This window comes from Eleutherodactylus coqui, chromosome 4 (genome assembly GCF_035609145.1).
Source record: "Eleutherodactylus coqui strain aEleCoq1 chromosome 4, aEleCoq1.hap1, whole genome shotgun sequence".
Taxonomy (NCBI): Eukaryota; Metazoa; Chordata; class Amphibia; order Anura; family Eleutherodactylidae; genus Eleutherodactylus; species Eleutherodactylus coqui.
The window spans coordinates 29,874,539-29,946,627 of NC_089840.1; positions in this window are offsets into that span (position 1 = coordinate 29,874,539).

A 72,089-nucleotide genomic window follows, 5' to 3' on the forward strand; every position below is an offset into this window, starting at 1 on the left:
ATTCACTGGAGTAGAAAACTACTTGTTGATAGCTCGGTTCTACAAGATAAAACATACTTTTCAATTAGCATAACCTGCCACAATGCCAATAGAAGAAGCATGAAAAGTTGCTAGATTTACTAAAAGCTCTCTATCTTTACAGTACATTGTTTTACATCAGAGCCAGCAACCATTCACATTGATTTCAGTTAAATATAATTCAGCTGCCGCGCTGTGAAATCGCGACCACTAGAAAAGCGGCAGAAAATACAAAGAAGAATACTCCCTCCGAGCACTAAACTCAATAAGAAAGCCAGAAAAAGTTTACAAAGCTGTTGTAGGAGACTCTTGCTGTGATTTGCAAATAAGCCATAATTGGAACGTCTTCTGGACTCGTCTCTTATATTTATTATTGCCAATATATGGTTTTACTGCAGACATTAAAGGGCCACTCCCGTGATTTTTTTAAAAATGTATTCATTATGTAGCCCAGTATATAAAACTGGGCTAGGGTTACCTTGGTTAGTCATTTCTTTCTGTCTGAATCTCCCAGTCTTTTTCTTCAGATGGTCATGTGATCTCAATTCTGACTGGGTCAGATTTACTTGGGGTTATGTATTCACTTTCTAGTCACATTCTCAGTTTATTTGATGCTGTTACATGGATCTACATCAGAACCTGCCTAGAGTGGGGCACAGACCGTCCTATCATAGTTGCTGATGATGATCACACAGCTCCTGTCACACAGTTATAATAGAGGAGATTACAGCTCATTCTCCTGACTGTATACTTTTGGTCTGTAGCTTATTTAGGTGAATATAGAAGGTAATAATAATTAAACTGCCACCCCCAAGCAGGGAAAAATTGTACAGCTTTAGCTAATGCTGTGCTGATGCATCATGGGAATTATGTGAAACTACAAGGGAAAAATATCACTCTAAGACGGTGCATGATAAGTATCAGACAGAGGGCTTCAATGTAGCAAAGTGACTGTGATATACAGAGAAGACCTCCAGAGTGTGATAGGCAATCAGGTGAGGGGGCAGGAATGGAAAAATGTGTTTTTGCCAAAGTAGCCATTTGAAACTGGTCTGCTGTTCTAGTGACCGATAGCAAAAAAAACTTCTGTTCCTGCCCTTTAAACCCTCACATGCCATGGTCAGTTACAGCTGAAGCATGTAAGCTGTTCACAGGGAGAAGAGGTTCCCTTAGCCACTCATCAGCTTGCCAAGATTTAATTGTGGGGTTTCCATGAGAACTAGGAGCCTCATTAAGACTTCTGAATCTGTTATTTAAGTCAGTCTATTGGACCTTGCTTGGTCAAATAAAGGAGCTGTCACAGGCATACTACAATGCAGTACATAAGTAGTGCAGAATAGCATGCCAGCAATGAAATGATCCCATCCCTAAGTTCCTTTGAAAGGCAAAAAACGTTTGTTTAAAGGAAGCTAACGTTTGACAAGAAAAAAAAATACAGAGTAAAGAAACATATTTTTTCCCTACAAAATCTCCTTTTTATGGAAGAAATAAAAAAATACAGTTAGGGCCAGAAATATTTGGACAGTGACACAAGTTTTGTTATTTTAGCTGTTTACAAAAACATGTTCAGAAATACAATCATATATATAATATGGGCTGAAAGTGCACACTCCCAGCTGCAATATGAGAGTTTCCACATCCAAATCGGAGAAAGGGTTTAGGAATCATAGCTCTGTAATGCATAGCCTCCTCTTTTTCAAGGGACCAAAAGTAATTGGACAATGGACTCTAAGGGCTGCAATTAACTCAGAAGGCGTCTCCCTCGTTAACCTGTAATCAATTAAGTAGTTAAAAGGTCTGGGGTTGATTCCAGGTGTGTGGTTTTGGATTTGGAAGCTGTTGCTGTGACCAGACAACATGCGGTCAAAGGAACTCTCAATTGAGGTGAAGCAGAACATCCTGAGGCTGAAAAAAAAGAAAAAATCCATCAGAGAGATAGCAGACATGCTTGGAGTAGCAAAATCAACAGTCGGGTACATTCTGAGAAAAAAGGAATTCACTGGTGAGCTTGGGAACTCAAAAAGGCCTGGGCGTCCACGGAAGACAATGGTGGTGGATGATCGCCGCATACTTTCTTTGGTGAAGAAGAACCCATTCACAACATCAACTGAAGTCCAGAACACTCTCAGGGAAGTAGGTGTATCTGTCTCTAAGTCAACAGTAAAGAGAAGACTCCATGAAAGTAAATACAAAGGGTTCACATCTAGATGCAAACCATTCATCAATTCCAAAAATAGACAGGCCAGAGTTAAATTTGCCGAAAAACACCTCAAGAAGCCAGCCCAGTTCTGGAAAAGTATTCTATGGACAGATTAGACAAAGATCAACCTGTACCAGAATGATGGGAAGAAAAAAGTTTGGAGAAGAAAGGGAACGGCACATGATCCAAGGCACACCACATCCTCTGTAAAACATGGTGGAGGCAACGTGATGGCATGGGCATGCATGGCTTTCAATGGCACTGGGTCACTTGTGTTTATTGATGACATAACAGCAGACAAGAGTAGCCGGATGAATTCTGAAGTGTACCGGGATATACTTTCAGCCCAGATTCAGCCAAATGCTGCAAAGTTGATCAGACAGCGCTTCACAGTACAGATGGACAATGACCCCAAGCATACAGCCAAAGCTACCCAGGAGTTCATGAGTGCAAAAAAGTGGAACATTCTGCCATGGCCAAGTCAATCACCAGATCTTAACCCAATTGAGCATGCATTTCACTTGCTCAAATCCAGACTTCAGACGGAAAGACCCACAAACAAGCAAGACCTGAAGGCTGCGGCTGTAAAGGCCTGGCAAAGCATTAAGAAGTAGGAAACCCAGCGTTTGGTGATGTTCATGGGTTCCAGACTTAAGGCAGTGATTGCCTCCAAAGGATTCGCAACAAAATATTGAAAAAAAAATATTTTGTTTGGGTTATGTTTATTTGTCCAATTACTTTTGAGCTCCTAAAATGTGGAGTGTTTGTAAAGAAATGTGTACAATTCCTACATTTTCTATCAGATATTTTTGTTCAACCCTTTAAATTAAACGTTACAATCTGCACTTGAATTCTGTTGTAGAGGCTTCATTTCAAATCCAATGCGGTGGCATGCAGAGCCCAACTCGCGAAAATTGTGTTACTGTCCAAATATTTCTGGCCCTAACTGTATACATAATATATATTTCCGTATTTGTAATCACTCATATCGCTTGAAGTGTACAAATATTATGCCATTCATCCCATGTGGTGAACGATGTAGAAAATTATAAAAAAATAAAACAATGTAATACTTGGTGGTTGTTGTTCAGCCCTTGCAGTTTCACAGTTCACTTCCAAAAAAGGAGAGGGGTGCAATAAAATATTATCAAAAAGTCTCAAGTGCCCCAAAATGGTACCAAAGGAAAACTACAACTCATCCTCCACAGAGCAATACTTTACAAAATTCTGTTGGCAGAAAAACAAAAGTTTTCTAGATTTTGGAACATGACAATGAACAAAAAAAATCACTTGGTCATTGAGGCACAAAATCGACGGTCACTACGAGGTTAACTACACCTAAAAGAAAAAATATCATTGAAGAAATGCAAGTTTTTTTTTTCATTTTGGATATGAAATAAAAGTACTCCCCATCTTATATTGTTTTCTATTTCACATGTGAGATGTGTCCTCCCCTAACTCAACTTACTGTATCCAGAAATGTGTGAAATAACCAGCTTTACAAAAAAAAAAAAAATCTATGTTTTCTGTATGCTTTGTCAGGAGATGTCTATCTTATATGTGACTATTTTGACCACCTAGTGGTTGCGATGCGCCATTCAGCCTGTGAAGACTTTTGCTAACATGTCGCGATATTGTATTGAATTGCATAGGAAATCGCAATCCTTAAAGCATACCTGAGTTTTCAACAAGTTTTCTAAAAGAAAAGATTCTAAGGCCACCTGCACACGAGCAGAAATTCCGCGGCGGGATTTCCCGCGGAATTTCCGCTGCTGGTAGCCTGCATAGGATTGCGTTAACAAACGCAATCCTATGCAGACGGCCGCGATTTGGCCACGCGAAATATCGCGCGGGAAACAAATCGTAGCATGCTCTATTTCTGACAGAAATGTCACTCACCCGCCGCCGGCTCCGGGCTGCGCGGCAAGCCGGAACATCAAACAGCCGGAGCCGGCAGGCGCGGGTGAGTACGCACTGGTCCCTGCAGGCGCTCGGGTCGGGTCCCGTGGCGAGAATCCTTGCCGCAGGATCCAACCCGCCCATCTGCAGGTGGCCTAAAAGGTTTTCCTTTCCCTTTCATTGGCTGCTCTTTGTGCCCCATTTCATGTCTGTAAGTTCAGTAGCATTTTCAGGGAGTCTTACTAATTTTTCTTACTCTGCTGTTTACAATCCACTGCCAGGCAAGGAATGAGGAGCAAGCCTGCCAGTAGTTCATTGTCCTGACTTCATTGCCTTACTTGCCATGTTGCATTGCTCTCTCTCTGGTCCAGTCAGCTGGGAGGCAGCATACGAATGCCCACCCTCTGCTCTCCCAGGATGATCAGGCATTCAGTGACATTCTGCCCAAATTGTTAGTAATGTGTGTCTGTGATGTGTGCACACATACAGATGCACACCCTCACACTTTAACAGCAAGAGCGGCAGAGACAGTGTCTGCAGATCTGTCAGCGTGAGTGCAGGGGACTACCTATGTAGATAGCTCCTCCCCCTATTGCTATGGAAACGTCCCTGTGTCCTTGTTACTACAGAAACTCTGTACCTAACAACAAAGAGTGGATTGGAGAGAAGCTGCAAGGGAGACCCCAGGTGACACCCACTTTAAAGGCGATTTACAGGGGTAAAGCAACAACATTTTTAATGCGAGTCTATTACAGAAATAATGAGATGAACACAAGCTGGCGGATTAGCAGAAGTTGCCTGAAAATTTAGTGCCCCTTTAACTTAATATGAGCTAAGGTAAGTCAGGACATGTCTGTAGCCTTAAAGGGGTTGTCCCGCGGCAGCAAGTGGGTCTATACACTTCTGTATGGCCATATTAATGCACTTTGTAATGTACATTGTGCATTAATTATGAGCCATACAGAAGTTATCAAAAGTTTTTCACTTACCTGCTCCGTTGCTGGCGTCCCTGTCTCCATGGTTGCCGTCTAATTTTCGCCGTCTAATGGCCAAATTAGACGCGCTTGCGCAGTCCGGGTCTTCTTATCTTCTCAATGGGGCTCCGTGTAGCTCCGTGTAGCTCCGCCCCGTCACGTGCCGATTCCAGCCAATCAGGAGGCTGTAATCGGCAATGGACCGCACAGAAGAGCTGCGGTCCACGGAGGGAGAAGATCCCGGCGGCCATCTTCTTCAGGTAAGTAAGAAGTCACCGGAGCGCGGGGATTCAGGTAAGCACTCTCCGGTGTTCTTTTTTAACCCCTGCATCGGGGTTGTCTAGCGCCGAACGGGGGGGGGGGTTGAAAAAAAAAAAACACGTTTCGGCGCGGGACAAACCCTTTAATATGTGACCTAATAGCAGCCTCAAATGACAGCCGGTAGTTGAAAAATGTACCAATACAATGACGTGTAATGTACTGCATAATAGCGTCTAATTTGCCATGTAACGTGAGCAATTGGTCCGTACAAGTCAGTTTCTATAAGGTGAGTAAAAATGGGTATGGCGGATGACTTGGCCAGGATTCTGTCACACTTATGAAATGCAACTTTAAAAAAGGCCCCATTTCTACTGCATGCAAATACTGGTGTGAAAAAAACTACCGTCATTTTAGCCAGTATGATAGCTAAAATTTAACTATACTTTCCAAAATCTTTTGACATGCCGTACGGACATTACAAAAGTTTTGAGCGCTGGGGGTTCAGGTTATTGCCAGAATGGAGCAGTAGAAACACTCATCTGAAGACGCACTTAGTAAAAAGTCTATGAGCCTGTCTTCAACTAGCGAGCAGCACTTGGAAAAGTACTTGCTTTGTTCTAGCGATCAGTGGGGATCTCAGCACCCGGACCCGACTGATCAAAACTTTTAAAATGTCCATATTATATGTCACAAGTTTTTGGAAAGTACAGTTAAACTTGAACGGCATAGATTGATTTTGGGGTAGTTTAATCCAAGAAGGAACATGTTCAGTAGTCACAACATACATTAGTACATTAGAGAAACTGCAATTTAGACACTGCAGGAGAAATCTGAGCCATACCACACAGTTGTTCTGCAATTAGGATTTTAGCATGAATAACAAAACAATGGGGGCTTATTAACCTTAACTATGAGAGAAAACATATTCTTGATATGAATTTCAAAAAAGCCCTAATATATTTTTGGTATGGAGGCTCCACCTACCTTCCAGCTGCTGATTGGTGCACAGTAATAGGGAGAAAACTGCCTATATCGTACTTCTTATTGGCAGCTCTACAAAGTAAAGAATGCACGGATGGTTTTATATCTGCGTCAGAACTTCCAGGCAGAGCTTCCTTCACAGATGTGGCTGCAAACACCAGACGAAAAAGCACTGCTTTTTTTTCCATCCCAAAATTGGGCAGCTGGGTGGAAAGAAGGCGGACCCCATTATAGTCAATGGGGTCTTGCTCGCGCTGTTTGGTTCCATCCACAAACGGAACCGTTCGGCCATGGGAATTCCCCTTTCCTGCTTTCCAAATTGAGCAGCAAAGCGAAATCTTCAGCACAGGGGTGAAAGCACCCTTAGTTCTTCCAAACTACAGAACATTAACATGTAGGTGACAAACCCCTTTGGAGAGGATGAAAAATGGTGGGGAAGCCCTCTGTAACGAGCGGCTATGGTTACTTGTTCAGGTTCATGTGTTGCAGATCCAAGGCCCCCCTGAACCAACACCTTGGAGGGTATAGGCCGAGGAAGCTCTGGTGAGTTGTTGTTGTTGTTAGGGCTCACTTCCCCACCCTTCCCATAACGAGACTGTGCAGTGGCTGCTGCCTCTCTGTCCACTGGAGCCATCTTCCATTTGACTTTGATATTAGGCCATCGTATTGGTCTTGATGTTAGGCCAGGAAATGTGCCCGACTACACGGGTTACACCAGAGAGTTCAGTTGGAAAACACAGTCAGACTTTTGTGGCTCATGCTTACAATTTGAATTATATTTAATTACAAATAATGAAAGTTTCTCTTTCTTTTCAGGATATCTCCTTTAATCCTGGAGTGCATAGCTGCACACTCATCGCCTTACCCTAAAGCAAGAGGCAGGCATCTGGCACTGAGATGCTGAGGGATCGGAGACCACCGAAAGTATATGCTGATCCGCATTGACTGTACTGGTAGATACACACTTCCGCTAATACATCATTGCTTGGTTTTTACTGAGGTTCATCCTCACTTACGATTACAGGGGTTCCCCAGTATTGTATTGGTAGTGACTTGTCTCCCAGAGTCTGCTGGCAGCTTTCGTTCTGACAATTTGTGGGATAATGTATCGCTCTGATATGTCACTCTCTGTCACGTTTGCAGCAGCAGTGACCTTACTATAGTTTCTATGATTCTGCACCTCTAGGAGTCTTCCCTGAGCACAGCATTTGCTCAGACAGCAGGGAGCAGCACACCATGTCTATCAGTGGCCTGCAAGCTAGACAGCTATTCAGAGTCCACATGTGTTCTCTCTACTACATATCTAACCAAGGGTCAGAGTTAACCCTCTGCTTCCAGTTTCCTCTCCCATAACCTCCCCTGCCAATCAGTGAATTAATCATACAAAACAACATTTATACTGTTTCCATACTGACCACTAGTTTGCACCAAAGGATCACATTTATATAAACCATATACTTTTTAGATTGCTGCATTCAGCTTCATTACTGCATGAACCAATTTCCAACAGAATGAATAATGTGCAAATAACCACAGAATGCTCATAACAGTCCACTGCCTCTCTACACTTGCACTACTCCTCCCGCTTCAGGGTCCATAGCCTCTCAATGCCAAGCCAGGGACCATTGTGAAAGCCTAGCAGAACTGGAGAGCTAGAAAAGCCTCTATAGATTTTCAGTGTGGCCAAGTATGCTGGAGAAGGGCAGTGGAAAAGCCCAAGTGAAAGCCAGCCGAGTGTGGCTGGAGATGACCACCAGGGTAAAGACCTGTGTATTGGCCACTGCACAAGTGAAGGGGGCAACTAATGGGCATGAAAGCCCATGCAGCCAACAAATCCAGCATATAGGAGAGGGGTATGCTCCCTTCCTACAGTGACTGGGTCCAGAAAAGATAGCAGTTACAACAAGTGGGAATGAAGGTGCAGCAAACCAGACAGTGGTAAAAGACCAGCGCAAATGTCAAGGTCATTGGAGCATTGTGATTTACACCCTAATGGAGTGCCATCCATGAGAGAGGAAGGTACAGAATTCTGAGGTCCAGCCACGACAGTGCCTGGGAGATGAAAAGTTACAAGCAGGGGTGCATCTCTCATGAGGCATACTGAGCCTACCACCTAGGAGGGGCAGCGCCAGAGTTGTCACCCGGCCATTATTTATTTTTATCCGGCCATTTTAATGGCCAGTAAAAGTAATTACCAGATGTAAGCGAGCTGGACAGCAGTCCTACAAGCAGTGTACTCACTCTGTTCACAACTCAGGTCGGGCAGCCACTGAGCTGTCATCAGGGGTTACAGACTGATGACAGTGTGGCGCCACCAGATCTGAGTTGCAGTGAGTGCACTGCTTGTTGGTTTGCTGCCTGGCTGAAATTCTGGTATCATTAATACTGGAGCCACAGTGGTGGTCACTATGACTACTAGCACCACTACTGGAGCCATTAAGGGGGTCACTATTACTATTCTGGCCATTACTGGGGGCACTATTACTCTGTCACTTCAGACAATGCTTTATATACTGTGAGACGGTGACCGGCAAGGTGCTGGAGGGCAGGTATGTGTCGCCTAGGATGCTCTCCTATGAGGCCTTGGGGAGCGCTTGGGCAGATACGTGCCACCGAGCAGCCTGGGCTCGGTGGAGGAAGCCGGCAGTATGGTGTCAGTAACATTAAGTTACTGACACGGTGTAGTATGTAAGTGGCTCCAAGCCACATAATCTGGGCCGGCTTTTCCTGGAGTGACCAAAGTGAAGGGTGGGATGGTCACTCCCACGTACCAGGTGGGGCTGGTACCAGGCCATATAAAGCCTGGGCCTACAGGGCCAGCAGGAGAGCTGAGACCTTTGCAAGTCTGAGAGTCCTGGCTGGCGGTGTGCAGGAGCTATTTGTTACCAGTGTGTAGACAGGGACGCTACATGTATAGTAAGTGCTCAGACGAGCAGGATTTATGTTATGTTTGCCTGATGTTAAGGCCTGTATTTTGCTTTTGTTTGCTTGGAAATAAACCCAGGCAAAGCCTGGACTAAAGACTTTATCCTATGTGTCACTGTCTCTGACTGCTTATGCCCAGGTTGCTACCGATCCTAAACACTAAACCCTCACAATACGCAATGTGTTGGGTATCTGGTGTATTGTATTGTATTGTCACTTTCAATGCCTGTAAAATAAGTGGGGCTATTTTGTCACCATATCACACTTTGCCTCAGGCAGCATAAAGGCTTAGCACACCCCTGGTCAAATGGGCCACGAAATGCTGCAAACCGAGGCGGTCTATGGCTTGTGAGCGAGTGCACCTGTCATAGCCTGGTATCAGCAAGGGAAGATCCCTATGGGCATTAGGCCCTGTTGTTGTAGTGCTCGAAACTGTATCCTCTGTGTGCATTACACAACATTTGAAGATATAGCGCCTTCCCAAGTATATACTGTGTACAGAAGTAGAAGTTTATGTTTTGCTGTACCTTATTGCCTCTGTCTTCTTACTTTTGCGCCATTTATAAAAGGGCATCATAAAGGGTCGGACAGGTTCACTTTAAGTTCTCTCTGTTTTTGTAGAATTGTGGGTTACCTTTCTGTTAGTTTTTCCTGAAAACTCGAATGTATCTTCCAGGCACAAACCGTTGGCGGTTCTTTCGTTATACTCCCACACTAGAAACTTAGTTTTCTACATTTTCTGATGACTTTTATGATATTTGGATAATTTTGGATGAAGGATTAACTAGACTTGAGGCTCTTCCTCCACAGAAGCACAGAAGCATAGCGCAGACTAGAACAATATAAGATTCCTTCTCAGCTACATCAATCTTCATCAAAAACTAGGAGGATGAATTTATGGTTAGTGTTGCCTGGGCTGCTGTATTCAGGTATCTACTCTAGAGATCTGGGAGAAGAAAGGATATCACTAAACCTACAGACAGATAGAATTCTTTATATTGTATTTAAAACATTTATACGAAAAGGATTTATATTAAAATATATATTTATATATCTAAGGTTAAAAAAATATATTCCATTAGTTGGGTTTTGTACATCATCAGTGTGTGATTGGTAGGCTTCTAATCAAGTCTTCAAAGTCTTACTAGTTTGCTGATCTATTTTATATGCTCCAGTATTGGGGCTCAAACCAATTCAGGTTAGAGCAATCCTCTGGTCCTGGGTCAACTTTTTGTCCTGGGATTGGGAGGAGTTATATTACCTGCCGCCTGTCTGTTGTTTCTGTCATTGCTCCTTTGATCTGTCGATTCCAGGTCCCATTTTTGGAGATTCAAGATGGCCACCACAATCTTCTGCTCACTGATTGGCCAGCTCTGATCACGTGAGCAGCACTAACTAATCAAAGAGCAGATGTAGTGTATTGGTAGTCTAACACACTACAGTTTGCATTAGATAGCCAGAAGATTACAAGACCATTTTGGATGACTGAAAATGGTTCCTGGAAACAATCCATCCAAGAGACAACAATGCAGAGGAGCATGGCAAGTAATATGAATTCTCCATGCAGTCCATGGACATACCTTTCAACAGTCAGATCCCTCTGACTCTAAGCTTTTTACGGCTTTTGCTGAAAAATGGTAGGATAATCCTACTAAAACTGAATTTTATAAGGGGTAAATCAGAATAACTGTAAATAATGGCAGCGGAGCGCTGACTACTGTTTAATATGAGTTTAAAAATGATTGGCTAATTCTGAACAGAACCACGTCCCCAAATGTAAAAGGGTGTTCACATTTAGTTTTTTTTCCCCACCCTAAATGATTTCAGTTTGTTGTCCAGTAGAATTGTATGGATAACTGGTCACATTGAAGGTGGAAATAATCTGAAATGATTCATCAATAGGGATGAGCGAGTATACTCGCTAAGGCACTACTCGCTCGAGTAATGTGCCTTAGCCGAGTATCTCCCCGCTCGTCCCGAAAGATTCGGGTGCCGCCGCGGGGCGGGGAGCTGCGGGGGAGAGCAGGGAGGAACGGAGGGGAGATTTCTCTCTCCCTCTCTCCCGCCCGCTCTGCCCAGCTCCCCGCCGCAACTCACCTGTCAGCTGCGGCGGCCCCCGAATCTTTATGGACGAGCGGGGAGATACTCGGCTAAGGCACATTACTCGAGCGAGTACTGCCTTAGCGAGTATACTCGCTCATCTCTATTCATCAACATAAGCCTGGCATTTTAACAGGGGTGTGTAGACTTTTATATCCACTGTATTTCATCTGGAATTTTGATAGAAATCTGCAACAAATCTGCTCCAAATGGAGCCACTAACAGAGATATGGATGAAGCGTAACACATTTTTGCTCTGAACAGAATGGGTCAAATCTTCTATTGGTGTTGTGCCAGAATTGTGGTGTAAGTTGCACCTTCCTTTTGCTGTAAATCAATTAAGACAAATTTACTATTGATTTGCACAGAAAAGAAGAGATGTTAAAGGAGATGTCCCGCGCCGAAACGGGTTTTTTTTTTTTTTAAACCCCCCCCCCGTTCGGCGCGAGACAACCCCGATGCAGGGGTTAAAAAACCCACCCGCACAGCGCTTACCTGAATCCCGGCGGTCCGGCGTCTTCATACTCACCTGCTGAAGATGGCCGCCGGGATCCTCTGTCTTCATGGACCGCAGGGCTTCTCTGCGGTCCATTGCCGATTCCAGCCTCCTGATTGGCTGGAATCGGCACGTGACGGGGCGGAGCTACACGGAGCTACACGGAGCCCCATAGAGAAGAGCAGAAGACCCGGACTGCGCAAGCGCGGCTAATTTGGCCATCGGAGGGCGAAAATTAGTCGGCACCATGGAGACGAGGACGCTAGCAACGGAGCAGGTAAGTATAAAACTTTTTATAACTTCTGTATGGCTCATAATTAATGCACAATGTATATTACAAAGTGCATTATTATGGCCATACAGAAGTGTATAGACCCACTTGCTGCCTCGGGACATCTCCTTTAAGCCTTACTAGACACTCGGTGTTTCATAGAGAAGGGGGTGAGGTTTGAGTGGCGTGAGGTTTTTAAACAGATTCATTATTTGTGACTTGTTTTTAAAGACGTAGCTAAACTTTTAAGCATCTTCCTATCGTAGCTGAGTAGTGTAAAAAGTGCAGGAGCATCACTTAACCCCTTAAGGGCCAAGTGTAGTAAATATAGGGCAGTTGGTCCTGGGCTTTAATCTTGGCGGATAGCAGAAGCACGGCGCAAGATTAAAGCCTCTGATCCTGAAATCAAGCAGGTCGGGTTGTCAGCTGTTAGGAGGAGGAGCTGAGGAGAAGGGAGAAGTAGTTATCTGCCTTCTCCTTTCCATGCTGCATAGCGTTCAACGAGTGTCATGTACTAAAGAGTGAAAGTGCAAGTATTACTTCAACAACACGACTCGGCGACCACATGACCGCCGGGTGCCCCTGTTACAGTAGAGCTGTAAACAAATGACCGCTGCAGCCAATCAGTGACCTTGGTTGTCTGGAGCGCTATAACACTGAGTGATTGGCTGTAGCTGTCATGTGTATACGGAACATCAATACTGCAGGCCATGTATACGGAGCGATAAGGCTTTGTTTTTCTATTTTTAACCATTCCCTGTACGCTGTGCTTTTTTGTATCATTTGTAAAATCCCTCTGATTTGCTCAATTTTTGTTCGCAGTGAATTGCGCACGGTACGCATTATATTAGTTACCGCTTATTGGCTGGAAAGATTACCAGCAATGTATTGTATCATAAAATCTACTTTGTTGTCATAAAAGCAGCCACTTCTAGAGTGAAAATGAAACCCGCACATACAAGGCTGTAAATTACATACTTTCTGGGCAAAATTAAAGGCGGTCTCGCAGGAACGTCAGAGATATCACTTCTGCGGGATGACAGATTGCTTGCTGTCATGTAGGCCTCAGAAATCAATGTTAAATGATCACATTGCATTTGTGATATCTGCAAGAACAATAGGAAAAAGATTACGATTCGGACCTCTGGCCAATGACATTGCTTGGCTATGTGCTGTCAATAGCATGGCAATAGAATATTTCCTTCCTGTGATGTCTATATACATGAATGGCCGCTTTATTACAGACCACCATCTAGTAGTGCGTTGGACCTCCTGGGGCTTTCAGACCTGCAGTCAGGGCCCTTTTGCATGGGCTGAAAAATGATTCAGATTCCCGCATCCAGAGACTGAACGATGAACGAGAATCGTTTGCTTCCCATTCGTCATTCCGTTTATGCACGCAGAAAACTGAATGATGGAACAGCCCATGTAAACAGGCAGTCATTCACTTCTGTTTATAGTGAATGGCGGCGGGCCGGTATGATACCCGTCCGCTCCGCTTTCGTTCACTAGTGATGATCGTTTATGTGTAAGCGCACAGGAATGATTATTGCTGGGACAACCTGTTGGGTATCTCCGCCCAACAGGTCGTTCCGTGTAAAAGGTCTCTAGTTCTTCGGAACAAACATTGCATTGGATATTGTCATTTTTCTACAGGAATGTCGGCCCCTACGGACAGGAAGCTTCTTGTAGTTGCTGCAAATTAAATGGATTTACTGACATGTTCTGACCAGCTGACAGGAAGGGGTCATCGATTCATGCTGCTTGTGCCAAATTCTGACTCCCGTCAGCACGGAGCAACAGAATTCTGGATTCATCTGAACAGGTGATGTTTTTCCACTGCTCAGTGATACAATTTTTGTGCTCTTTTGCCCTCTGGCATCTCTCCTCTCTGTTTCCCTTAGGCCTTGGAACTGGTCCTCTACTATGATTGCCCCTCCGCTCTAAGGAATTACGAGTTACGCATTCTGAAAAGTTAGCATTACATGGCATTGTATTAGGCTGCTCTTGACTGTGCAGTGCCTGCTTAATCAGAATGATTCCTGACATCCTCCTCTGACCCCTTTCAATTACAAATTGCTTCCATTCACTGAATCCCTTTTTTGTTGGATGTTTTTTCTCGATCACACCACTCTCTGTATATTCTCCACACTATTACACAAGATTGGCAGTGAAATCCCAGCCCCAGCTAGTCTAGCACCGATGACCAAGCCTCCTCGGAATCACTCAAATTGTAAACTTTTTCTTATTCTAATGTGGATTCACACTGAAATGGGTCCACCTAAAGCTTGCCATGTGTTTTTTTTTTTTTTGCTGCACTCCGGGGTCACAGCTTTAATTCCCATCCAGGAAAGCGCCAATCGTGAGAGGGCCGGGGGCTCTAATAGAGTAATCGATTAATTAATTTGTATACCAGAGTTCTCCTCATTCGGAGCTGCAGTCCATATTTTACTTCTTGTTTAATGTGAAAACTAATACTACGTGGAGCGGCTGGAGTATTTTTACATTTTGTCACTGTATTACCAGCTAAATGACTTGTCACAGTTCATTTGTGGATTTGAATAGCGGCAGAGTGGCAGCTGCAGAGGGAATGTAATAAGACAATACATTATCTCAATGAGCTGGAGCAGATTCCACAGAATAAACCTGTAGAATAGAATCTCACTTCCGATAAGATTCTACTGATACAGCAATATTGTCTGCCAAGGAGATATAAGGATGGTGGTGAAATTAAACTGTAGGGAGATAATAAGCAAAATGGAAAGATAAATGCTGTTAATAAAGCCTTTCATGTTATGTATATCATTGCCTGGTATAGATTTCTTGTGAAAAAAACCTACGGAGTCCTTAGAAGCATCAGCCAGGAAATGTGAATGCACAGTCTATGCTATCAATCCTAGTCAGCAGTCATAGGCGCAGTTTTCCATTAAATGATATGTGTCTAATATGCTTCTTGTATATGGATTGCCCAATTCATTAGAGTTCCCCATCTAGTAGCAAACTGAACATCTTTTAGCCTTCAGAGTGTCAGGTATCGAACCTGGGATTTCCTGTTCTCTAGTTGACAGCTTTCTCTTCTGAGCTATCCAGCCCTTGGACAGTTCCCTTTCTGAAACTTAGTCTTGTTCCTCTGTTAATTGGACTTTCTATAATAGCCTGGCCATTCCTGTAGTACATTGCATGATTATTGTACTCCCATGCTTAATCAAGCTCCAGTTTCTCCTGTGCAATTATACTGAGATTGTCTGATATCGACCCCTGGCTTCCCTTCTGACTACGCTACTCACCTCAATCACCTGTACTGCAACTGAGACCGTCTGATACCGACCCCTGGCTTCCCTTCTGACTACGCTACTCAACTCATCCATCTGTGCTACAACTAAGACCGTCTGATACCGACTCCTGGCTTTCCCGACTACTCTCTGCACCTGCATGGTAACCACACCCAAGGCTCCAATCCAGTGCAAGAAACCACTACACAAACCTTTCATTGTTAGGGTTGCAACCCGGACGGTTAACCACTGACATAGCTGGTAATTTACTCTAAGGCCGCCTTCACACGGGCGTCAAAATCACGCAGGATTTGTGCATTGTGACATGCACAAATCTCGCACAAATATGAACCCCATTCTTTTGAATGTGGTCATGCACATGAGCAATGTCTTCCCCCATGGCACTGCGATGCAGGAAACAAATTGCAGCATGTTCTATTTTACTGTATGCTCTTCCATCACACTGTCCACTGTTTTCAATGAGGCCAGCGGCAGCATCGCACCACATGCTAGGTGCACGCGATATGATGTAAGGTCTTCCATTGAAAATAATGGGAAAATTTCTAGCTAATATACTGCTATATTTTGGAAATTTTAATAAAATCATTTGAAACTAAAAATTGGATGGTGCTTCTGACATGTTCTGACCAGCAGACAGGAAGGGTTCATTGATTCATGCTGCTTGTACCAAATATATGTGGTGACTGTGGCGGTAGTTAGAAGTTGCGTTCACTGCATGAGAGATAGTACACCTTACACTTGTCATGGTGCGTTACTTCCCAGTCAATCACACACAGTTTTATAAAAGCATGTACTCAGACAGACTCTTCATTCTGACCTGCTTACTTTCTTGGTCGCCACATTGTAGTCAAATGAATCACCAGTCTTCTATAAAAAGGGTAAGATAACTCTTGTAAACTGTTTGTTACCAGGACACTTTCTTTATTGTAAAATTTATTTCTAAAGTGCTATGCCTTTAAAGGGGCACAAACTTTTCAGATAACTTGTACTCATCTACTAGCTTGTGCTACTCTCATCATTTTTGTAATATACTTACTACTGTACATTTTAAGTGGATGCCACTAGGGGTCTCTCTTTCCACAATTTTTGCAATCCCCTCTCTGTCATTAGGTACAGAGCTTTAGTAGTAATAAAGATGTTTCATTAGCTACAAGGGGAGGAGCTATCTTCACAGACAGTTTCCATGCACTCATTGACTGCAGGCTTACAGATCTGCAGACACTGATAATGATCTCCACAATATTTACCTCTAATGCAGTTACAGCATCTGTGTGTGCACATTATAGTGGGTTTACTAATTATTTGCCCGGAATGGCTGAATTGACCTGGGAAAGCAGATACTGCCTCCCTGTTGAATATACCAGAGACAGTGCAATGCAGCTTGGAAAGTGAGGGCAAGGAAGTCAGGACATGAAGTATTGGTAGAATACTAAGCTGTGGATTGCAAACCACAGAACAGTAGAAAAAGGGGGAAGACCACCTAAAAATGTGAACTTATAGGCATAAAACAGGGTGAAAACAGCAGCGAATGGAGGATCTGGTGTATTTTAGGAAAATTGTTGAAAACTCAAGTGTTCACAGTGCTGTTTCCTATTGGAGAGAGGAGTTGTAGCCATAGCTGGTATGTGTGTATGCAGGAGGCTGGAGTTCAAGGTCTACTCAAACCAGAGAAGGTGCAAACACTGGCTGGCAGTGAGTCCGCTCAACAACAAGAGCCTGATCCGGAGCTGCTGGACCTTGAAGTGTTCCTGTTACCGTTTAGTAAAGTTGGTGTTCAAATAGCAAGATGTGGCCAAATGATGTTTAATGAGACCTGAGAATGTAAGAAACTGCATAGCTTCCATCAAAGCTAAAGAGGGCTACTACGAAGTATCTAAAATGCAAAACAAATTCTGCTTGGCTTAACACTTTTTTGTTTACTACTTAATTGCACACGTGTTCCTTCATAGTTTTCATGTCTTCAATATAAAATTGCAATGTAATAGTACTGTACATAGTATCGAAAGGATGTGGCACTTAATATGCAAAATGATGTTGGTGTAGCAGAAAGAAGTAAACCACAAAATTAGCATGGATCATGGATAGGACATGCAAAGAATAGTGGAGAGAAAAAGTAAGGGCTGTGGTTGTCTATATCTATAAACCTGATGTAGGACGATATACTCCACCCTTATCACCACAGTGGATTTATCAGGGTCGCTGGGGAACTAAATAATCAAGCCCATATTTATTGTTGGTCAAATTAATTCCTGACGTCCTCTTCTGACCCTTTCATTGATGAGTTTTTACTATCCACCGAATTCCTTTTTGCTGTATATTTCCCTTGATCACACCATTCTTGGTATATGCTCCACATGAGAAACCCCCATCTTTGATTTGCCGGGGTCCACCACTTGGGACCCAGCTGATCAGGCGCTTACTGTCAGTGCTGCAATATACGAGGATCAGAGCAGCAGCTTGTTTCTGACTTCTGTGTAGTGGCTGGCACTTATATCTGTAGGCTGGGATCTCATTAAAATCAATAGGAGCCGTACCTGCAATTATGAGCGCCAGCCACTACCCAAGGGTCATAGGAGCGGCTTCCACTCTGACTCCTGTCTATCCTGGCACTGACAGCAAGAGCCTGATCAGCTGATAGGCCAAGGTCCTGAGCCGCAGTGTCATGTTCTGGTTTTTGAGTTGTAGCCAGCAAGGGTGGGCACAGTGGTCAGGCAATCCAGGGGTTGGTACACAGAGAGGGCAATGCAGTACAGAGGATTTCAGCAGATACATAGTCAGGAACAAGCCAGTGGTCAGTACATGGAGAAAAATCGTCTTTTAGAGGGAGCAGGTATAGGAAGGAGCTGGTTTAAATGCTGAGGGCTCAATAAACACGCAAGAAGAGAGTGGCAGGGCCAGGCTTTTATGGTGTGCCTAATCAAGGGAATCGGCGGAGCCAGACAGGAAACAGGAGCAAGGATAATGCTACAATTCAGCAGGGGAGCTGTCCAGCAAGCTGCATAGCTCAGCATACAGAGCTGCCACCTAGAGCACAGGAATTCCCAGGTTCGAGGTAGACTACAGACGATCAACTATTGATGACCTATCCTAAAGTTAGGTCATAAATCGTGTTTTGCATGGAGAAACCCTTTAACTAAGTCCACGACTAAGAATATTCATTATCAAGTGCTTGTAAATTCCGCCTTTTTATGTGGCTGCATTAATCATGGTGATCTAGAGGTAAAACTACTACTATCTGAGGTTTCTCTAATCCCAGCCGTCACAACCAGAGCCCACTCTATAAATCTATGTCTGGTGCAGTTCAGAAAAGGGTTAATAACTCCAGAAGGTCTGTTGATACAAAAAACGAATACCATTGTAAATTCCTATAAGACGCCCGCACTCCATGTTCTCAGGTAGCTCCACATTAACATCTCGGTCATTTATCATAGACAAAATGTGCATCGATTTGTCTTTTTTTCAGCATAAAAATGACAGGCTGTTAACGGCAGAGAGTCTCCGACAGAAGCTTGGCGCTAATACCTCGTACAATTACTGTTTAATGAATTCAGACCAGTTCATTAAAAACGAAAATCACCACAGAGACCTTTTAAGACTAATCATGCATGTTACAGTGATAAAGAGTTTGAGTTGTAAGTACAAGAGAACTTGTGCAGACAAAAGGGTCCTGGAGACGACATCATTTACTCTTCAAGCAAAGAATTAAATGCAAATAGGAAAGCGATGAAATGATTGATTATGTATACGGCTATATGTGCATTTAATGTTTTCCATGACTATAGGAATGGCTGAGTGACAGACTTGTGGCAAACGTAAAAAAAAAAAAAAAAGGACATGTTCCGATGTCAAGGTGGGTCAACAGGGGCGTCGTTTCTAAGGGGTGAGTAGATTGGGGAATAGCATTGTCTCTCCCCAAGGAGAGCACCCAAAAGGGGTGTGAGAAGACACCTGAGGGGTGAGTGAGGAGACTTATAAGGCACTGCATGCTCCTCTGGGTAATTTATGCAAATAAGGAAGATGGAACAATACCTCTGCAGTGCCACCTATTGGATAGCAACATTCCTTCAAATCAATGTACGACTTTTTAACAAGTCTGTAAAACAATGATTGGAAATAGGAAATAAAGCCAGAAAACCACGCACGGACAGCTGTTTTGGGGTGTTTGCCCCTCATCAGTGTGCAGTAGGTTTCTGGTTGGCTGGTGAGAGGTCTGTAACGTGGGTCAGGAGGGGTGTAGTCTCACCTTAAAGAGAGCACCCATAAAGGGTTGAGTGGGCGAAGGCATGGCATCGTTTCTCCCCAAGAAGAGACCCCAAAGATGTCAAGGTGGTCATATACCTTAGATAGCTGAGGGCTAAATGCTCATTTGGCCTAAAAGCCCCTTTACATGATTATTGTGCAGTCCAATAGTTTGATCGAGTGGTTTGTATGATAATGCATGCAGTGAAAGACCAATCAGCAATAAACCAGGAGATTATTGCCTCATTCACATGGCTGATGAGTTTTTACACTGGCCGCATCACAGCCGAAAATCACATGAACAGGGAAAAGCCACGATCAAGTCACGGCTAAAATTAGTGCTTTCTCGTCCATTCACATGGTGAGGTGTATTTACTATAAAATATGCCACAGCCTGGAATTCCCTCTGTTGGCATAAATCTTCGGAATTACTTCTAATTCTTTACTAGAACCAACTGTTATGTTTTTGCAGCATTAGTCGCTGCTAAACTCCCTCTTCCTCCCTTTTTCGGCAGCTGCCATAGGAGTCTATGGGAGCTGCCAGTGTATATCAGCCGAAAGATAGAGCAAGACCTATCTTTTCCGGGCATGTATAAAATTGGCCGCTGTATTTGGTCACTGATGTTTTATCTTTTTATCCAGTGCGGCTAAAAATCAGTCATCTGAATAAATGCATTGGAGTCCAATGCTTCAGATGGTCGAGGTTTTTTATCATGGCTAAATTTGAGGTGCGTACTGGGATGTGAGACGCTGGTGGTAATGGCAGCGGTGGCTTTTCCTCACAAAGGGTGGCATCCAACAGAATATAAAAATATTAAAAATACTTAGTATGGTGTTTTGGGATACCTGCCAGTCAGGTAGGGTATGGTGGTAAAATATTAATTATCCGTGATGCTAGCCCATATACAGACTTTAACCTGTTCCAGGCAAAAACAAATAAAACGGAAATAAAGAAAATAAAATAGTGGATGTAGACCCTTCCCCTAGAGGGCGGTGTAGTACGCAGTGCAGATGGTAAGTGGTGAGAAGGGAAATCCAGGAGTCAGGTTAACAGTATAACAATAACCATTTCTTGGATGTCAGCAATTGATGAAATTCATACACTTAGGAACTTCTTTGTCTTTCAAATATATACAGGTAACACATCTGTATTTCTCTCATTTCACAGGTAAGTACAAGAACCACATCTGTATGTTTTACTTTATAACTACTAAGGTAGATACAGGGAAAAGCATCTGTACTCCTTATTGCATGACTCCACAGGTATACAAGAAAACATATCTGTTCTTCCTACTTTATATATCCCTATTTCTCTCAGGCTTTGTGGGTATAGATTTCCTTCTCTCCTGTCCATTTCTCTTTCTTTATCAATTCTTCTTTCTCTATACAATATCTTTCCTGATTCCTTTCTGTTCTCCTTCTTTGTACTCACACCTACTCCTTCCCACCGCACTGTATTTCTCTCCACTGCTCTGGTCTTGTGTCCTCTCTCTTCAGCTGCTAATTTCCAACTGCTTCTCTAACTGCTCTGCTTCTGACAGGAATTTGCTAACCAACCTGTGTGGAGAGCTGCACCACCAATCACAGGCTTTCTCACGCCTAACTGTCCTGCCATCCAATCTCTGCCCTGTTGCTGGATGGTACATTGACCAATGGGAGTGAAGAATTAACAGCCAGTAGGGTACATGGTTGTTGTCAGGCAGATTATACAGTCGGGTACAGACATAAATTAAACGCTGGTAAATACACATATACACATTAAATAAAAGTGACCAAATACACTTTTGTAGTAGCAAACGCTGTGCGACTACAAATTAGCCATGTAAAAACGCTCACGTGTATGAGGCCTATGGCTGGTCAGATCTATCATGCAGACCCAAAAATCATCATTGGTCTGCTGCTGCACCGTTGGGTCTAAACAGGCAGTCATTTATCTATGAATGACTATGAATGGAGGAAGACAGCTGGATGAGCTCCCTGGCCCGCTCCGCCTTCATTCACTAAGTGACCATCACACAGGAACGATTATCACTGGGACAGCTGTTTGGCACTTTAATGCTCGACAGTTGTCCCATGTAAAAAGGCCTTAAGGCTATCCCTTACATTTCCCTACTAAGGGCCCTTTTACGTGGAACGACCTGTCTGGTGCAGATGCCTGACAGGTCATCCCAGAGAATCGTTCCTATTAGAGATGAGCGAGCATACTCGTCTGAGCTTGATGCTCGTTCGAGTATTAGGGTGTTCGAGATGCTCGTCACTCAAACCGAGCACCACGCGGTACTCGTCTCGATTAAACGAGCACTGACCATTGAATTCAATGGAGCCGGCAATACAGCCGGCTCCATTGAAAGCAATGGGCTGCCGGCGAGCGCGGGATGCATATAAAAATATAAGCCCTTCCCTGAAGTTCATCCAGAAATGTGTAAAAAGTAAAAAAAAATATATACTCACCTTGTCCCGGCAGACGGAGTTCAGCCGCAGCCGGCTGGCAGTTCTCCTAAACTGCTGTGAGTAGTATTCAGCAGCTGTGGATTTAAAATCCCCGCCTGCTGAATGAGCTGCCTCTGATTAGTCACAGCCTCACCAATCAGAGGCAGCTCTCACTCACACCCATTCATGAATTCATGAATGGGTGTGAGTGAGAGCTGCCCCTGATTGGTCCCTGCATTGAGCCAATCAGAGGCAGCACTCACTCACCCATTCATGAATTCATGAATGGGTGAGTGAGAGCTGCCTCTGATTGGTGAGGCTGTGACCAATCAGAGGCAGCTCATTCAGCAGGCGGGGATTTTAAATCCCCACCTGCTGAATACTATAGAAAGCAGTTCAGGAGAACTGCCGGCCAGATGCAGCTGAACTCCGGCTGCAGCGGAAAGGTGAGTATACTTTTTTTTTTATTTTTACACATTTCTGGATGAACTTCAGTTAAGGGCTTATATTTTTAAGCCCTTCCCGAAAATTCATCCAGCGTTCACCGGCAGCCCATTGCTTTCAATGGAGCCGGCTGTATTTCCGGCTCCACTGAATTCAATGCGCTAACAGCGTTCTTCTCTGCCACAGCTGTTACAGCTGTGGCAGAGGAGAACGATCTTTATGCTGACAGTGCGGGGGGGGGGGGGGGTCTCACTCTTGCCACTATTGTGGCTTAATAGTGAGACCTCGGAGCCCGAAATGCAGCCCTGCATGTTGCTCCTCGCCTGCCCTATCTATATCTGTGTTTTTTACATGACTTTGGTGATTTGCTAAGATTTTCACAAATGAAAACCTTAGCGGAGCACCAGTCATATACCAAAATGCTCGAGTCGCCCATTGACTTCAATGGGGTTCGTTACTAGAAACGAACTCTCGAGCATCACTGAAAGTTCGACTCGAGTAACGAGCACTCGAGCATTTTGGTGCTCGCTCATCTCTAGTTCCTATGTGTTTACAAAGGAACATTTACTGCTAGTGAATGGAGGTGGAGCGGGTTGCGTTTCATTTCAGCCCACCCACCTCTATTCATAGTAAACAGGCAGTCATTCATTAATGAATGTCTGCCTGTTTACACTCGCTGATCCACCGTTCGGTTTTATGCATGCAGAAACTGAACGATGAATGAGAAGTGGACTACTTCTCGCTTCCCGTGCAATCAAGGCATGCATTTACATTGAGTAATAAACATTCAGATCTCTCGTACATGCCCCACTTTATGTTGTATGCAAGGGCATGTATGGGAGTGCTGGGTACAGGCTAAATACTACTATAATGTTATCTCTGTTTTTGCACTGTTTCTTTAACTATGAGGAGTAATCAATGGAGCAAAGCAGCATAGGATGTACTATGTTTAAGTCCTGAAATGGTGGGGGTTGGCTGACTTAAAGTGTGGTGAGTGATGCGTAGATGCTGTTTCCTGTGCAAATGGTTGTTTTTGACCAACCGATGGGATACGTGCAGTGGTTGTGACTATGGACTGATGAATGTCAAGCTGTAACCTTGAAACATAGTGGTGATATTCCATTAGGGATACAGGGAAGCTCCAATTGTGAAAGGGCAAAAAGTGTCTCTAATAAAAGAGCATATACAGGGTATCTACAGGATGATACTGTCATGTCTGACAAGGACAACACAGATACCACAAGGACTGGGTAGTACAGGGAGATAGGACACACCTGAGAAAAGGATGAGGAGGGGTTAGGACCTGTCCCTTATCTCAAAGTAGTTAAACTTGCCTAGTGAGTGGACCACCCACACTAAAAAAGGCAACCCCATGACAGAAACCTGGGGATTTCTTGAAATGAAAATAAAAGGAGTAAGGGAGAGAGATGGGCATGACGAATGGACCAAATGAGATAGATCCAAAAAACATACAAGGGCACCTGACTAGAGATACAAAACAGGAGCAAACCACACAAGGGAATAAGCGTAGTAGCCAACACAGAACATAGGGCAGAATAACACTGACTCAAAGTAACACCTCCATACCTCCACTAAACGTGACCAGGAACACAGGGAAACAGGATAGTATAACTGGCTGCTTCTGCATAGAGGAGCTGTTATAAATATCCAAAAAACTCTTGCCTCAGCCAACCAAACAGCCCAATGCCAGAAGAGAGAAGTGGATTTCTTCGCATCCAACTGATATTAAGTATACACCGACGAGTGTATCATGTGGGCTGGGCTGACACTGTGACATCACCCCGTGCCTGCTCCTCTGTGTTAGCTGCACCATGACAGATATATATATATATATATATATATATATATATATATATATATATATATATATATATATATATATAAAATCTCAGAGTAAATTCCCTAAAAGTGAATTTAATTTACTTGTGTGAGATGAGGAAGACGTTATGGAGGGCGGTGTAGCCTATGGAGAGATTATTCAATGCTAATTGCAAAAGTAAGTTCAACCTTATGTAATGTAACTTCCCGATGTCGCACAAGCGTGAAATTTGGTACGAGCATTCTTTAGGTCCTAAATAGGTAAATTTAAGGGGTCACAACTTGATTATTCAATGCTAATTGCAAAAGTTAGTGCAACCCTATGTAGTGTAACTTCCCGGTGTTGTACAAGCATGAAATTTGGCACAAGCGTTCTTTAGGTCCTAAATAGGAAAAGCAAAGTAGTCACAACTTGATTATTCAATGCTAATTGCAAAAGTAAGTGCACCCCTATGTAATGTAACTTCGTACAAGCATGACATTTGGCACGACAGTTTAACTGACCTTTATGTGTATATACTGAGGAGACTCTACCTCACCTCTACCTATATATACTGAGAACAATCTAACTGACCTCTATGTGTATATACTGAAAAGCTGAAAAGTACATAAGGAAGTGGCCATGGACTACAGGAATGGAGCATGCCTTTAAGGCTAAGAAAGGGCTGCAACCTCCAGTCTGGGGTTAAATTTGAATAAAAGGGGAGTTACCTTTAAGGTTAGAAAGTGAGGCAAACGGGAAGGGTGGTACATTCTGCAGAGGGACATCAGTACATGCAGCCTGAGCAGAATCTAATGCTCCTCTATGTGTATACATATATTATTCCCCGGTTCTTCTGAAGTAACCATGACTTCATAAACTTTTCTGTGCGAACAACACGATAACACCTGTATCAAATTAACTCAGGCGAAGCCGGATATATCAGCTAGTACATATATATATATATATATATATATATATATATATATATATATAGTTAATTATTGTCATCTTTCCTGTGCTAAAAATGAATATTATAACATGAAATTAGGTCACTGATGTTGAAAATTACTTACACTTTTGTTATTAGCTGGAAAGGCGCAACAGGCGGCTTATTGTCTCCAGAGATAAATCTACTCTTTTGATGAATAGATTTCTAAATATCGAAATTTGCATGATCATGATTGCCGTTCTTTTATTGTGAATTACACTGCAGTCCTCCATCCGTCATCATTAGAGCACTGTAACTACTCAAACGCATTAGGCATAGCAATACTATACCATACAGCATACCGCACATATACTATTGATGTAGATAAAGTGTAACTTTGGGTTACTAGACAGAATGCCGCTTTGTAACTTGTGCATAGACTTAATAGTTACCAGCGACCTATGGCCATCCCACACCGGCGATATAATGAAAGCCTTTGCGGGTACGGCTGGGCTATGCACAGCTGGTACAATAAGAGATTAGGTTACCCATACACTAAACCGAGTGATTGATGCCTGAGCTTTTCATCCAGCAAAGTGCAGTTTTGTTACATAATTACAAACATTATATGCCGCGCTAAATCCATTTCCTGACAATAAATTGAAGGGTCGTTCTGACTGAGTTATGAAAGAAATTATGAACTAATTTGTGGCAACAACATCTGTTGTGCGCACGGAAAAAAGCTTCTGCGAGACAAAAAATAATTTATTTCCCTCAGTGATAAAGCTATTTATTATACAAAGGAGAAGCGCGTTCCATTCTGTATCGGTATTAGAAGAAATGCCGCCGCTTTGTTTCTGAAAAATTAAAATGTCTCATTATTTTTTTGGAGGATTTGAAAGTAATTAGAACAAGGATTCCGAGCGGCGAGCGTGGTTTGTGGGGCTATGAATACTCGTATGCTCAAACGGGAATGTATCTGCAGTCGCTTTTTACCATATTTTATGTTCTTCAAGAAAACGGATTAGGCTTCAGCATTAATGTAGACAATTTGGTAGCGTTATAAGAAAAAAACTCTAATTATTATTTATACATGAAATGTGCAATAAATATGTGTTCCGTTTTTATTTTTGAACTACTTATGGGGAAGACTAGAAGCATCTATAACAGAGGCGGACATACTGCTTCTGAAGGCAGCTCAGTTGCATAGGGGCTGAGGAGGGGAAGGAAGAATGTCAGCCTGAATTAAAGCAACCCTCTGGTTTTGGGACAAAAGTCTATCCTGGCACTGGAGAGAAAGGTAGGGTAGAATACTTGTGGTTATTCTTTTCTACTCCCTCTGATCTGCCAGCTCTTATTTTTAGTTTCCAAAAAATTGCCAAAGACAAAAAATAGCCTAATGTTATACCCTCATAAAAGAGAATTATATAAAATGATATACTTTATTGACATATATGCACTTAAAACAAACAAAAGATACTTTAAAATTGAGGAATAGGTGGCGCAACTAAAAGCTTACTTAGCCAGGCATACCCTATGGCTGCTCCCTTTCTATACAGCTCCTATTTTTGGCTGTGCAAAATGGCCGACATATTCCCCGGTCTACCCAATCCCCCAAAGTGCATTGGTAGTATTAAAATACCAATGCACTAGACTTGCTCTCTGGTTGGCCAGAGCTGCTCAAGTGATTAGCACTGTTCAATTAGAGAGCACTGCACAGTGTGCATTAGGTAGTTAGAAAATTACTGTTGCCATCATGGATGGGTGAAAACAGGCCCAAAAACTAACTGATTGGAGGGATGGCAGAGAGGATCAACTACAGGTAATACAGCCTCTTTCACTTCCTGTCCCAGGATGGAATTGTGTCTTAAAGCTGGAGGGTCACTTTAATTTTCTTCACTAAAGTAGGGGTCAGTTGAATAAAATAAAAAAACAACCTATACCCACCTCCCAGCAGTCCATGCTGCATTGGGCCTAGCTGACTTTTCAGTAGTACAATCATATGATAAGCCCTAGTGATTGCTGCAGCCAATCCATGTCATAAGCATTGCACGGCAGTAGTGGGGAATTGACTAACGGCTGATTTTGTATTTTAATGCATAAAAGGGTGCATTATTACTATGCAGATGCATAAAGCGGCACTATAACCACCATATAAGGTGGCAAGGGGGCATTATTACTGAATAGAAACATTAGGGGATATTATTACTAAATGGGAGCAGTAGAGAGCATTATTACCTAGTGATGGCATAAGAAGGAGTATAATGACTGATTTGGGGACCTAAGAGGGCAATATTACTGAATGGGCACATAAAGAAGACATTGTTACTGTCTATGGAAAAGCTTATTGTGTGTGTGCATGGGGAGGGGGGGACACTAAAAGTGGCACTTACTGTGTAGAGCCTATAAAAACACAAAAAGAGAAATATAATCACTGTATGGGTCACCATGGGGGGCATTATTATTATCTAGGGCACTATGGATGGGAAGATTGTGTAGAGGTGTGGAAAATTAAGGCAGGTTTGAGAGCAAGATGCTCGTCACTCAGTGACCAACCTTGATCTATAAAGTACTAGTATATAACTGCCTCTCTCTCTCTCTCTCTCTCTATATATATATATATATATATATATATATATATATATATATATATATATATAAAAAGTTGAAATTTTTTCATATATTTGCATGTTTTTCATAGGGTTCTTGATGGCGCTCAACCATATTTGGTCCACATACTCTTCATGATCCAACTTAAAATAGTTGGGTGGGGATGGGGGGGTCCAACTGTTTGTTGTCCATAATAACCAATCACAGCATAGCTCACATGTTACTAGAGCAGCTTAAGGAATGATGAATAGTTGTTATGTGCAACAAGCAGTTTTTACCTAGTTTCAATAAATGAGCCCTATTGTATAATCTATGGTAAAGTAATATGCTTTGTGATTCAGCACAGTGAATAAGTTAGACTTGTGGTAGATCCAAAATGCTGCCGAAAAAACAGAAACCCATCAGACAAGTCCAGTAGAAAGCAAAGAAGATTATTGCAAGTGAGTGAGACAAGCAAACAACATGACTAACAATTTAAGAATAAGTGGGAAAGAGCCAGTACATCAAGGGCTGCAGAGACCTTGAAACAGCATAAGGCCAGATTTCAAAAAGAGAGCAAAATAGCCAAGATATCAATGGATACCCGGGCAATGTCAGCCATATAAGCTAGTAGACATATAATCCTTAAAGCAGCACGGGATAATTAATGAGGTGACTACCTCATGAGTGTGAAAAAAAGTCAATTACTAGTTAATCAGGTGAATACATGAACATTTGAGCAACAGCAGTTAGTAAGGATGCCTGATGGTTCTCTTAAAGGGGTTGTCCAGGAGTTCAAAAAAATAGCAGTGGTCCTTGCAATCTGTGAGAAATGCATCCGAGAACATCTTAACAGAAACAAACAGTGATTACTCAGATATAGCTGTCGATTAGTGATGAGTGAACTTTTGAAAAGTTTGATTCGGCTGTTTCACTGAACTTTTGCAAAAAGTTTGGTTCGTTCTGAATAGGTTTGAACTGAACTAGACGATTACCTAAAACCAGTGTATAACACTGCTAAGAGCCATAAAAGCCCTGTAATACACTCTGAGAGTATTATAAAGGGCTTTTATGGCCCTTAGGGCTCTTTCACACGAGCGTATATAAGCCGCCATTTTCACAGCCGGCCTTTATACGCTACGATCTGAGGAGTAAAAACTCATGAGCGGGTGCACAAATCTAACATTTGTGTGCCCGTTCAGACAGCATGGGCCGCGGTACATATACGCTGAGGCCGCTATGCTGTTGCCGCTTCCGTCCCCCTCGCCAGCTCCCCTCCTCTCTCCTCCCCTCTGGCTGTTTGCAGTGGAAGGGGGAGGGATGGGGCGGAGCTAAGCTACGGCCCCTTGTCCACAGTCAACAATGGGAAGAGGCGGGGCAACGCTTAGCAATTATTGCAATCACCCGGAGGGGAGGAGAAAAGCGGGAGGAAGTTTAGCAATCACACTGCTAAACTCCCTCTCACCTCCCTTCAACGGCCGCTGTCATTGACTCCCATAGGAGCCCATGCAGCGGCCGACGTATTCCGGCCCGAAAGATAGTTTCAGGCCTAGCTTTGCAGGCCAGGGTGAAAGCTATCAGTGCTTTCACACTGCGGGAATACGACCATGTGATCTGATGCATTGGAATAGTAGTATTTGGGACTAGTGTTGAGCGAACTGAACTAGTAGAACCCTGTTTTGGGTAGAGATTTGCTAAAAGCATGATTCAGATTTGTTCCAAACCAAACATTTAGCAAAGTTCAACCCAAAACGGGGTTCTACTGGTTTGGTTTGCTCAAGATTACCGTCTATCATTGATAGCACCTCCCACTGGACTCTTAAGCCTCAAATTAGTAGCATTTTAGATCTAGTTCTTCTGAATCATTCCCTACAGAACTATATATCAGTCGGCTCAGCTCCTCCTGCTCTATAACATGATGCCAGAAGATTGGTAGTCATTTTTATGATTGTGAATTCCCTTTAAGTTTCTGTAAGTTATGTACATTATGTATATAAGCACCTATACAGTACATCTTTACGTCATTTCCTCATCTGTTTTCATCCTGTTACATTTTGATTTAATGATTTCTCTTTCATAATTCACATATTGTTTCCGCATTTCAATATTAAGAAGCCTTCTTCATTTTTCTTCTCCATTATCAAATTACCCATTTAACACACTTTTTAATATGACAGCCATACATCAGCTTGGAGCTGACTCAATGTTTAATACAATAGGTGATATGTCTGGCCTTAAATTAAACTTCATTACCAGATAAGACATTACCAAGAGTTATAATTAGATTTTAAATGAATTTGTTAACGTTTCACAGGATGTGCGCGCCATTAACATTCACCGCCATAAAAAGGATATTACAAATTAAATTTGGTAGAAACGAAAAGCAAAAAAAATCCCACGTCCCTGCCTGATACAGTATATAGGTCATGAAAAGTAGAATGGTTCATTCCAGTTCATCACTGCGTATTAAAGGGTTGTCCCATGAAACTAACTAACCACAGGGTGTATGCTAAGTAGCTGATTGGTAGGGGTCTAACAGGTTGGTGGCCCCATTGATCATGAGAACAGCAGTCCCAGTTGTTTCCAAATTAATGGAATGATGGTCGCACGTGCTCACTATGCTTCATTCATTTCAGTGGGACTGCAGGAGATAGCTCAGGGCTTGTGCTCACCAATCTTGGACAGACTCATAAAACTTAATGGAGCAGTAGTACACACTCATGATAACAGCTCTCTTTATTTGGGAAACTTGAGATTCTGTTATACCGATGGATGAGGGACCCAACGGTCAGACCCCAAGAATCAGATGCTTATACCCTATCTTGTAGACAGGGGATCAGTTAGTTTTGTTGGACAACCTAGGATGGGCTCACACTTGTGGAAAAATCCACCATGGGACAAATCCATTGCTAAATCCACTGACTCAAGGACATGGCAGATCCACTTTACGGCATTCTGAAGGAGTATAGAAAAATATATTTAAAGGGAATGTGTCATCTGAAATGACCTCTTGTATAAATCAAGTTTTTATGTTGAATATATTTAAAATCTATTTTTGTGTTTTTTTTTCACTTTCATGTGATGCATTAAATTTTTTTTTAAAAGCACAAAATCCAGCAGTTCTAAGTCTAATAGTAGTCTGGCACTTTCTGTTCTGTAGAGAAAGCTTCTTAGTAGCCATCTCATAATCATCACAGGTTGGATTATAATTAAAGGTGACACCTATATATAGATAACACAGGGTGATGATCACAACTCACCTTCTTCCACCTCTCTGCACAGGCCATAGAGCATGCCCACACCACTCTCACATAGAATCCTATAGATGATGATCACAGATCAACTCCTCATCCTTCTTGCACAGGTCAAAGAGCATGTCCACAACACTTTCCCATAAAAGTCTACAAGTGAAGGTCACAGCTCACATCCTCCTCTTCCTACACCAGTCTTTGAGCGTGCCAACAACACTCTCCCATAGAAGTCTATAGAAAATGGTCACAACTCTCCTCCTGCCCTCCCTGTACATAGACCTTTGCATAGAGCATGCCTAGAACAGTGGCCACTAGAAGCTAATGGGCATGCTCCTGTTCATTGTGCGAATGAGACATATTTACTGCTGTAAGGGCTCCTTCACACTGGCGAGTACGATATTGGGCCATGATTAATAGCCCGATATCGCATTTGCCACCATGTGAAAGCCCCAAGGATGTGAGGCATTTTCATGTTAAAACAGCCTCACATTACTTCGAGGATGAAGGGAATCCCCATCGCAGCTGTTACAGTCACGGCATAGGATTGTGAGTTCTTCCATTGCTTTCATGCCAGTGTGAAGGCGGCCTTAAGCATACAGTATCTCTAAATGGGTTTTTTTTGCTTCCTCTGGATCAACATTGGGGGATAATAGGCTGAACTGGATGGATGTGTGTCTTTTTGGCCTTACATATTATGATACCATGCTGCTGTAAAGCATATCTTTGTAGCAAAGGCAACATGGCCGCCCCCAGAGTCATACACAAGCAATATCAAATATATCACTATCTGGTTTGAATTAGTAAGAATGTCTAGCTGATACATTCCATAGAAATAACGGAGCTGGAAATGCTCAATGTTTTTTATATTAGCAATAGTGATGAGTGAGCATACTCGCTAAGGCATATTACTCGAGTGAGTAGTGCCTTAGCCGAGTATCTCCCCGCTCGTCTCTAAAGATTCGGGGGCCGGCGCGGGTGACAGGTGAGTTGCGGCGGGGAGCGGGGGGAAGAGAGGGAGAGAGAGATCTCCCCTCCGTTCCTCGCCGCTCTCCCCCGCCGGCCCCCGAATCTTTAGAGACGAGCGGGGAGATACTCGGCTAAGGCACTACTCGCTCGAGTAATGTGCCTTAGCGAGTATACTCGCTCATCTCTAATTAGCAACAAGTATCCAACAAGTTGTGAGTTTTCCCCTCTGTGCTTATATTTTCTGTGACCCTTCCATCTCCCGTTTTCCTTCCTAATGAAAACATTTTCTAAGATAAAATAAAATCTATATCTTATTTCCAGAGGAAGAAGACAGCCGAGCAAAAATCAATGTGGGGCTCCCAATGGTGAATCAAGTAAATGATTCCACTCAGAATTCGGTATTATTCTATAAACTATATGATAAAACTTCCCTAAAATACATGTTAGCAGATCCATGCGGGTCACCAGTGGTCAGCGAGATGGGCCTCACGATATAGGAAGCACAATATGGCGCTAAGCTATGGATAAGCCTCTTGTTACCGGTGATGCATTATAGATTTCATGCCACTAAATCATGGATTTCTGGTGATGACCTTGAGGTAGGGAGGAATGGTGAATTTTACCCTTTTTATACAAGGTGGGCCACAGAAAAGTAGCCCGGCACCACAAACTTATAGAAGCTGCCCCTAGCAACCAATCACAGCACAGCTTACATTTTACCTCAGCAGTATAACACATGAAAGCTGCACTGTGATTGGTTGCTATGGGCAACAAAGACAGATTTTTCTTTCAAATGACAAATAGCAAAAAAAATTGCCACACTCAGGAAGGTCCTTAGAAGAGCTGTCACATGGATAAGTAAGGAGAATTACACTTACTTGTGGGGAGGGTCTAATGGTATAATAGACCCCCTGCATAGGATTCCCAGTAAGGGATAAACAACCAGTGGAACAGATGATTTCCAATTCAAAATAGTTTAATAATGCCAATTGTCATCTTTTCGACTGGTTGTTTATCCATCTCCAAAAAAACATAATCGACTCGTCACCGAAAGGGGTCAGAGGAGGATGTCAGGAATCATTCAGACCAACAGGAGCTGCACTGTCTAAAGCAGCCGAATGCAATGCTGGTGCTCCATTTAACATGTCTGAACACAGTCATTTCTTAGCAAGGATGGGTTATAACAGCAGACGACCAGTTCAAGGGCCTTTGCTTAGAGAAACAAAAAGACGAGACTGCCGCGGGCAAAAGAGCGTAAAAATTGGAGCAGCGGAAAAACATCACCTGATCAGACGATCCAGATTTCTGTTGCCCCGTGCTGATGGGAAGTCAGAATTTGGCACAGGCAGCATGAACTGATGACCCCTTCCTGTCAGCTGGGCAGATCATGTCAGCACCGCCATCTAATCTGCAGCAATTACAAGAAGCTTCCTGTTCGCAGGGGCCGATATTCCTGCAGGATGATTTCACCACCTAGTGTACTGGAATCTCTGCTACTGTGAATTAGTGCAGTTCTGTAGGGCAAAGGAGGTCAAAGGTGCTACTAGATGGGGTCTCTAATATAGTGCCGATTCCATGTAAGGATGCGTTCACATGTGCAAGTTTCGTTCAGGTGTTCAGCTGCAGTTTGGCAGAAACCAAATCCAGGTGAAAATCATAAAAGCTGAAAAAGAGTAAAGGATGGATACAAATTCTCTGTTTTGAATCCACTTTTGGCTTCAAAAACCTGAACAGAAACTGCACATGTGAACGCACCTTAAGGGCTTATTCACACGGGCGCATGGGCGTAACTATAGGGGATGCAGGGGATGTGGTTGCACCCGGGCCCAGAAGCTTCACGTTACACCTCTGCACGGGCGTATATCGGGTTTTCACGCCCAGCTGATATACGCTGCCCCTCTGATGCATTGGCTTAAAATACATCAGTGCACAAGGGCATACCTCCCGCCGGCGGCGGCAGCTGCATAGACTCCCATGGGAGCTTATGCTAGCTGCCGGAGAAGGGAGGTGGGAGGGTGTTTAGCAGTGTGACTGCTAAACTCCCTCCCCCTTCTCCTCTCCACCCCTTGCCGCTGATGGCAATGGGAGGGAGTGGAATGGGGGCGGGAGCTTAGCTTTGCCCCCGTCCTACCCCTTCCCATTACAAACGTCCAGAGGGGAGGAGAGGGGATGTGAGCCGGTGAGGGGGAGAGAAGGGGGAATGTCTCCTTAGGCTCCACAGCATTGCAGCATCCGCATATATGCGCCGGGCCCTTTGCTGTTCAGGCGCCTTTACGTTGCCGGCGGGCGCACGTAAAATGCCTACGGCCGTGTAAGTGGGGCCTAAGTCTTAAAAGTATGCTAAAGTCTTTTTTTGCATAGATTTGTGCAATGTCCATGTATTTAGCTTAGTACAATCCATCTTAACGCCGCATGCATGAATCTTTCAATACTGAATACCTAATCAACCACTTGATGACGGAGCGGATTTGGCTTTAAAGAATAGATTTGTCTTATATTTTACATTTCCCGTAATTTGAATGACTTTATATTTTGATTGCTGATTATTGTTCCTGTAATGTGATGATCCAGGCTTTATCTATTGTACATCAGCTGCACATTTGCTTGACGAGACAATTTTGCACATTCACAAATATTGGATTCCTTTTGGATAGAATCACAAATCAGAGTCGTTGGAGGTAAATTTAGACTTGCCGTTTTTTCACCAGGTAAAAGGTGTAAAGTTGATAGCAGCTGGAAACAACAAGGAATACATTTTTAACCTGCCCAATCAGAGAGATGCGAGAATGTGCTGTTTATATCGACTGAAGCCATCTGGAGACTAAATTAGTCTCAGAATTAAAGTTATTTTCTTAACCCCTTAACGGCGGGGCCCTTTTTTTTTTCTCTTTCGTTTTTTCCTTCTCACTTTCAAAAGTCATACCCCTCTTATGTTTTTATTGATATAGCCATCTGGAGGCTTGTTTTTTTTTTTTGTGGGATGAGTTGTATTTTTAAGGGGTACCATTTAAGAATTTCGAAGTGGACTGAAATGGGAAAAAAGTGCAATTCAGTCATCTTTTCGGAGGGGGGTTGGGGTCTTGTTTTCACGGCGTACATACTGTGGCAAAAATGACATGATCATTTTACTCTGATTATGATGATACCAAACTTATATAGTTTTGGTATTGTGATCGACTATCTGCTATCACAGACATTTGGCACCCGCTTTGTATGGAGTAGGATCTCCTCGCCATCCCACTCCATATAAATCCTGCACACTAGGACATGACTGTTTGTCCTGTGGTGTTATGGTGTTAAAGGGGGTTTCTAAGTAGCCCAAACTCTAGTGGCAGTGGGGGGACACATAGGATGATAAAAAAATGAAACATAATATCTACCACTGAGCACTGCTCCCCTTCACTGCTCATTTACATATGCTGCAGCGGTTACGTGGGTTGTTTACCCACATGACTGCTGCAGCCAATAGAAAGCCGTACATTATATGTATCAGTAATATCCCGTAAACCTGCCTTGGGGCTCCTACATTGGAAGCCCTTGGAGCAGGTTTACAGGATGTCACCAGGTCTTCTTGCCCGGAGATGTCACCTGTCAGAAACAGTGGTAACAGACCACTGAAGCTGTGGTCCAGCGCCACAGTGAGTATATTGACTTTATATAGTTTCGGACACAATGGGCTTGGATGGATATTGCAGGCAATTTAAGTAAGCACCAATATAGTTTACTATGGCAGCTAATCATCATGACATGCCACTTCTTACTTCATAGACTGCACCATGTCTCCACAAACAGTTTTCCAAGTACACAACCAAAGCCACCTGTTCAGCATTCTGGCATCAAATCCCAGCCATCCCAGAGGGTGGGCAGTGGCAGGCTCTTCTTGCCACCTCCCCATTCAGGCAGAGGTGTAAGTAAAACTGCTGCAGTATTTGTAAAGAGGCTTCTGGCTACAGGGTGGGCCATGGAACAGTAGCCCATCTGCAATCCCAATACCAAACTTTTTGGAGGAGGCTGTAACCCCTTGTACCCTCTCTAGCAAAGTCATGTCACCCGCTGTGAAAGTGTCGAATTATATTGTGAAAGTATTGCATTATATTTTATGAAGTAGTGTCATGTGCATAATACTTGTGTCATGTGCATAGCAAGAAGTATGTGTGAAAAAAATGCATTACTACGAAATTTTACCAATAGGGTCTCAGATGGTGAGCATGCAGCTTTGTCATAATTAACCTTTGTAATGTTTTACTAAGTGAGAAGCATCACACATAGTGTGGACTTTAAATTGTTGACTTGTTGATTTTGTGAGGGATGTTGCACTCTATAAACTCTTGCGTTGCAACAATAAAACAGAAAAGTTTGGAAACCTCATTTGAGTGTTTCTCATTGTATTCTTCTCTGATGCATCGAATAATAATTAGGCATAACTGATTGATAAGGCCGCAATACCCCTTGAGAAGCAACTAAATTAAATGATTACTCCAATACCACATGTGAAGTGTTCTGTCTTTATTTAAGGGTGCATTCCCACGAACGTATATTGGCTCGGTTTTCACGCCGAGCCGATATACGTTGTCCTCATCTGCAGGGTGGGGGAGGATGGAAGAGCCAGGAGCAGGAACTGAGCTCCCGCCCCCTCTCTGCGTCCTCTCCACCCCTCTGCACTATTTGCGATGGGGAGAGGCGGGGCTCTTAGCCCCGCCCCCGCCCCACCTCCTTTCATTGCAAATAGTGCAGAGGGGTGGAGAGCCTTACCCTGCTATTTACTACTTCTGTGCACATCGTGTCAGAAAGATAGTGTTCTTCCTACAACAGCAAATAGTTATTGTGGAAGGCTATGTACAAAGCAGATCAATTAAGGAAATGCAAGAAGTCTTTACCAACAAGAACCCAGGCACAAAACCACATGTTAAATGTTGTATTGAGTGGCTGGTTCTAAAATGATACCAAATTGGGTAAGTTGCAAACATGAAAAAACTGAGGCCTCTGTCAGTCCGGACATCCAAAGTCGTCATGCCATTCAAAAGCAGATTGCAAATAGTCCTCGAAAATCTACTTAGAGACTGTCCCAGCAAGTAGGTGAATCACAAATGGTGTGTCGGTGAGCGCAGAAGTCTCTGAACCTGAAACCATACCGAATAATGTGTGCAGGAACTGAAGGAGCTCGCCAAAGCTGAACACCTAAATTACTCTACATGGTTGCTGACTGTGATTGCTAGAAGCCTGATTTCATTTATCAGGTCTCATGAATTCGCAGAATGAGAGGCGTACCGTGACAGACCTTTCGTATGAATTAAGTAGTTATGTTAAACACTCTCCAAAACAATTTTTGATGTTTTTTTTTTATTTTTGACATCATGATCTATATTTAAAAAAAAAATCTTAAAATGTTACATACACTTGTATAAAAAAGGCAAAAGTATTATAGAGGTGATACCTTTATTGGCTAACTAGAAAAAGTTATATATGCGACCTTTGAAAGCTTCTGAATGCCCTTTTATCAAACTATATATAACACTTTCTATATAAGTTAATAGGTGATGAACACAGCTCACCTCCTCCTCCTGCTCACTGCACAGATCACACAGGATGCTTACAGCGCTACCTGATAGAAGTCTATAGGTAATGGGCACAGCTAACCTCCTCCTCTTCTCTGCACAGGTCTCAGAACATGCCCACAACATTTTCCCAGGAAAGTCATTAGGTGATGCACAGAGCTCACCTGCTTCTCCTTCCAGCACATCACAGAGGATTTCCTTCTGTCCATTGTGTCTATAGCCCATGCAGGTGCTGTAAAGCACATCTTTAAATGCTGTTAAATGCAGCTCAAGCACATTGATCGCCCCCATAGTCATGTACAGATGACATCATTAAAAGTCTTAACTCTTTCCAATCCAATTTGTATCCTGGTTTTCCTAGGGGGGCTTACTCTTTTTCTGCTGTTATACAACGGCACTATCTGCTGGCTAAAGCTAGTACTGCATGGGGTGACACATTGGATAGGCTCCGACAGCAGAGAGGATGGCAATATACAGTAAAAGAACCCCGACGGACGTCTTCCAACATCGGAGCTGTACAGCCTTAAATCATAATGTCTTCAGACATCAGACAGTGGATTGGAAAGGATTAATATATATAGTAGTGCATATACATTCCCTTTAATAGATATTGAAGGACCCTATTAATGTGTTGTACAGAGTTGTCTATTTTTGAGAGCTTTCATCATAAAAGAACAGTTCTCTTTCTCTTCCTTCTTTGATTATCAGCTGGACAAAACCAATGATTAAAATAATAATGTATTTTACGAAATGGCAAAAACTAAAAGTCAGAAAAGAAGTCGTTTTTGTGACTTCCAAGATAATAAATATTTGAAAATGTTACCACACATTAAAGATGAGAAGTAAAAGACGAGGCTGACATGTCGGCTTTCATCATTTCTCATTAATGTTTGTAATTAAAATCTCTTTTCCAATAAATTAAACAACCTTCCTGGCCCTTATAACCGCTCTGGGAGACGATACCGAGAGCCGGCGAGTTTAGCGAGACACTTTGGAATTGAATACATTTATTAGCTGTAGCAGGAGGGCGATGTTCTATAAAAGGATCGGTGATCTTAAACTGCTCGTTACATTATAGAAAGCATGTTTATACATGTTCTTATACTTTGGAGACCTTAAAGCATTTGTTATTTACTTTAACCCCTTCCCCCATATACATGCCAAGCAAATAAAAGGAATATTATTAGGCATTCTTCCATTGGCCATTGTTTCCTGGACCCTCCGGTTCCTGCGGCTTCTCTTACATCTTCCAAGATGGCAGTCTTGCTGCTGTAAATACGCGGTACATACTGTTTCATGGGTCTAAGAAATTACACACTGCTTTGATTGGCCAGCAATGCTCACGTGAGCATAGCTGGCCAATCAAAGCAGAGTGTAGAGTCTTAACCCTTTGCAATCCAATTTTGGATTCAGTGTTTCCTAGGGGGCTTTCTCTTTCTGCCATTATACAATGGCACCATCTGCTGGCTAGAGCCAGTACTGTGGTATGTGACATGCTGGAGAGGCCCCCCGACAACAAAGCGCCCAGTAATCTACAGTAAGAATACCCTGCCGGACGTCTTTCGACATCGGAGCTGTACAGCCTTCAATCAGAATGTCTTTAGACGTCAGACAGTGGATTGGAAAGGGTTAAACTACCGATGCATCAACAAGGCTCAATTGGGTAGTCAAAGAAATGCAGTTATAACCTTAGAAGGTGGAGGGGGGGGGGGCATAAGAACCAGTGTATCTGATGCAAAGGAAGTGTAATAGTACCCCCCCCCCCCCTTTAGTTCCAGGACAAATTTTGTCTTAAAGGGGTTGTCCCGCGCCGAAACGGGGTTTTTTTTTCAACCCCCCCCCCCCCCCATTCGGCGCGAGACAACCCCGATGCAGGGACTTAAAAAAAAAACAGCACAGCGCTTACCTGAATCCCCGCGCTCCGGTGACTTCTATACTTACCGGTTGAAGATGGCCGCCGGGATCTTCTTCCTCCGTGGACCGCAGCTCTTCTGTGCGGTCCATTGCTGATTCCAGCCTCCTGATTGGCTGGAATCGGCACGTGACGGGGCGGATCTACACAGAGCTACACGGAGCCCCATTGAGAAGATAAGAAGACCCGGACTGCGCAAGCGCGTCTAATTTGGCCATTAGACGGCGAAAATTAGACGGCAACCATGGAGACGAGGACGCTAGCAACGGAGCAGGTAAGTGAAAAACTTTTTATAACTTCTGTATGGCTCATAATTAATGCACAATGTACATTACAAAGTGCATTAATATGGCCATACAGAAGTGTATAGACCCACTTGCTGCCGCGGGACAACCCCTTTAATGCAAGTCGTCTAAGAAATGCATTGGCAATCCTGGAAGACATAAGAGGAAGTGGTAGATCTGTGGGGCAACAGTACAAAGGAAGAATGCCGGCAATATTACTCCCTCCTCCAGTCCCAGGACAAATTTGATCTTGGACTACACAGAGGCTTTAAAGTGAATCTAGAAGTTAGAGCTTCACTCTAATGTAGTAGAGGATGAAAAAGAACTTTTTAACACCAACTTCTAAAAACAGCAAGTAAATGTATCGTCATCCCGATAAACCGCTTGACTGGCTGTTATTTATATTATTTCTACGCTCTTTCATCCTTTTATGATAACATGTAACAGCCTTCGCACGGCTCTTAGTAATTCAACTCTTCAGAAAGCAGATTTCGCTTAAGCAAAATGTGCAAATTTTTGTTCTTTGGGGAGAAAAAGAGAAGAAAATCTCCAGACTCATTTAAATCGTTAAATGTAGGTATGAAGTAACATTATTCATTGGATTAGTCCCCCGGCTGTGTCTATTGACAGAAGAAGACTTTTCAAGGAATTGAATTACAGCACCTTTCCCCAAATTTCTTTATACCAGCCGATCGGGTTACAAATAGAAAGAGAATTCGAGCAACTCATTTCTATTCAGATGTGATAGTAAGGCACCTTTCTAGCAATTTCTGTGGGTTGGTTAATTGACTTTAATTTACATTCTAATATCTTTGAAATCAATGCATAAAGACTAGAGATGAGCGAGCACCAAAATGCTCGGGTGTTCGTTACTCGGGACGAACTTTTCGCGATGCTCGAGGGTTCGTTTCGAGTAACGAACCCCATTGAAGTCAATGGGCGACCCGAGCATTTTTATATTTCGCCGATGCTCGCTAAGGTTTCCTTGTGTGAAAATCTGGGCAATTCAAGAAAGTGATGGGAACGACACAGCAACGGATAGGGCAGGCGAGGGGCTACATGTTGGGCTGCATCTCAAGTTCACAGGTCCCACTATTAAGCCACAATAGCGGCAAGAGTGGGCCCCCCCCCCTCCCAAAAACTTTTACTTCTGAAAAGGCCTCATTAGCATGGCATACCTTTGCTAAGCACCACACTACCTCCAACAAAGCACAATCACTGCCTGCATGACACTCCACTGCCACTTCTCCTGGGTTACATGCTGCCCAACCGCCCCCCCTCCCCCCCACAGCACACACCAAAGTGTCCCTGCGCAGCCTTCAGCTGCCCTCATGCCACACCACCCTCATGTCTATTTAGAAGTGCGTCTGCCATGAGGAGGAACCGCAGGCACACACTGCAGAGGGTTGGCACGGCTAGGCAGCGACCCTCTTTAAAAGGGGCGGGGCGATAGCCCACAATGCTGTACAGAAGCAATGAGAAATAGAATCCTGTGCCACCGCCATCAGGAGCTGCACACGTGGGCATAGCAATGGGGAACCTATGTGCCACACACTATTCATTCTGTCAAGGTGTCTCTGCATGCCCCAGTCAGACCGGGCTTTTTAATTCATAGACACAGGCAGGTACAACTCCCTATTGTGAAGTCCCTGTCGACCGACAGCATGGGTGGCTCCCTGGAACCCACCGGTGATACACAGAAATATCCCATTGCATTGCCCAACACAGCTGAGGTAGTAATGTCGTGCTTAATGCAGGTGGGCTTCGGCCCACACTGCATGCCCCAGTCAGACTGGGGTTCTTTACAAGTGGAAACAGATGCATTTATAATTCCCTGTGGACCCACAGCATGGGTGGGTGCCAGGAAGCCACCGGCGGTACATAGAAATATCTCATTGCATTGCCCAACACAGCTGAGGTAGTAATGTCGTGCTTAATGCAGGTGGGCTTCGGCCCACACTGCATGCCCCAGTCAGACTGGGGTTCTTTAGAAGTGGACACATGTAGGTTACACTCCCTGTGGACCCACTGCCTGGGTGGGTGCCAGGAAGCCACCGGCGGTACATAGAAATATCCCATTGCATTGCCCAACACAGCGGATGTAACGTCAGCTGTAATGCAGGTGGGCTAAAAATTCATTTGATTACACTGTAGGCGAGGGCCCACAAAAATTGCTGTATCAACAGTACTAATGTACATCAGAAAAATTGGCCATGGCCAACCAAGAGGGCAGGTGAAACCCATTAATCGTTTTGGTTAATGTGGCTTAAGTAGTAACTAGGCCTGGAGGCAGCCCAGTTTAACGAAAAATTGGTTGAAGTTAAAGTTTCAACGCTTTTAAGAGCATTGAAACGTATAAAAATTGTTTAGAAAAATTATATGAGTGAGCCTTGTGGCCCTAAGAAAAATTGCCCGTTCGGCGTGTATACGTGAGGTTTCAGGAGGAGGAGCAGGAGGAGGAGGAATATTATACACAGATTGATGAAGCAGAAATGTCCCCGTTTTGGATGGTGAGAGAGAACGATGCTTCCATCCGCGGGTGCAGCCTACGTATTGCTTAGGTATCGCTGCTGTAAGCTGGTGGAGAAGAGAAGTCTGGGGAAATCCAGGCTTTGTTCATCTTGATGAGTGTAAGCCTGTCGGCACTGTCGGTTGACAGGTGGGTACGCTTATCCGTGATGATTCCCCCAGCCACACTAAACACACTCTCTGACAAGACGCTAGCCGCAGGACAAGCAAGCACCTCCAGGGCATACAGCGCGAGTTCAGGCCACGTGTCCAGCTTCGACACCCAGTAGTTGTAGGTGGCAGAGGGGTCACGGAGGACGGTCGTGCGATCGGCTACGTACTCCCTCACCATCCTTTTACAGTGCTCCCGCCGACTCAGCCTTGACTGGGGAGCGGTGACAGTTTTGCTGGGGAGCCATAAAGCTGGCAAAGGCCTTGGAGAATGTTCCCCTGCCTGCGCTGTACATGCTGCCTGATCTCTGCGCCTCCCCTGCTACCTGACCCTCGGAACTGCGCCTTCTGCCACTAGCGCTGTCGGATGGGAAGTTTACCATCAGTTTGTCCACCAGCGCCCTGTGGTATAGCATCATTCTCGAACCCCTTTCCTCTTCGGGAATGAGAGTGCAAAGGCTCTCCTTATACCGTGGGTCGAGCAGTGTGTACACCCAGTAATCCGTAGTGGCCAGAATGCGTGTAACGCGAGGGTCACGAGAAAGGCATCCTAACATGAAGTCAGCCATGTGTGCCAGGGTACCTGTACGCAACACATGGCTGTCTTCACTAGGAAGATCACTTTCAGGATCCTCCTCCTCCTCCTCTTCCTCCTCCTCAGGCCATACACGCTGAAAGGATGACAGGCAAGCAGCATGGGTACCGTCAGCAGTGGGCCAAGATGTCTCTTCCCCCTCCTCCTCATCTTCTTCCTCCTCCTCCTCCTCCTCACAGCGCTGAGATATAGACAGGAGGGTGCTCTGACTATCCAGCGACATACTGTCTTCCCCCGGCTCTGTTTCCGAGCGCAAAGCGTCTGCCTTTATGCTTTGCAGGGAAATTCTCAAGATGCATAGCAGAGGAATGGTGACGCTAATGATTGCAGCATCGCCGCTCACCACCTGGGTAGACTCCTCAAATTTTCCAAGGACCTGGCAGATGGCTGCCAACCAGGGCCACTCTTCTGTAAATAATTGAGGAGGCTGACTCCCACTGCGCCGCGCAAGTTGGATTTGGTATTCCACTATAGCTCTACGCTGCTCATAGAGTCTGGCCAACATGTGGAGCGTAGAGTTCCACTGTGTGGGCACGTCGCACAGCAGTCGGTGCACTGGCAGATTAAACCTATGTTGCAGTGTCTGCAGGGTGGCAGCGTGCGTGTGGGATTTGCGGAAATGTGCGCAGAGCTGGCGCACCTTTCCGAGCAGGTATGACAAGTGGGGGTAGCTTTTCAGAAAGCGCTGAACCACCAAATTAAAGACATGGGCCAGGCATGGCACGTGCGTGAGGCTGCCGAGCTGCAGAGCCGCCACCAGCTTACGGCCGTTGTCACACACGACCATGCCCGGTTGGAGGCTCAGCGGCGCAAGCCAGTGGTCGGTCTGCTCTGTCAGACCCTGCAGCAGTTTGTGGGCCGTGTGCCTCTTCTCTCCTAAGTTGAGTAGTTTCAGCACGGCCTGCTGACGCTTGCCCACCGCTGTGCTGCCACGCCGCGTGACACCGACTGCTGGCGACGTGCTGCTGACACATCTTGATTGCGAGACAGAGGTTGCGTTGGAGGAGGAGGAGGAGGAAGGTGCTTTAGTGGAGGAAGCATACACTGCCGCAGATACCACCACCGAGCTGTGGCCCGCAATTCTGGGGGTGGGTAGGACGTGAGCGGTCCCAGGCTCTGACTCTGTCCCAGCCTCCACTAAATTCACCCAATGTGCCGTCAGGGAGATATAGTGGCCCTGCCCGCCTGTGCTTGTCCACGTGTCCGTTGTTAAGTGGACCTTGGCAGTAACCGCGTTGGTGAGGGCGCGTACAATGTTGCGGGAGACGTGGTCGTGCAGGCCTGGGACGGCACATCGGGAAAAGTAGTGGCAACTGGGAACCGAGTAGCGCGGGGCAGCCGCCACCATCATGCTTTTGAAAGCCTCCGTTTCCACAAGCCTATACGGCAGCATCTCTAGGCTGATCAATTTTGCAATGTGCACGGTTAACGCTTGAGCGTGCGGGTGCGTGGCGTCGTACTTGCGCTTGCGCTCAAACTGTGGCACTAGCGACGTCTGGACGCTACGCTGAGAGACATTGCTGGATGGGGCCGAGGACAGCGGAGGTGATGGTATGGGTGCAGGCCAGGAGACGGTAGTGCCTGTGTCCTCAGAGGGGGGTTGGATCTCAGTGGCAGGTTGGGGCACAGGGGGAGAGGCAGTGGTGCAAACTGGAGGCGGTGAACGGGCATCGTCCCACCTTGTGGGGTGCTTGGCCATCATATGCCTGCGCATGCTGTTGGTGGTGCCTCCCCAGCTGATCTTGGCGCGACAAAGGTTGCACACCACTGTTCGTCGGTCGTCAGGCGTCTCTGTGAAAAACTGCCACACCGTAGAGCACCTTGACCTGTACAGGGTGGCATGGCGCGAGGGGGCGCTTTGGGAAACAGTTGGTGGATTATTCGGTCTGGCCCTGTCTCTACCCCTGGACACCGCACTGGCTCGGCCTGTGCCCACACCCTCACTTGGCCCTCCGCGTCCTCGGCCGCGTCCACGTCCTCTAGGCCTACCCCTACCCCTCAGCATGCTGTATTAGCAGTGATTTGATTTCACAGGCAGGAAAGAAATTGGCGCAAGGCTGCACTGAACCGTAGCTGGTTGCGTCTGATTTTTTTACGTTCTCCACGCAGCACACACGTACCCAGAGCCCTTAGGACTGACAGAGGCAGGGCAAATATACTTTCTTCCCTTTTGTTTAAAAGGATAGGCCCACTGCGTCTATTCACTGAATAATAAGTTTAATAACTGACACTGTGTTGCGGCCCTGCAAAAGTGTCACAGAACTTTACTGTTGCAGAGTTATTAACTGTGGCAGAGCAGGTATTTCCCAGGCAGGAAAGAAATTGGCGCAAGGCTGCACTCAACCGTAGCTGGTTGCGTCTGATTTTTTCTGAACGTTCAGCGCACAGCACACACGTACACAGAGCCCTGAGTACTGTAAGAGGCAGGCCAAATAGAATTTTTTCCCTGCTTTTTACAAGGAACACCCACACTGCGTGTATTCAATGAATACTAAGTTTAATAACTGTATTGTGGCCCTGCCAATTTGTCCCAGAACTGCAGTGATGCAAAGTAATTCGCTACCTACAGCAGATCAGGGATTTCCCATGCAGGAAAAAAATTGCCGCACGCCTGCGGTAAAACGTAGCTGACTGCGTCTGATTTTTTCTGAACGTTCAGCGCACAGCACACACGTACACAGAGCCCTGAGTACTGTCAGAGGCAGGCCAAATAGAATTTTTTCCCTGCTTTTTACAAGGAACACCCACACTGCGTGTATTCAATGAATAATGTATGTCTTCTGGCCCTGCCTACACAATTCTATCCCTGTAGTATTAATGCCGGGTACAATGCTCTGCACAGCCGGTTTTGAGAAAAAAAAAAAAAAATGCAACACTGCTAACAGCAGCCTGGACAGTACTGCACACGGATAGATGTGGCCCTAGAAAGGACCGTTGGGGTTCTTGAAGCCTACACTAACTCCTAACACTCTCCCTGCCTAACCCCCACTTCTGTCCCTATTGCTGGGCGCAATGCTCTGCAGATCCAATTTTGGAAAAAAAAATAAAAAATACTGTGCTAACACAGTACTGCACACTAGTAGATGTGGCCCTAAGAAGGGCCGTTGGGGTTCTTGAAGCCTACACTAACTCCTAACGCTCTCCCTACAGCAGCTCCAGCACGATAGTACTTTCCCTCAGCTAAGTCACAAGGCATCTGTGGCGAGCCGCGGGAGGGGCCGATTTTTATACTCGGGTGACATCAGATCTCCCCAGCCACTCACAGCAGGGGGGTGGTATAGGGCTTGAACGTCACAGGGGGAAGTTGTAATGCCTTCCCTGTCTTTCAATTGGCCAGAAAAGCGCGCTAACGTCTCAGAGAGGAAACTGAAAGTAACCGGAACACCGCGTGGTACTCGTTACGAGTAACGAGCATCCCGAACACCCTAATATTCGCACGAATATCAAGCTCGGACGAGTACGTTCGCTCATCTCTAATAAAGACAAAATTCTAAGTATATACAATGTATGCTACACTTTTAGAGCTCTAGTAAGAGACTGGAACTTGGGTGACATGACATGAACCTAGGACTTTCACTTCTAGTTACACTGAACTATTTAACTCACTGACAGCCTCATGCTAATGGATAGCCACTTTGAGACACTCTCATGATCGGAGCTTCCCTGTCTAATGGGTCTCAGGTTAAGTGTCGAAGTTGCAGGTGATGTGATAATGCAGGATGATTTTTTTTAACAAAAATAAGCTTTAATTTATATGTCTTGCTTCACTCCATAGAAGAGCACAAATTACTTAAATGTTATGGATTTTTAACCAGAATTTCATACTTACAATTAGAGATGAGCGAGCATACTCGCTAAGGGCAGTTGCTCGATCGAGTATTGCCCTTAGCGAGTACCTACCCGCTCGGGAGCAAAGATTCGGCTACCGGCGGCGGGGGAGAGCGGGGAGGAACGGAGGGGAGATCTCTATCTCCCTCTCTCCCCCCAGCTCCCCCCTGCTCATGGCCGCAACACACCTGTCACCCGCGCCGGCAGCCGAACCTTTTCTTCCGAGAGGGGAGATACTCGCTAAGGACAATACTCGATCGAGCAATTGTCCTTAGCGAGTATGCTCGCTCATCTCTAGTTAAAATATATTCAAGTTGGGATGACAAGGTACTTCGAACTTCACTCATAACTAACCATTTTGATCATTCGATTCACTGTAATTTTAGAGTTTTGCGGTATCATGGACTCAACACACCATAGGTGCGACAGTTCATCTCCCTGATCGCACAGAATGTAGAACATTACTCTTATCTAACTTAACTTCTTATCAGCGCAGAACATCACTTCTAGAAAGTGCCTTGTCTACCCTATTACAAAAGCTCTACAAATAAATCATATTGCCTACTTCCACATGTCGTCATTGGCTAACATAGTTCGCTATAAATATTACATCACAATCCCCGTATCACTACAGTGCCTTCAGGGATATAACCCCGATCTACATTCGTTCGGCATAGTCCCCCCAGTATGTGCACACTAAAATTTCGGAGACCGGTTCACGTGTATAGCAGCTTGATCTTTATCCTAGCTCATGGTGCCATCCTTCACTTCTGGGACCAAGTCCAATGCAGCAAGTAGCTTTCCTCTCCTTCCACATGGTGTATCACCTTCTTATGCGCCTGGGTCATCGGAGCCCTGCCGGTTGTTGTAAATTGGCACATGGCAACTCCCCAGCATGAGGATGCAGTCGGCTATGCTGCCACGCTCTGGAACACCCTCCAAAACTATAACTAGCCTCTACTTTCTACTCCGGTGCTGTGTCAGTGCTTTCTCTCTGTGCTCTCAGCTGTGGTGCAGCACTTAGCTTTCATATGGTGCCTATTGCTCCGAGAACCTTCTAGTCTTTTTTGGAGGTGGTCACCACTCACCCCTCTTACATCAGTATAGAAATAAAACCTGTAACTCCAGAGTGCAGCATGAATTCAAGTGACAAGTTTTCTGTGGATCAGTTTCAGTGTGAATCCACATTAGTTGGGAAAATCCAGCGATCTGAGGGATTTCCGATGATGCCTGTCATCACTACTATACTAGCTGAGATCAGGATATTACTGCCAACCTTGTGGGCATTTTACATGTAACTGTGTGGAGAGTAAACAGAGAATGGTGTGATTGAGGAAAAACATCCAGTGAAAGGGTATCCTGTGGACAGAAAAAACAACCCATTAACAAAAGGGGTCTAAAAAGGCTGTCAGGGATCGTTCTTTTGACCAACAAGTGCTACATAGTCAAGAAAATTGCAGATGAATACTAATGTGTCTGAATGCAAAACCTTAGAGCGAATGGGTTCTAATAGCAGATGAGCAATGGAAAAAAAATTATCTGGACAGATGAAGTCAGATTTCTGTTGCACCATGCTGATGGGAGGTCAGAATTTGGCATGAGCAGCATGAATTGATGAGTCAGAACAGTTCATTATCTCTATCTAATTTACAGTAGTTAGGTGGTTGTAGACTGGACTATTGTTGGGGGCTCAAACTTACCTCTCTGATGTTTATTTCTTCGATGCCTTTACACAAAAGCAATAGTTATTCAGTGAACGCAGGCAGTGCACCCTGTAGATCTCTTCCGGCCATCTGCCCCCATTCGCTGCAAACAGGTAGTTATTCAAAGATGGACTACCTAATTTGTGACTGTGTGGTAACCCGGAGGGTCTACTTGGGACACGAGGCCCGCATGGAGGAGCTGGACGGGAAAGGCTGCCACTTGTCATAGTGGCACTCACCAGACTCTTTTTTCCAGAGGGTTACACGTGACCTCAGCCCAAGGAACACGGGGCCTCTTCTAGACATACCTAGGATAGGGATGGCCAATAAACATTCAACAGGATTGGCAGGTTGTCACGGGTGATGCCAACGTTCCTTTTACTCACTGGTATGACCCTCGGCGGTAATAAGTAGAGTCCGCACACTATTAACGTTTTAGTACCTCTGTCCCTGGGAGCAGTCAGGGCCTGGGAGAAATTTAGTGCAATAACTGGAACACTTCACAAAAGTACACTGGTACACCAATACAGGCAAAACAGAGGGAGAAGATCTGGGAGGAACTCAGGATGATGCTGGTCCTACAATGCTTAGGACTTGTATGGAACCACTCCTGGAAGGGGTATACTGGAGATTATACTGGCCCGACAGTCTTTTTTATCTGACTGGGACCACTCCTGGAAAAAGGGAAGGGGTAGACTCTCCACAGATGTCCACTGGAAACAGTACATTTTCACAATGATCTGGGTCTTAGATTAGCCACTCACTCTGTCTTTCACTCTACGCTTCAATGTTTCCTGGCATAAAACATCTCAGGGAATCGCTCCTCTTCCTCCATTCTCTTCACCACATGAGGGTTGAAGGTATCCCCATGTGGCTGGCACTCTCACTGCTGACTCTAATGGAACTCACTAACTTTAGTTGACTGTGATGGAACTCACTCCCACATCCAAATCCCTCACATGTATATCCTCTAGCATACCACATGACATGAAAATGGTTAAATTCACAGGCATATCCCAGCTTCATGCAGACATTAACTCTTCACTCGCTGCAGCTGTGCAGCACACATACCAAATGACTAGACAAATTCTGCACAGTGCATCTACACAAGATGTTACATGTATGACATTTATGGAGCGGCCAAGAATATATGTTCTGGGACACTACAACTGCAGTTCAAAAAATGGTTGCCCCGCTTCTGATCTGCATGAAAGAAAAGGTTCAATAATAAATAGTGCTCATTACAGTAAGACTTTGCCTGAAGAGCTGAAGCCTAAATTCCAACAAAATGCATAGCACTATTATCCAACGGTGTTATACTGCTGCATGACAATATACGTCTGCACACCGTGGCCCATACTGTCAACACTCTCCAAAAACTTTGTTTTGAGGTGTTAAAGCATCCTCCCTACAGTCCCGATCTTGCCCAACCAGGCTATCACCTGTTTGGCTCCCTGAAAGAAGCACTAAAAAGACAAAGATTCACATCTGATGAAGAGAAGATGAAGACAGCGGTTCATTCGTGGCTCGCAGCTCAACCTAAAACATTTCTTTTATGAGGGAATATGAAAGCTTGTTGACAGCTGGACAAAGTGTATTAAAAAGTGGAGAGATTAGGTCGAAAGATAATGTATTTGCCTTTTTTCTGAAAGTTGATTAAAATAAGTTCTACTGGAATTTCGACATTCCCCCCTTGCTCACGGCTTGGCTGAGGAGTGGAACGGTCTCATGAGAAATAAACCAAGTGGTTCTATATGGACATTTGGAGAAACCCCTACAAATGAGTTTGCTCTATGATCTCAGGGTACTTTTCCCCCTCAACCCCCTCAGCCCCCTCCCCCCTTTACATTCCCCTTCCCCTTTTCATTTCCGCCTTTCATTTTCTTTACCTTTCTTATCTAATCTTATACATTTTTAGTATGTTTTTGGATTGAATAAGTATTTGAAAGGGGACAGTGTTGGGTTGGCTGGGCGCTATAAGGGGAGTCCTCACAGCCCAGTGATTGGGGGAGGAGGAGGCTGGATAGACAGGTGTTCATTGGACGCAGCATAGAAAAACGGTGAAATGTTGATTGTTTATTTTCATATACATATATACAGAAAGATGAAATGTTTACTGCGATGGAAGAAGACAACAAATCTAGCAATGTTATATATGACTGTGGGTCAGAAACGGTGTCATGTCTCCTTAACCCAAAAAGTGTGTGGAGACACCTAGGGGATGAGTGGATCAGGGGATAGTATAGTCTCTCTTCAAGGAGAGTACCCAGAAGGGGTGTGGGGACCCCTAAAAGCTAAGTAAGGAGCCTTATACAGCCATACAAGCTCCTCTGGGAAATTTATGCAAATAAGAAAGATGGAAAAATAGCTCTACAGCGCCATCTATTGGATGACAGTATTCCTTCAATTTAAAGTGACCCTATAACGAGTTAAAAATGATTGGGAATACTAAACCAAGCCAGAAACCTTGCACAGACAGACTGTTTCAGAGGGGGTTGCCCCTCATCAGAGTGCAGTAGAATTCTGGCTTAGTCTGTAATGGGCCTATGGCGTGGGTCAGAAGCGGTGTTATGTCTCCTTAAGGAGAGCACCCAAAAAGTGTATGGAGACACCTAGGGGATGAGTGAATCAGGGGATAGTATGGTCTCTCCTCAATCATTGATGACTTGTTATAGGGTCACTTTGAATTGAAGAAATGCTGCCATCCAATAGATGGCGCTGTAGAGGTATTTTTCCATCTTTCTTATTTGCATATATGACTGCAAAATGTTTTTCCGTTCATGCACACTGTTTAACCCAATATCAAATATTTAATTCAGACTGCAGTATTTCTATTAAATGAAATACAATTCTTTTGAACGTAAAATAAATTCTACAGCCAGAGTGCGGATAATTTTTGACTCACCCTCATATTAGTTCAATGCTGCTATTTCCTGATGTGTTATACAGAGGGCCTATATGAACCATTACCACCTCTTATCACCGTGCATATATAATACACTCTAAGTAGAAAGACTCAAAGTTTTGCTAACAATGGCGACCACCAGTAACTATTAAATGGACCAGAAGACTCATTTAGATCCCAATTTAGCTCTGTCAACAGAAAAGATGTTTGTGTCTCCACAATGACAGCCTGACAGACAGAGCATCAGTCGCGTTGTTTTGCACGGCTCTGCGTTTGATGTTCCCTAATGATACTAAAAAAGCCAGATAATTATAAGTTGCAAATTGAAGCCTCAGAAAGCTGACTGCTTTTATTTGTAGAGTTAGGGAAATTTTCAAGCCGCGGACCAGACAGAAATGCTGATTTAGGCGAGAGTCTAAGAAAGTTAATAGAAAAAGATACATGACCCTTAGGATCCCCATTACAATCTATGAATTATTTATGGCCTTAAATAGCTCGGTGGCATTACCAGCGATGTAATCCTATTTACTGACTTCAGCTTGTGGGGTGCAATTACATTGACAGTGTGTGACTGAAGCTGTCTTTGTGATTTATTGGCGTAAGGCAAATACTCATGGTTAGATCTTCATCCAAGGTGGGAATTATTCATATTATGTCTATACGGGGACTTTTAATTTGTTATTCTGCTTCTGACTTGCAATGACTTTTAGAGTTCACTTACTTTAGTTATTCTTTTTAGGACTTATCCCCTATTGATTGACAAATAATTGCAGTTTACAAATAAAATCTCGTTGTGGTACAAGGTAGGAAATAGCAAAAAATATGAAGTTAGAGGCAATGTTGGAGGGAGATTATGATTTACATAGAGTTAAAACAACAGTCCGGTTTTGGAGCAAAGCTCTGTCCCGTGATCGGAGGGTGGAGGGGTGTTTTACCTGTACTCTATCTTTTCTTCCTGACCCTTCTTTCTCTGACGGTTCTGCTTCCGTTTTCAGGCAGTCAAGATGCATCCATAGTTTATTGGTAATGTTAGGACTACCAATGCACTGTTACTGCTCTGTGATTGGCCAGAGCTGCTCACATGATCAACGCTGGTCAATCACAAAGCAGTTCACAGTGTATATGAGATAGTTGGTAATGATAATGGTCATCATCGATGGACAAAAATGAAGCACAGAAGTAGTTGAATAGAAGGGCCAGGAAGAGAAGATCAAGTACAGGTAAGATACCTTTTCACTCTCCGCTTCTGCTTTAATCCTTGAGACCTCCAAGCGAGAGTCGGTCTTTGTTATGGGTTTCAAAGCCATTACTCACATAGAAAGTCTCAGGTGTGTGGCTGCTGATGGGCAGAATTTGGGGCCAAGGAGCAGTACCTGATGGTGTGAACATGTGTGGGACATCTGTCTCCTGAGATCTGTGGTACTACAGATGATCTGCAGCTTTCCTGCTCAGGTGTTGGGGATTGTGTTGGTTGGGAATGTCTGAGTCAGCCAATCACTCTTGGCATGCGTTTGTTGGTGCATATTCTCCTGTCTTCCCTGAAGACAGTCTGGACACCTGGTGTCCCTCTCCTCCTTGCACTCTGGGGTGCGTGCATCAAGTAGTATTTGGTATGGTGACCGCACAAATGCATTTACCTGCAGGTTTCTCCTTATCCCTTTGCAGGTGCGGCTTCCAAACATTGGCTGTTCTTGTGCGTGGTGCGGGCTGATGATGCCGGCCACATTGTTCCTTGAATGCCTGATGGGTGATGCCTGGTGCCACTTTCCCTTGTACGGTGGGTGCGTTGGCTCCATAATGCTTTGGTTGTATTTGTGACATGCATGACTTCTGAGTGGTTTTCATATGTTATGTTATGCAGTATGCTATCTTTTTGCTGTGTTGACTTTCTCTTGAGTATGACACTATCTTTATTAGTATTTCCTTCTCCTGCTGACTGCCTGGCATCCACACTAGACCCATATGGATAAGTCCTATGTGACATTGTGTCAGTGGGAGCAGTTGCCATCTCTTTCTACTCTGGACTTTTGCACTCTTTTTGCAGATTTCGGTGTCTGATGCCAGTTGTGTAAGGTGCAGTGGTCCTGTTTAGAGGTGCATAATTTGTTGCTCCTTCCTATTTGTCATCTTTGCCTTGGTTTCAGGGCCTTTTTAGATTAATCTGCACATGTGCGTGGTTTGGAAGATTTTCTAAAAAAATTTTTTTGTATGGCCCTAAGGGTCCAGGGGCCCCTTTTCAAAAAAGTGTATGTGTGTGTGTGGGGGGGGGGGAGGGGGGTGAGTCACATCTGTCTCCTGAGATCTGTGGTACTACAGATTATCTGCAGCTTTCCCTCTCAGGTTTGGGGGATTGTGCTGGCTGGGTGTGTGTGTCTCCAGTCAGTCAATCACTCTCTGTTAGTACACATAAGAGTTATCTTCAGCTTTCTCTGTTCTCATTCTCTCTCTGTGTGTGGTGTGAGCAGGCTCTCTGTGTGATGGCTGCAAGAAAGATGTGTATTGGGGTTTTGTTTGGTTGTGACACTGGACTCCTGGTTAGTGTAGAGACTAGCGGTATTGTTCGAGCCGTGACATGGCCCACTAGCTTCCATATTTTGGCCAAAATGTCAACAAATACATGGCATTTATAGCATTAACATCTGCTACTAGTTTTGGCGTATTGGCTGCTGTATGGTATGACTTTGGCTCTGTGTGTCTTCTTATCCTGTCTAGTTGTCCCTGTTGGTGGTGACATGTGTATGTGTCCTAGCCTACGTGCATGGGTTCTTAGGGGTAGCTAGGGCCCAGATGCGAAGACCGCTGGGACGCCCCTTATTGGGGTGATGTCCCCGCTCAGGTAGGTTCATGGTCATCTTCCTTTGTAGAAGATAGGAAGAAGTGTTAATCGGTGGTTGTTTCACCTGGTGTTGCCTATCCTTGGCAACGTTCGTGTGGGCCCGGTGCTCACTAGCCCACACGAACGTAACAATGTGCTTATCCAGTATCATAGCGAAGGTCAGGAGTGGTGGCACATAAGCAATTACGAGGTTCAAGCAGAAAGTCAGGACAGGCAGCAAGCAATAACGCAGTTCATAAAACAGAACCAAGGTTAGGGAGTGTCAAAGTCAGAGTAGTCGAGGATCAGGCAGGAGTCAAAACCAAAATATACAAAAACAGGGGCTGTATTTGAATGGCAGTAGGAAACCAAATGCTTAGACATCCACCCTAAGATGTGAAAACCTAATACAGCAAATTCGTTCACAAAACCGGATGGTCAGATACCAGAGAGTCAGCAAAAGAGCAAATATGGAAAGCAGGGCATGGATAACCGCAATGCCCAATCATGGCCCCTGAGCAGGTAAGTGAGGTGGGATGCATTGGCTATTGTAATCGTACTGACCTGTAGATAAAAAAAAGTTATTTTCATTTATACCGTACAGTGATTATTGTAAAAAAATAGAGTAAATGGCAGAATTTCACCCTGTCCCCACAAAAAAATTAATAAAAGTTATAGAATACTCTATATGCATCCCAAAATGCTATCAAAAACCCTATAACTCGCCCTGCAATGAACAAATCCGTAAATGGCTATGTCAATGGAAAAATAAAAAAAATGGCTTTTGAAAAGTGGAGACTCCCAAAGAAGTGAATTGTAGTTACACAAACTGTAAGCTATACAGATACCGTAGCTTGAAAGCTGTGAAAACATCTCACTGTATTATGCTCTTTATTTAACTCCCATTGACTTCTATGGGTGCTACGGAACCCACGTAATCCAGCCATGTTTGGCTATTTCTGAGCTGTGGACCACCTGATAGACAGTGGTCTTCTCATCAAAGCTATGTGTGTCCAGGATGCAATTACCCCTTGAAGTAGAAACTGTAGTACATGTCTCATACATATTATTAAATGAAATGATAATATCTCTAAATGCCTAAATCATCGTAGGAGAGCAGAGGGGGTAGACATTCAGATACTGTCTCCTGGCTAATTGGACCAGGGATAGTGCAATTCAGCATGGGAATTCAGGGCAAGAAAGTCAGGACAGTGAACTACTGGCAGAATGTTAGGCTTGCCACACACACCCTCCCTGATAGTGGACTACAAACAGCAGTACAACAGAAAAATGTGGAAGACCACTTGAAAATCAGAACTCACAGACAAGAAACAGGGTGCAAATAAGGGTAGCAGGACCTGGTGTATGTTACAAAATGTGTTGAAAACTCAGGTACGCTTTAATGCTAAATGTTATCATGCGCTAAATCTTTGTCAGGATTACATCATAGTACATAAACTGCACAGCATCCCAGAATGTGACAAATGATATAAAGTATGCTCCAACTGTGAACAGACACCTGTAAGAATCCAGTTAGATGTAGAAGACAAGATTTATAGGCGCCGGATAGAAAACTGCTCTTTTTTTGCTATAGGAATTCTTTCTCCTCACAGCTCTGTGTCTCTGTGTGTTTTTATCAATCCATCTCCTGCGCGGCAGCAGAATCGTAGATGCTTTTAAGTCAGGAAATTATCCTGCTGTGTCTCAACTTTTTTCCAAAAAAACAACTACAGAAAATTATTTTAATGGTTCTGCTTCAGAATTTGAGGTGAAAATAACTTTAGCGATTAAGTGGCGAGTGCAGGAAGAACTCGCAGAATCGGAATCTTCTATAAAGTACTTCTATAAAGTCTTCAAGCGTTTACTTTTCTAAACATGTCGACAGCAGCGAAACAATGAGCACTAATCATGCTATGAGGCTCATTCACACGAGTGTATATATATATTTACGTACGCTTTTTTATGCCTGTGCAAATCCTGTCAATAAAACCCATTGATTTCAATGAGTTCATTCGCATTTGCATATTTTTGTGTCGTATTTCAGTCGGATAAAAAAATTGACATGTCCTATTTTTGTGTGTGTTTATGCGCTGATATGCTGACTTAGGAACTCTTCAGACAAGCGTATGCATAAATACACTGACTTCAGCACAACGTATTTAGGCAGTGAATGAGGCTGATTTGCGCTTGTGCCTGCGCAGGATACTGTATGTTTTTGCGCATGCAGGGCATGTTTATATGCCCACCTGCCGCCCCGGACCTTGATAAAAAATTGTATTTAGCCTAATGAGGTCAAATATGTTATTTTCCCTGCATATTGCGCATTTGGGCACCCCTCATCAAAAGACTAATGACCACCTGTCCGTCCGTGCGCGCATGAGTGAGTGAGTTACATGCTCTTCCCTTGATCACATGACGGTGATGTCATTAAAGATTCTTCATCCCGAGTGAGTGAGTAGCATACTAGGCTCCTGATCAATGATGGTGACGTCATCACAGGTCCTGTAAGCACACGGCTGCTGTGCGTCTAGGTTTTTGTTAGTATTCCATAGCAACTGAGGCTGCAGGGGTTTGTAGGGGATGGAATACTAATGAAGACCTACAGCAGACGTGTGCTTACAGGACCTGTCATGATGTAATCATCATGTGATTAGTCACCTGTGTGGGAGCAATTTGGGGGTCACATGACCAGGGGGTGATCAGCGTGTGCACGACTCTTTTGTGCTGCTTTTGATCCCTGTTATATGAAGAATGTATCTAGCAAAGCTGTATGTGATGTACATGTAGCAGTGCTGTGTGTATGACGTGCATGTAGCAGAGCTGTAGGTGATGTACATGTAGCAGTGCTGTGTGTGACGTGCATGTAGCAGAGCTGTAGGTAATGTACATGTAGCAGTGCTGTGTGTGTGTGACATGCATGTAGCAGAGACACCAGAAATACTGGTACTGTATAAATCCCTAATAATTACTAGTATATTTATGTAAGGCCCTTTGCTGCATAAATACACAGAAAGATAGAGCAGGGCCTATTCTTTCATGCGCACATGAAATGCGCACAAAAAACTGACATCAATGGATTGTTTCCTCATACTGCGCACTTATATTTTACATGCACAAAAACAAGCGCAAAAGCATCCGTCTGAAGAAGCCCATAAGTATGTGGAGCGCCTAAATATCCTGTGCAAAAACGCACGTACTTGCGTATATATGCAATGATTTGTGCAGCGTATCTTCGCAACTGAAACCCACAATACGCCCGTGTGAATGCACTCTTAGGGCGCCCACCCACTGGCGATTTTTTTCCCTGCGAAATTTGCAGCATTTTTTTCTCTGCAGGGGTCTTTGGGACTTGTAATGTTAAAATCGCGATCGCGCAAAATCGCGATTTCGCGGTAAATTGCGATTTTGCGCGATCGCGATTTTAACATTACAAGTCCCATAGACCACTGCAGAGAAAAAAATGCTGCGAATTTCGCAGGGAAAAAAATCGCCAGTGGGTGGGCGCCCTAATGGGGGTTTTGTTGAATTTTTAATGTTAAGGGAATTTAATCTATTTTCTCATTAAATATTTTTGTTACATTTTTGCATTAATACAGATGAAGAAAGTTTCTGTACAAACATATTGCTATGAAATCCAACCCAATGCACTACATTAAATTAGTATGTCGCAGATTAAGATATCCTTTGACCATGAACATTCAGGAAAATAACATGAACAGAACAAGAAAATCAAAATAAAATAAAAGAGGGAAGGGCAGTTTGAGTGCTATTCAGATGGAGAAGGAAAGACAATCATGTCTAGGTTGGTTCATGGCACAGTATATTGGTTTCTGTGCCCTAAGGACAGCTAATGTCCTGAGAAGTCCCTGAAGTTATTGGAAAAGGTCACATTCTGGGAATTTATAGGTCCCACCAAAGATGAAATGCAGAGGACCAGGGAATTTTGATAAATTTATATTTCCATCCACACTGAATGACCGCTTTATTAGAGCCCCCATCTAGTAAGTCATTGGACCTCCTTTGGCCTTCAGAACCGCTCAGTACCTTGTGGTGTAGATTCTAATAGGTGTTAATGCTGACCCATGCGGACAGGAAACTTCTTGTGGTTGCCACAAATTATTGTAGATGGAGGCGCTGTCATAATCTGACCAGCTGACAGAAAGGGTTCATTGATTCATGCTGCATTTGCAAATTCTACCCTCCCATCAGCACAGTGCAACAGAAATCTGGAACCATGTGACCAGAAGATATTTTTGCCCTTCTCAGTGATCCAATTTTTGTCCTCTTATCCCCCATGGAATCTTTTTGTTTCTCTTAGAAGGGGCAAACATTTGCCGCATGAGCCGGAGTGTGTCCGAGAAGTTCAGATGCACTTTGCACTGGACACCACAGGAACCTGTCCATGTGCTGTCTGATACCTGGACTTCCCACACATTGATATGGACAAGAATAGGACTTGCAAAAAAATTTTTAACATGGACCATCGGGCCATGTGGCAAGACGGTAGTGTGCATAGTCCCATAGGCTATAATGGGTCCCTGTGCTATCTGTGCATTAACTCGGACAGCACACAGACCCAAATAAGCTCTTGTGCTAGAAACCTTAGACACAATGGTGTCGGAACTGGCTGTTATAGCGTATTCAAGCTGAGCAATGATGAGTTTTTCATTTGGGCATTTTAGGTGGAGCACCAGCATTGCATTCAATTGCTCTTGACTGTGTAACACCAGTTGGTGTTGAATCCTCGCCTGACCCCTTTCTTTGACAAGCTGCTTCATTTACAACCTCTATTACTGAGGTATGCCTTTATCAGCAATGGTGGCAAAAGTAGTATAGGGTTGGTAGATACTGCACAATAGCACTGCTATTGGTTAACTGGCCTAAAAACTCGTGACAGGTTCTAACTATAATGTACTGCAGTGCTCTCAAATGAGTTATCATGATGCTCCAGTCATCTTAGAGATTGCTACATTCGTACCTGCTGCATCTCACGCCATCATACTAAAATCTCTAGTGAGAGATGAGCAACATACCCTTTACATTAATATTGAAATCCATATCAACTGTCATACGTTAATTTCCGGCAAATGCCCAATATGGTCCAACAAATTGGATGACAGTGATAATATATCTGACCTGCGTATTCTGCGCCATTTTTCACACCGGCCGGTTCTTTTTCATACCTGATATTAATTGGCTCGTCTTGTTGTTTAATCTGCTGCCTTTCTTTACTGTTTGCAGGACCAATGTGATTCACAGATAAAAGAGCATAATAAATGAGTTAATTACTTTCTGTAAGCGTTGGCAGACACAAAGGTGACTTTGTTGTTTCCGCTCAGGCCCTTTTTTTCATGGCTTAATGAAGAAATAAACAAACAATGTTCTAGCGCAAGTAAGTCCAAACAATACGCCCCGCTACATTTTGTTTTTGTGGGCAAAGAAACAACAGATGACCTGTAAAGGGGGCTAATTATACTACTTCGCTGTGTATTGAGCCAACGCTCTTCATGACTTGTCAAGGAGAAAGTGTTCCCTGGATAATGGAGTAATTGGCCCTTCTACATATACTGGTTGATCATAATTAAACTAGAGGTGTCCAGATGTCTCTCGCGAAAATAAAACAAACTATGGAGCAGGACCCAATAAATGTTGGTGTGTACTCAGTGAGGTATGAGAATTAGGTTTCTAGAAGACAAAAAACATAGTACCAAATGTTGCCACCAGGCAAATATTTGGGGCTGTTGACGTGTAAGATGTAGGAGAACGTCACAATCGATGGCTAAGAACCATCCATTGTGGTTTCGGACAGGATTATGTTTACTGTATGATGGCTCAGTCATTTGTCATGTTGGAAAAACCTTGTGGTGCATTCAAGTTCTAAGGTCACCTCATTTCTTGGTAATAAGAGTAGATAGAAACATTGGACACATTATAGAAGATGTGGGCATTCTTTGGGGATGAGTAAGATAGGTAGCAGCATCGTCTAGTGCAGGGGTCCCCAACTCCAGTCCTCAGGGAACTCCAACAGGTCATATTTTCAGAATATCCTATGGTAAGAACACCTGTGGAAATGTCTGAGGCACTGACCATAATTACTAGAGATGAGCGAGCACCAAAATGCTCGGGTGCTCGTTACTCGGGACGAAATTATCGCGATGCTCGAGGGTTCGTTTCGAGTAACGAACCCCATTGAAGTCAATGGGCGACCCGAGCATTTTTGTATTTCGCCGATGCTCGCTAAGGTTTTCATGTGTGAAAATCTGGGCAATTCAAGAAAGTGATGGGAACGACACAGCAACGGATAGGGCAGGCGAGGGGCTACATGTTGGACTGCATCTCAAGTTCACAGGTCCCACTATTAAGCCACAATACCGGCAAGAGTGCCCCCCCCCCTCCCAACAACTTTTACTTCTGAAAAGCCCTAATTAGCAATGGATACCTTAGCTAAGCACCACACTACCTCCAACAAAGCACAATCACTGCCTGCATGACACTCCGCTGCCACTTCTCCTGGGTTACATGCTGCCCAACCCCCCCGCACGACCCAGTGTCCACAGCGCACACAAAAGTGTCCCTGCGCAGCCTTCAGCTGCCCTCATGCCACACCACCCTCATGTCTATTTATAAGTGCGTCTGCCATGACGAGGAACCGCAGGCACACACTGCAGAGGGTTGGCACGGCTAGGCAGCGACCCTCTTTAAAAGGGGCGGGGCGATAGCCCACAATGCTGTACAGAAGCAATGAGAAATATAATCCTGTGCCACCGCCATCAGGAGCTGCACACGTGGGCATAGCAATGGGGAACCTATGTGCCACACACTATTCATTCTGTCAAGGTGTCTGCATGCCCCAGTCAGACCGCGGTTTTTAATTCATAGACACAGGCAGGTACAACTCCCTATTGTGAAGTCCCTGTGGACCCACAGCATGGGTGGGTGCCAGGAAGCCACCGGCGGTACATAAAAATATCCCATTGCATTGCCCAACACAGCTGAGGTAGTAATGTTGTGCTTAATACAGGTGGGCTTCGGCCCACACTGCATGCCCCAGTCTGACTGGGGTTCTTTAGAAGTGGAAACAGATGCATTTATAATTCTCTGTGGACCCACAGCATGGGTGGGTGCCAGGAAGCCGCCGGCGGTACATAAAAATATTCCATTGCATGCCCCAACACAGCGGAGGTAGTAATGTTGTGCTTAATGCAGGTGGGCTTCGGCCCACACTGCATGCCCCAGTCTGACTAGGGTTCTTTAGAAGTGGAAACAGATGCATTTATAATTCTCTGTGGACCCACAGCATGGGTGGGTGCCAGGAAGCCGCCGGCGGTACATAAAAATATCCCATTGCATTGCCCAACACAGCGGATGTAACGTCAGCTGTAATGCAGGTGGGCTAAAAATTCATTTGATTACACTGTAGGCGAGGGCCCACAAAAATTGCTGTATCAACAGTACTAATGTACATCCCAAAAATTGGCCATGGCCAGCCAAGAGGGCAGGTGAAACCCATTAATCGCTTTGGTTAATGTGGCTTAAGTGGTAACTAGGCCTGGAGGCAGCCCAGTTTAACGAAAAATTGGTTCAAGTTAAAGTTTCAACGCTTTTAAGAGCATTGAAACGCATAAAAATTTTTAAGAAAAATTATATGAGTGAGCCTTGTGGCCCTAAGAAAAATTGCCCGTTCGGCGTCATTACGTGAGGTTTCAGGAGGAGAAGCAGGAGGAGGAGGAGGAGGAATATTATACACAGATTGATGAAGCAGAAATGTCCCCGTTTTGGATGGTGAGAGAGAACGATGCTTCCATTCGCGGGTGCAGCCTACATATTGCTTAGGTATCGCTGCTGTCCGCTGGTGGAGAAGAGAAGTCTGGGGAAATCCAGGCTTTGTTCATCTTGATGAGTGTAAGCCTGTCGGCACTGTCGGTTGACAGGCGGGTACGCTTATCTGTGATGATTCCCCCAGCCGCACTAAACACCCTCTCTGACAGGACGCTAGCCGCAGGACAAGCAAGCACCTCCAGGGCATACAGCGCGAGTTCAGGCCACGTGTCCAGCTTCGACACCCAGTAGTTGTAGGTGGCAGAGGCGTCAGGGAGGACGGTCGTGCGATCGGCTACGTACTCCCTCACCATCCTTTTACAGTGCTCCCACCGACTCAGCCTTGACTGGGGAGCGGTGACACAGTCTTGCTGGGGAGCCATAAAGCTGTCCAGGGCCTTAAAGACTGTTGTATTGCCTGTGCTGTACATGCTGCTCGATCTCCGCACCTCCCCTGCTACCTGGCCCTCGGAAGTGCGCCTTCTGCCACTAGCGCTGTTGGATGGGAATTTTACCATCAGCTTGTCCGCCAGGGTCCTGTGGTATAGCAACACTCTCGAACCCCTTTCCTCTTCGGGAATGAGAGTGGGAAGGTTCTCCTTATACCGTTGGTCGAGCAGTGTGTACACCCAGTAATCCGTAGTGGCCAGAATGTGTGCAACGCGAGGGTCACGAGAAAGGTATCCTAACATGAAGTCAGCCATGTGTGCCAGGGTACCTGTACGCAACACATGGCTGTCTTCACTAGGAAGATCACTTTCAGGATCCTCCTCCTCCTCCTCCTCAGGCCATACACGCTGAAAGGATGACAGGAAAGCAGCATGGGTACCGTCAGCAGTGGGCCAAGCTGTCTCTTCCCCCTCCTCCTCATCCTCCTCATGCTCCTCCTCCTCCTCCTGAACGTGCTGAGATATAGACAGGAGGGTGCTCTGACTATCCAGCGACATACTGTCTTCCCCCGGCTCTGTTTCCGAGTGCAAAGCGTCTGCCTTTATGCTTTGCAGGGAACTTCTCAAGATGCATAGCAGAGGAATGGTGACGCTAATGATTGCAGCATCGCCGCTCACCACCTGGGTAGACTGCTCAAAGTTTCGAAGGACCTGGCAGATGTCTGCCAACCAGGCCCACTCTTCTGAAAATAATTGAGGAGGCTGACTCCCACTGCGCCGCCCATGTTGGAGTTGGTATTCCACTATAGCTCTACGCTGCTCATAGAGCCTGTCCAACATGTGGAGCGTAGCGTTCCACCGTGTGGGCACGTCGCACAGCAGTCGGTGCACTGGCAGATGAAACCGATGTTGCATGGTGCGCAGGGTGATGTAGTGGCCCTGCCCGCCTGTGCTTGTCCACGTGTCCGTTGTTAAGTGGACCTTGGCAGTAACCGCGTTGGTGAGGGCGCGTACAATGTTGCGGGAGACGTGGTCGTGCAGGGCTGGGACGGTACATCGGGAAAAGTAGTGGCGACTGGGAACTGAGTAGCGTGGGGCCGCCGCCGCCATCATACTTTTGAATGACTCCGTTTCCACAACCCTATACGGCAGCATCTCAAGGCTGATAAATTTGGCTATGTGGACGGTTAACGCTTGAGCGTGCGGGTGCGTGGCGGCGTACTTGCGCTTGCGCTCCAACACTTGCACTAGCGACAGCTGGACGGTGCGGTGCGAGACATTGCTGGATTGGGCCGAGGACAGTGGAGGTGAGGGTGTGGGTGCAGGCCAGGAGACGGTAGTGCCTGTGTCCTCAGAGCGGGGTTGGATCTCAGTGGCAGGTTGGGGCACAGGGGGAGAGGCAGCGGTGCAAACCGGAGGCGGTGAACGGCCTTCGTCCCACCTTGTGGGGTGCTTGGCCATCATATGTCTGCGCATGCTGGTGGTGGTGAGGCTGTTGGTGGTGGCTCCCCGGCTGATCTTGGCGCGACAAAGGTTGCACACCACTGTTCGTCGGTCGTCAGGCGTCTCTGTGAAAAACTGCCAGATCTTAGAGCACCTTGGCCTCTGCAGGGTGGCATGGCGCGAGGGTGCGCTTTGGGAAACAGTTGGTGGATTATTCGGTCTGGCCCTGCCTCTACCCCTGGCCACCGCACTGCCTCTTGCAACCTGCCCTGCTGCTGCCCTTGCCTCCCCCTCTGAAGACCTGTCCTGAGTAGGCGTTGCAAACCAGGTGGGGTCAGTCACCTCATCGTCCTGCTGCTCTTCCTCCGAATCCTCTGTGCGCTCCTCCCTCGGACTTACTGCCCTTACTACTACCTCACCGATAGACAACTGTGTCTCATCGTCATCGTCCTCCTCACCCACTGAAAGGTCTTGAGACAGTTGCTGGAAGTCCCCAGCCTCATCCCCCGGACCCCGGGAACTTTCCAATGGTTGGGCATCAGTGACGATAAACTCCTCTGGTGGGAGAGGAACCACTGCTGCCCAATCTGAGCAGGGGCCCGAGAACAGTTCCTGGGAGTGTTCCCGCTCCTGAGCATGTGTCATTGTAGTGGAGTGAGGAGGCTGGGAGGAAGGAGGAGCAGCAGACAGAGAATTCGGATTTGCAGCAGTGGACGGCGCAGAACTGTGGGTGGACGATAGGTTGCTCGAAGCACTTTCTGCCATCCACGACAGGACCTGCTCACACTGCTCATTTTCTAATAAAGGTCTCCCGCGTGGACCCATTAATTGTGCGATGAATGTGGGGACGCCAGAAACGTGCCTCTCTCGTAAACTCCTCTGGTGGGAGAGGAACCACTGCTGCCCAATCTGAGCAGGGGCCCGAGAACAGTTCCTGGGAGTGTTCCCGCTCCTGAGCATGTGTCATTGTAGTGGAGTGAGGAGGCTGGGAGGAAGGAGGAGCAGCAGACAGAGAATTCGGATTTGCAGCAGTGGACGGCGCAGAACTGTGGGTGGACGATAGGTTGCTCGAAGCACTTTCTGCCATCCACGACAGGACCTGCTCACACTGCTCATTTTCTAATAAAGGTCTCCCGCGTGGACCCATTAATTGTGCGATGAATGTGGGGACGCCAGAAACGTGCCTCTCTCGTAAACTCCTCTGGTGGGAGAGGAACCACTGCTGCCCAATCTGAGCAGGGGCCCGAGAACAGTTCCTGGGAGTGTTCCCGCTCCTGAGCATGTGTCATTGTAGTGGAGTGAGGAGGCTGGGAGGAAGGAGGAGCAGCAGACAGAGGATTCGGATTTGCAGCAGTGGACGGCGCAGAACTGTGGGTGGACGATAGGTTGCTCGAAGCACTTTCTGCCATCCAGGACAGGACCTGCTCACACTGCTCATTTTCTAATAAAGGTCTCCCGCGTGGACCCATTAATTGTGCGATGAATGTGGGGACGCCAGAAACGTGCCTCTCTCGTAATCGCGCAGCAGTCGGCTGCGATACACCTGGATCAGGAGTTCAGCCTGTGCCCACACCCTCACTTGGCCCTCCGCGTCCTCGGCCGCGTCCACGTCCTCTAGGCCTACCCCTACCCCTCAGCATGCTGTATTACCAGTGATTTGATTTCCCAGGCAGGAAAGAAATTGGCGCAAGCCTGCTGTTAAATGTAGCTGGCTGCGTATGATTTCTTTACGTTCTGCACCCACCACACACGTACCCAGAACGCTGAGGACTGTCAGAGGCAGGCCAAATAGAATGTTTCCCTTTTTTTTGTTAAAGAAAAGGCCCACTGCGTATATTCAATCAATAATATATGTCTTCTGGCCCTGCAAATGTGTCACAGAACTGCAGGGTTGCAGAGTTATTAACTACAGCAGAGCGGTGATTTTTCCCAGGCAGGAAAGAAATTGGCGCAAGCCTGCTGTTAAACGTAGCTGGCTGCGTATGTTTTTTGTTTACGTTCTGCTCCCACCACACACGTACCCAGAACGCTGAGGACTGTCAGAGGCAGGCCAAATAGAATGTTTCCCTTTTTTTGTTAAAGAAAAGGCCCACTGACTATATTCAATCAATAATATATGTCTTCTGGCCCTGCAAATGTGTCACAGAACTGCAGGGTTGCAGAGTTATTAACTACAGCAGAGCGGTGATTTTTCCCAGGCAGGAAAGAAATTGGCGCAAGTCTGCTGTTAAACGTAGCTGGCTGCGTATGATTTTTGTTTACGTTCTGCACCCACCACACACGTACCCAGAACGCTGAGGACTGTCAGAGGCAGGCCAAATAGAATGTTTCCCTTTTTTTTGTTAAAGAAAAGGCCCACTGACTATATTCAATCAATAATATATGTCTTCTGGCCCTGCCTACACAATTCTGTCCCTGTAGTATTACTGCCGGGCGCAATGCTCTGCACAGCCGATTTAAAAAAAAAAAAAAAATGCAACACTGCTAACAGCAGCCTGCACAGTTCTGCACACGGTTAAATGTGGCCCTAAGAAGGACCGTTGGGGTTCTTGAAGCCTACACTCACTCCTAACACTCTCCCTGCCTAACCACCACTTCTGTCCCTGTAGTATTACTGCAGGGCGCAATGCTCTGCACAGACGATTTTGAAAAAAAGAAAAAAGGGCAACACTGCTAACAGCAGCCTCCACACGGATATATGTGGCCCTAAGAAGGACCGTTGGGGTTCTTGAAGCCTACACTCACTACTAACACTCTCCCTACAGCAGCTCCAACACTATAGCACTGTCCCTCAGCTAACTCACAAGGCATCTGAGGCGAGCCGCGGGAGGGGCCGACTTTTATACTCGGGTGACATCTGATCTCCCCAGCCACTCACAGCAGGGGGGTGGTATACGGCTTGAACGTCACAGGGGGGAGTTGTAATGCCTTCCCTGTCTTTCAATTGGCCAGAAAAGCGCGCTAACGTCTCAGAGAGGAAACTGAAAGTAACCTGAATATCGCGTGGTACTCGTTAAGAGTAACGAGCATCCCGAACACGCTAATATTCGCCCGAGCATCAAGCTCGGACGAGTACGTTCGCTAATCTCTAATAATTACATCACCTGTGCAACACTGAGGAAATCCTGAAAACATGACCCGTTGGTGGTCCCCGAGGACTGGAGTTGAGGAACACTGGTCTAGTGCACAGAAACCACGGCTGGAGTTAGAAGAGTTTTCAATTCTTAAAATGGTGATGTTTATATTCCAAGAACAGCATGTAAGATATGTGGTATAGGGGTCAGGGATGTGAAAAATGTGTGTTCAGGGTGTGACAGTTCTAACAAGGCCGAATGTTGTGAGAGAACAAACCAAAGGAGTCTAAGCCATGCACCAGATACTGCAACATGATTATACAAGTGGAGCAAATGGTTATGGAAGACTACCAGTTGACCGTGGAAGAGATTGCATACCAAGTTGGCATTTCCATAGAATCTGTGCACACCATTCTGCGTAAAAACCTGAAGATATGGAAAGTTTCCTCCAGTTGGGTGCTGTGAATCCATCAAGCCAACATTCGTGCTCTACAGGTGGCCCTTCTCCATGACAACAACTTTGAAGTAGTTCAATCTTTTTCATTCTCCCTACTCGCCTTACCTTACATCTAGCAATTTTTGGCTTAAAAAAAAATGGTTGGACCGTGGGCTGCCTGTGAAATGCACAAACATGTTACCAGACAACCCCACTTCAATAGGGCTGTCTGCATTAAAATAATAAAATGAAATCTACTTATCCCTTAAAGCTATCAGGATCCAACACAGTAGCCCCAGCGTGGTCATAATAAACCAAATAAATTTTGATTTATAGCACCCTGGTGGCCAATCGAGTGAACTACACCAACTGCGATATGTCGTATGTCAACAGACCAATGAGAAACCGTGAGATTCCCGCTCTTTCTATAGGACGAATCAAGATGATGGGAGTAAAATGGGAAAAAAAAAATTGTCTCTCCTGTAAAGTTTGATAGATTTGATGTACAGCCTACTGCAGTTAGCACAACGATATTTCAGTTTAATATTTTGATGTGGCAGCCCTATTGAAGTAGGGTTGTCTAGTAACCAGAAACCTATTTAAAGTGGCCCAACTAGTCTGACACCGATGACCCCGCCTTGGTGGAAGTCGCTCAGATCGCTGGATTTTCCCATCCAATGTGGATTCACATTGAAATTGTTCCCAGGAAAACTTTGTGATTTTATGCTGCACTCTGGGGTCATCGGCCTGATTTCCATACTGGGAACAGGATCGGGGGGTCTAATAAAGGGGCGGTTCCACGTAATGATGAAGTTGTTACATTTTAGAACAGAAAACTGACCGGTGGTGTTTAAAAGTTACCGTAGTTATCAGAACAGTAAGAATAAGACGTGAAGAGCACTAAGGTTTCCCGTCTCCTTGGTGGTGAAGTGAATTCTGGGTATTACAATGCAGCTGCAGGTTTCCTCAATTTGCCTTTGCTGTGAGGTGCAATTACCACCTGAATTAATGGACTGTTCACTCGTTTGTAAATTGCTAAATTTAAACACACCCCAGTGGTCATAATAACATTCATTTGTGGTCACCGTACAGTAGAACCGATCGTACGCAGGAGACTTGGGGAATATTAACCTGCAGAAACCTCTGACTTGAACCAGAAAATCAGAATTAGCTGCGCTTCTCTAAATACAGATCTCAAGGTAAATCAGGAAACACAAGGAATAAAGCCGGGAGCCTTCTAACCCCGCGCAGCTTTGCCGAGGATACTGAAGGTTGGTGTACCAGAGGGCATCAGATATTTTAGAATATTTATGATAATCAAAACTGATCAGACCCCAGAGTATACTGTATGGAGATACAAATGTAGCAAACATTAAATTGACATCTGACGCATTATGGTAACTGCAATGTACTACAATGCTGTAAATCGAGTCATCACGATGCGCCAGTCATGTTAGTGATTGCTACATCTGTTGGTGCATACTCTATGTCAGATTACTGACTTAACTACCACCTGACAGCCTATAAATAATACTGCCAGATGCACCCCAAATTATGCTCCGATAAAGAACCTAAATAACTGGTATGTGGCAGGAGGACTCAACTAGTTTATGATAGGTTGGCGTATTTAGGTCTACAATGAAGTAAAGGTCTGAGTGTAACAGCAACACTACAGATGTTAATTTATCAGCGTTTCACAGTCTTTCAAAAAGATAGGAAGAAGAGTCTATGTTTGCATGTGTAGTATGCCAGAATGGGGGTGATGTATTAGGGCTCAGTCAGACGAGGGGTGATCCGCACGTATTGCTGTGCAGAAAAACGTCCGCACCGCGTGCGGACGAATATCTGCATGGCCACATCTATTGCCACCCATATGTTCTTTCTTTGGCAGGTGCAAATTTTCGTCCGTTCCCGTGGTGCGTTTTTGTTTCCGCGCGGAAATACGCGTGGATCTCCGCTCGTCTGACTGAGCTCTTAGTCAGATGGTGTTTAGCCCCATGGTGGCCGATACAGTGTAGGTCACTCCCCAAATGGCTACCCTACAGTAGAATATGGAGGTGATGGTGAAAAGATGGCCTCTGCTCCCTGGTATGGTGGCCAAGAGTAGTACATGCTCTGATAAAAGAGTCCAAGCAGACAGGGGAAACAGTCCAACTCATGTCTATGTTGCGGATGGTGGTGCAACCCAAGTTGAGGATGGTTCGGTGATGACAGAGGCAGCACATTATTACAAAATTAAAGTTACCGTATATTAGCATAATGAACATAGTTACATTCCATAAGAGGGTTTTCTAACTTTTAAGATTACATAATAACTGGAAGTAAACTCTCTTAAAGGGACAGTCCTCAAAATACTTTTTTTATCACCTCTACATCTCAGGACATCCCAGTATATCTTCTCCCATGACTATCACTTCTTCACACAGCTAACAGCATCCTTTGTCTCCTCTCTTGTCTGCGGTCTAACAACTACATACATCATCATCATGGCCATAAGCCCTGACCTCAAATGCCCCGTAGGAGCAGCGTTGCTACCCAGAGATTGCAATACATGTCATAGATGTCACTAAAAGCAAGAGATCGTTACTAGAGATGAGCGAGCATACTCGTCCGAGCTTGATACTCGTTCGAGTATTAGGGTGTTCGAGATGCTCGTTACTCGAGACGAGCACCACGCGATGTTCGAGTCACTTTCATTTTCTTCCCTGAGAAATTTGCGCGCTTTTCTGGCCAATAGAAAGACAGGGAAGGCATTACAACTTCCCCCTGCGACGTTCAAGCCCTATACCACCCCCCTGCAGTGAGTGGCTGGCGAGATCAGGTGTCACCCGAGTATTAAAATCGGCCCGCCCGCGGCTCGCCACAGATGCATTCTGACATAGTTCAGGGAAAGTGCTGTTGGTGCCGGAGCTGCTATAGGGAGAGCGTTAGGAGTGATTTTAGGCTTCAAGAACCCCAACGGTCCTCCTTAGGCCATAGAAATCGCAGATCGCACCTATGTGCGATCTGCGATTCCTGTTCTCTTCTCTATATGCGCTCAATGGGGCCGGCGGCAGCAGCGCCGACCCCATTGAGAACATATAGAAGACAAATCATTCTTCTCTGCCACAGCTGTAACAGCTGTGGCAGAGAAGAACGATGTTTGCCCATTGAATTCAATGGAGCCAGCAATACAGCAGGTTCCACTGAAAGCAATGGGCTGCCGGCGATCGCGGGATGAATTGTCGGGAAGGGCTTAAATATATAAGCCCTTCCCTGTAATTCATCCAGAAATGTGTAAAAATAAAAATATATACCGTATATACCGGCGTATAAGGCAACGGGGCGTATAAGACGACCCCCCAACTGTCACCTTATACGCTGGGAATACAGCGGAGCAAAGAATAAAATTCATTACTCACTTCCCCTGGCGTTCTGCGGTGCTGCTGCAGGCTGTCGCTCCCTCCTGGTCCCCGGCAGAGCATTGCTTTCTGGACGCAGGGCTTGAAATCCCCGCCTCCAGAAAACACACGTGCCTTCAGCCAATCACAGCCATTCAATGACATCACTTCAAAAGAGAAAGAGAGAGAGAGAGAAAACACACACGAACCAAAAAAGAAAAAAAAAAGCTCAGCACCCAGCGTCCCACATACAAAAATGCTTGAGTCTCCCATTGTAATCAATAGGGTTCGTTACTCGAATAGAGCTCTCAAATTTTACGAAAAGCTTGACTGGAACAACGAGGACCCGAGCATTTGGGTGCTCGCTCATCTCTAGTAATAAACCCTCACAAGGGCTTACATAACCAGAATTGTGGTGCCATTATTGCAGTCCCGTGAGTCCGTTTACCCCCACAGTGCTAAGGATTTTATGCTATACAGCAGTCTTCCCCAACTCCAGTCCTCAGGGACCGCCAACATGTCATGTTTTCAGGATGTTCTCAGTGTTGCACAGGTGATGTTATTATTGTCGGTGCCTCAGACATTGGCACAGGTGTTCTTACCATAGGATATCCTTAAAACATGACCTGTTGGTGGTCCCTGAGGGCTGGAGTTGGGGACCCCTGCTATACAGTCCCATCAGCTCCACTGAAATAAATGGTGCAGCAATGTGCATGCACAACCATCATTTCATTCAATCACCACATCAGTGGGGTTGGGTGCCACAAGCCTGAAGTAAGATAAAGAGGGGTACACAAGACCTCTGTTCTTGGGATTAGTTCTGAGACCCCCACTGATCAGACTTTTGTCACCCATCCAATTCATATGTGATAAAAGTCAATTGCATTACAATCCGTTTAAGAAGCTGGTGACAATGTAATTCCCTAATATACTCCTTGGTTCCAAGGTGAATTTGTTCTTCAGGGTGTCGGTCATATCATGAGCATGTATCAGGCCGACAGAGTAAATTACAAGAACAGACCAAAGTCGTTTCATGAGATTCAAACAAAATTTATTACTGAAGGAAAATAATTCATTGCAGAAACTCACTAACGACTCTCAGCCTTTCTCCACTCTTATTAATCCCCCTCTGGAAGGGAAATGAGCAAGAAAAATGGTGCAAGCTTCTTCCTAAACAACTGGCAGA